This window comes from Phyllobates terribilis, unplaced genomic scaffold (assembly GCF_046119375.1).
Source record: "Phyllobates terribilis strain yellow unplaced genomic scaffold, ASM4611937v1 Scaffold_2__4_contigs__length_985480577, whole genome shotgun sequence".
Taxonomy (NCBI): Eukaryota; Metazoa; Chordata; class Amphibia; order Anura; family Dendrobatidae; genus Phyllobates; species Phyllobates terribilis.
The window spans coordinates 361,515,737-361,587,825 of record NW_027362762.1 but is presented as its reverse complement, the minus strand read 5'-3'; positions in this window follow the sequence as shown (position 1 = coordinate 361,587,825).

The following is a 72,089-nucleotide window of genomic DNA, read 5'->3' as shown; positions in this document are numbered from 1 at the left end:
CCATGCAAGTTCTTGTCCCAGGGCAGTGTTCAATTGTACCTCCCCCATTCCTTGCAATACAAGCGCAAGTATGCAGCCTGCCACCCACCCACCCGCAGGCTGCAATACCATACTGCTTGCTTGCTTGAACTTGAAATTGGGCCTTTTAGGCATGTGGAGGCGGAATCTGGCCACCACGTCATGGCTGTGTTGGCGGCCTGGAATCCATACTCAGTCCCCAGCCGCCCGGCGGCCGGGTGTCCATACTCGGTCCCCAGCTGCCACGCGGCCGGGTGTCCACACACGGTCCCCAGCCGCCCCTATTTCTCCTTGGAACATCCCCCCACACACTTTTCTTAGCCCGGCCTGCTTTAGGCAGCATTGGACGAGCCCACCAAAAAACCAGACTCCTGCGGTGGGCCCTGAGTTCTCCATCGGTGGAGTTGAGAGTGCCAAGATGAGGAGCATGATGATGATGACAGAAGTTAGCATCTGCTATGTTTTCTTTTAATGCAAGTGTAAGTGTGCTGCCTGCCACCCAACCACCCCCAGACTGCAATTCCATACTGCTAGCTTGCACTTGAAATGGGGCCTTTTAGTTTGGAGGAGGCCGAAGCTGGCCACTACCTCATGGCTGCTTCGGCAGCGAGGTATCCATACTCAGTCCCCAGCCGCCCCTATTTGTCCTGGTGTGCCTTATACATAAGATTAAGTGCGTATACCAAAACATTACCTGTGCCCTCCCCAGTGCATTTAGTGGGAAGGAGAGCCTATTCCGCTGTAGTGTGTGCATGCCAAACCCCTGTTCATGGTACATGCGAAGATGCCTCCCACCTTGCACCTGTCATTGCAGACTTGCAACTATCCCCATTCAAGTCCTTGTCCCAGGGCAGTGTTCAATTGTACCTCTCCCATTCCTTGCAATGCAAGCGCAAGTATGCAGCCTGCCACCCACCCACCCCCAGGCTGCAATACCATACTGCTTGCTTGCTTGCACTTTAAATTGGGCCTTTTAGGCATGTGGAGGCGGAATCTGGCCACCACGCCATGGCTGTGTCGGCGACCTGGTATCCATACTCAGTCCCCAGCTGCCTGGTGGCCGGGTGTCCCCGCTTGCTCCCCAGCCTCCAGGGGGTGGCCGGGTGTCCATACTCGGTCCCCAGCCACCCCTATTTGTCCCGGTAACCTTTCCCACACTTTTCTTAGCCTGGCCTGCTTTAGGGCAGCATTGGCCGAGCCCACCGGACTATCAGACTCCTCCGGTGGGCCCTGGCTTCTCCATCAGGGGAGTTGAGAGTGTCAAGGTGAGGAGCATGATGAGGATGATAGAAGTTAGCATCTGCTTTGTTTTGTTGTAATGCAAGCGCATGTATGTAGTAGCGGCTAGGCCTGAGGTGGTCAGCGTTTTGGCGCATATCCTACCTCCTCCGAGGATTGCTGGATGTTTTCCTGCTACTATCCAAGCTCTATGACTCCCGTTAAAACAAAGCTTCAGGTGATAAATGATGGATGAGGTAGTGGCAAAGGAGGAACAGGGACCATTCACATCAATATCAGGCCAGTCAACCAGATATGTCTTGTAGGATATGTTTCTATAACAAAAGGAGCGGTTCGGCTACACAGTTATAGGGCATACAGTGAGTGCAATGCCTACCAAAAATTTCGAGGCACTCCAATGCCCCTTGGAAATGACAAGGAGGTCAGAGGGTGTTAACTAAACCTTTTTTCCATTTATAGCAACTGGGTCTCCTGTGCACTGTTGGCCTAAGCAGTGAATGGAAAGCTTTCCAAAAATTCTGAGGAACTGCAATGCCCCTTACAAGAGCCATGTGTGGCACCCCAGGGGTCTGGTCACCACAGTAATAGAGATATTACGTCGGAGAGCATGTGGGAGGTTTCCTGGTCAGGATCCCTTAAACATGCAACATCCTCCTGCCCCAGTCCTGGGAGGGGAGAATTCTGCCCTTATAAACTGGATCTGGGGCGGGGTTAAGTGAGTCAGAGAACAGTCAGAGTCAGAGTGAGAGCAAGGGAAAGTAACAGCAAGGAGCTCTGTAGGAGCTAGGAGCTAAAGACCAGGGGCTGGAAGCTGAGCAGAGCTCGCCCTGGCAGAAGACAACAGGAACTGGACACAGGAGTCCGAGGCTGTGAGGACTTATATATCCAGCAGCAGAAACCAGCCGGCAGGGGATTTCAGGTCGTCTGGCCATAGAAGCCCGGAGGATCAGTCACAAGCAAGGGACCAGCACCGCCGTCGTGGAGCGGAGTCTAACAGAAGGCCCCAAGCCACCAGCCATACGGGTGAGCACTACACGGTACACTCAGGGACGTGGGCTACTTCTACCCGCTTACAGCAAGGTAGCCAGGAAGAGTGCAGACAGACGGGGAGGCCTACAACTCCACCTGGCCAGGGGAACTCCTGCTTGCTCACAGACTGACCAGACCTCTTATGCTAGCCCGTACTCCCGGGAGGGTCTACCTTATAATCATCAGTAAAGACCCTGAACTGCACTGCAAAGACTCTGAGTCGTTCCTGCTGCGCTCGTGCACCATCACCCCCATCATCCACACTCACTGCCCTGAGGCTATACTCCTCCCGTGGGGAGTTATCCCATTCTCTGCTGCGCACACAACACCAGCCTCAGCGGTCTGCCTCGCAGCGGTGGTACTCCCTGACCGCAATCCACGGGTGGCGCAGTCGGACAATTAACCTCAAAACCTAAGAAAGACTGCCACTGGTTTGACCAGCCTGAGCCACGGGACCGGGTCACCGCCACGGAGACTACAGACCCCAGAGACCCGGCAGCGGGTATCCCACACACGTGTACACACGGCCCAGGGGGCGCGTCACATGCAGTACAGCATATTACAAACATAAGTCCCATTATTGGGGAGTGGGTCTCCCATAGTATTTGCTTATGCCTTGCAAGCAAAAGCTGCCAAAAATTAGGACGGAGCAACTTGCAATGCCCCTTACAAGAGCCATGCAGTACAGCATATTACAAACATAAGTCCCATTATTGGGGAGTGGGTCTCCCATAGTATTTGCTTATGCCTTGCAAGCAAAAGCTGCCAAAAATTAGGACGGAGCAACTTGCAATGCCCCTTCCAAGAGCCATGCAGTACAGTATATTACAAACATATGTCCCATTATTGGGGAGTGGGTGTCCCATAGTATTTGCTTATGCCTTGCAAGCAAAAGCTGCCAAAAATAAGGACGGAGGAACTTGCAATGCTGGCACCCTGGTGGTATAGTGGTGGTGGAGGCTGAGGATAAGGAGAAGAAGATAAAACAGCCGAAACGAGGAAGCATATACCCATGTGTGGGTGTGAAGCAGTGCATTTGAATACACCTCCTGAAATAACACAGTAGACTTGACTTTATGTTACTCTGCTGTCATTTGGTGGTGATGAGAAGTCTGGCCCAATCCAGCCCTTGTTCATTTTGATAAGGGTCAGCTTGTCAGCATTGTCAGTTGACAGGCGAGTACGCTTATCAGTTATAATTCCCCCAGCGGAACTTAAAACACGCTCCGATAACACGCTAGCGGCAGGGCAGGCCAGGACCTCCAAGGCGTACAGAGCGAGTTCATTCCAAGTGTCCAGCTTGGATACCCAATAATTAAAAGGTACAGAGGAATCACGGAGGATGCTGGTACGGTCGGCAAGGTACTCCCTCACCATCTTTTGAAACTTTCCACTCCTTGTGAGAGTACCCCACGCCTCAGGGCCTGTAAGCTGGGCGGGTGTCAGTAAACTGTCCCAGAACGTTGACAGTGTTCCCCTGCCTCTGCTGGATTGGAGTTGCATCTCTCTCGCCTGTACGCCTTGGTTGGGCAACGAACTGTGACCTCTGCCGCTAGCGTGTTCAGATGGGAATTTTTTTAACAGTTCTGCAGCAAGGGCCTTCCGGTACTGCCCCATTTTTGTAGACCTCTCCAGCTCAGGAATAAGAGAGTGAAAGTTCTCCTTGTAGCGGGGGTCTACAAGTGTCACCAACCAGTAATGACTGTCACCCAACATTTTGACAACGCGAGGGTCACGGTTAAGGCAGCATAACATAAAGTCAGCCATGCGTGCCAGACTGGTAACGGGTAAGATTTCCGTGTCCTCACCAAGATGATGACTGGCCATGCTCTCCTCCTCCTCCTCCTCTTTCTCCTCCCCCTGTCCTCAGGCCACCCACGCTGAACCGACGGTATGACACTTGTACAGGTACTACCGTCTACAACGCATGATAGCAGCTCCTGTTCTTCCTCCTCCTCCTCCTCCTCCTCTCCCTCATTGTCCCCCAATGCACGTTGGGATGAGATGAGGCTGGGCTGTGTGTAATCGCCCGCTACGGCTTCTTGATCCATCTCGTCATACTCGGGCTGCAATGCCTCCTCTTTAATTCTCTGCAGAGAGCGTTGCAAAAGACAGACAAGTGGGATGCTGACACTAATGATGGCGTCATCGCCACTCACCATCTTGGTGGCCTCCTCAAAGTTTGTCAGGATGGTACATATGTCAGACATCCAGGTCCACTCCTGAGGTCTTATGTGTGGAGTCTGACCTGAATATCGACGGCCTTGTTGCAGCTGGTACTCCACAACTGCTCTCTTCTGCTCACAAATCCTTTGCAACATGTGGAGGGTAGAGTTCCAACGTGTGGGGACATCACACACCAGTCGGTGTGCCGGAAGCTGCAAACGCTGCTGCAACACAGCAAGGGTGGCGGAAGCTGTAGCCGACTTGCGAAAATGAGCTGACAGGAGGCGTACTTTCACGAGCAGATCTGGCAACTCGGGGTACGATTTAAGAAACCGCTGAACCACGAGGTTAAGCACATGAGCCAGGCATGGTACGTGTGTGATCTCACCTCGCCTCAGAGCCGCAACCAGGTTACGGCCATTGTCACACACGACCATGCCGGGATGTAGGTTCAGCGGTCTCAGCCACAGATCTGCCTGCTCTTTCACAGCTGTCCACAACTCAGTTTCAGCACAGCCTGTTGCCGCTTGGCGGAGGCAGTACTGCAATGCTTCCAGCTTGTAACTGATGTGGTGATATCTGAGATGGAGGCTGAACATGAGGAGGAGGAGGATGCGCAGGAGCTGTACACTGTGGGGGCAACTCTGACTGACATAGGGCCCGCAATCCTCGGTGTGGGGAGGATGTGTTCCGGCCCAAGGTCCGACTGGGTCCCTGCTTCCACTATGTTTACCCAGTGTGCCGTCAGAGAGATGTACCGTCCCTGGCCACAAGCACTTGTCCACGTGTCCGTTGTCAGGTGGACTCTCCCAGTAACTGCGTTGTTGAGGGCACGGCAGATGCTTTGGGACACGTGCTTGTGTAGTGCGGGGATGGCACACCGGGCAAAATAGTGTCGGCTGGGGACCGAGTACCGAGGGACGGCCACCGCCATAAGATTGCGGAAGGATTCCGTCTCCACCAGCCTAAAAGGCAGCATTTCCAACGCAAGCAGTCGTGAAATGTGCGAAGTTAGGACTGTGGCCTGTGGGGCGTTAGCTGCGAATTTCCTCTTTCGTTCAAAGGTCTGGGATATGGACAATTGAACGCTGCGGTGGGATGTGGACGTGGACGTTGATGCTGTTTCTTGAGAAACTGCCACAACAAGTGAAGACTGAGAGGAGGGGGCATCTTTACATGCAGTATGGACAGGGGATTGCCTTGCACACACAACAGGGGGTTCTATTGCACGCACAACAGTGGAAGAAGCAGTGGTGACACCCGCTGACACTGGTCGTGGACCCTGGGTTTCGCCCCACAAAGTCGGGTGCTTTGCTGCCATGTGCCTGATCATGCTGGTGGTGGTCAGGCTGGTAGTTTTGTCACCCCTGCTGATGCTGGCATGGCAGGTGGAACATATGGCCTTTTTTGGGGTTATCAGCAGAGTCTTTAAAAAAATTCCAGACTCTGGAAGACCTACTGCTTGTACTGGCAACGTCCCTCGTGTTGGTGTTACGGGGAACGGTTGCCTGCCTTCTGTCTGCAGCCACCACACTGCCTCTTCCTGCCTGTTAGGGTACTCTGCCCCCCCCCCTGTGTGCTGCTGGCCTCACTCTGCATGTCCTCCTTCCACGTTGGGTCAGTTACTAGATCATCCACCACCTCCTCCTCTTCCACTTGCGCACCACGATCCTCCTCCTCACTTCCTGGCAATTGTGTCTCGTCATCGTCCACCTCTTGTGACAGATTGCCAACGTCGACTTCCTGTGGCCGTGGCTGTTCAAATATTTGGGCATCGCAACATGGGATCTCCTCTTCCACCACTTCAAGCGTATCAGGCGAGGGGCCCAAATATGGAAATGGACCAGTGAACAGCTCTTCAGAGTGTCCAAGTGTGGGATCACTTGCTGTCTGACGACACTCGGCATGGTGGGAGGAAGGAGCATCAGGCTGAGGAGGAGTATGCGGTCGAGACTCATGGCTACTAAGAGTTGACCGTGTGGAAGACAGACCGGAGGTGGTGGTGCCCAGGTAACTGGAAGTATTATCTGCTATCCAATTAATAACCTGTTCACACTGATCAGTTCTCAATACTGGTGTTGTTCTGTGCTTCCCTAGTAATTCGGTCAAGAAGTGGGAGCGAGAAGATGTGGCTGTTGGTTGTGGCACATTTTCACCTTGGCCACGGCCCCGTCCTCTGCACGAACCATTACCAGAACGTCCACTTCCACGTCCCTTGCCACGCTCCTTGCCCATTGTAAATGAAGTAAAATAGCTTACACTTGCACTATCAATGGAAAAAGGGTAATAAAGAGTAGATTAGAACCGTGGAAGAGGAAAACCACAGTTATTGTTTACTGGGGTATACCACACTTTTTTAAATAGAGATATTTGCGGCTGAACAGTGAGCGACACACTCAAACTCCTTTTTTTTTAGATACCAAAGGCCCAAAACTGGATAGCACAGTGATTTGACCCGTGGAACTGCGAAACCACACTGGGATGTCGGGCCTACACAAGACCATTTTCAACAGATATATTTTTGTGTCACAACAGTCAGGAGACACTACTGTTTTTCTTTACGGAAAAAACTACCAAAAGCTGACTAATAAAGATTTTTTACCGTGGGATGGCAAAACCACAGTTATTGGTTACTGGGGTATACCACACTTTTTTAAATAGAGATATTTGCAGCTGAACAGTGAGCGACACACTCAAACTGCTTTTTTTTTTAGATACCAAAGGCCCAAAACTGGATAGTACAGCGATTTGACCCGTGGAACTGCGAAACCACACTGGGATGTCGGGCCTAGACAAGACTATTTTCAACAGATATATTTTTGTGTCACAACAGTCAGGAGACACTACTGTTTTTCTTTACGGTAAATATACCAAAACCTGAATAATAGAGATTTTTTACCGTGGGATGGCAAAACCACAGTTATTGTTTACTGGGGTATACCACACTTTTTTAAATAGAGATATTTGCGGCTGAACAGTGAGCGACACACTCAAACTGCTTTTTTTAGATACCAAAGGCCCAAAACTGGATAGTTCAGCGATTTGACCCGTGGAACTGCGAAACCACACTGGGATGTCGGGCCTACACAAGACTATTTTCAACAGATATATTTTTGTGTCACAACAGTCAGGAGACACTACTGTTTTTCTTTACGGAAAATATACCAAAAGCTGAATAATAGAGATTTTTTACTGTGGGATGGCAAAACCACAGTTATTGTTTACTGGGGTATACCAGACTTTTTTAAATATATAGATTTGCGGCTGAACAGTGAGCGACACACTCAAGCTGTTTTTTTTTTTTAGATACAAATGGCCCAAAATGGATAATACAGAGGTTTGAACCGTGGAAGTGCAAAACAACACTTCTGTTTCTCTAGCCTACACCAGACTATTTTCAACAGTTATATTTGTGTCTGAAAAATCAGAGACACGCTTTTTTTTTGGGGGGGGGGGGGACCACCAAAAGGTTAATAAGACGGGTATTTTTCCTGGCCCCCGACATCTGGTGCTAAGTCCAGCAATTTCAGCAACAGGAGCACACAGGACTGTAATGCAGCGTTTGCTGGTATAACCACTGTGTTTCCTATACAGCCTGCCTGCCTAGTATCTGGGATGGATATTAGTCCTGAAAAGGACGGTTTGTTTTTTCTGGCAGTCTTTACAGACCCTACACTAACTATTTCGCAGTTTATATCTCTCCCTAAATCAGCAGCGCTGTCCCTACACTGTCTAATCCGGAGCGACTGTGTCCAAGATGGCGGCGCCCGGTTTTAAATACTCGAGGTGACGCTATGCGGCCAGCCAATCACTGTAATGCCCACAACCAACATGGGTGCAGCATTACAGTGACTGGCTGGCAATCCCTGCATGTTCATTGGCTCTGTAAAGAGCGCCAAACATGCAGGGCGGAGACCCGAGCTCCCGCCCGAGTAACCCGGAAATGCTCGGTGCTCACCAAACATCCCGAGTAGCGTGATGCTCGGGCGAGTACCGAGCAGTGTCGAGCATGTTCACTCAACACTAATTATTATCCAAAAAGACTGAATGCTGTAATACTTTGCTGAAAGGATACTTCAGCAAAGTATTACATGTAGGATGTGTATATATATGCAGCCAAATTATTTTAGTTCTTTGTTTTTCTTTTTCCACCCTAAAAGATTTTTGTATATTTTTCAATTAAATTGTACAGATTATAGGTTGCATTTTAACAGGGCTGTGTAGACTTATTATTATTCTACGGTCCATAAGAGTCACTTTTGTCGCATCTTTGACCACGGATCAAAGACATCTAAGTAGATGTGTCTAGAAGCCCTATTATCGGTTCACCTCGTATCCTCTTTTCCAACTGACCTTCTATCTAGTGGGCTTCGGTAGATCCACTGATCCTTTTCCCTCGCGGACGTAGTGTTTCTTTTTAGGGTGCGACTAATACACGCATCTACAGTATTCCTGATAAAGCCTCTCTTTGAGGTGGTTCACTCTGTTCGTACATTCAGCCCTCATGCTATCTCAATCTCTAAGGTAATGTCTACCTTATTCTAGCCGTTTCTCACCAGAGTCCTGGATGTCTGAATCAGAGATTACTAGCAGTTTTATCCATCTTCTCACCTCCTTTTTTTGTCTTGGAAAGGTCCAAGAGCATGCTGCAAGCAGTTGCTGGGAAGATTGTAACATTGTTATTATGTCTTTCACCCATGGGAATGCTTTGGGATGTCCCTTGGTTCTCTGTGTCCTTCAATGAAGCACCTTAGAACAGAAGATTTTTGTGCTCATCGTAAAAGCTCTGTCTCATAGCCTTTATTGGAGGACATAGCTCCTTTCCTTGTTCGTGTAGTCTTTCTTTTGTCTCCCCTATTGCTTTTTCACTAAGTAGCTTGGTGCCAGAAGGCAACTTATAGCCTTCTGGGGAAGAGCCAACTTTTATCTTTAGAGGTCTGTTCTTAGTGTCAGCCTCCTAGTGGCTGCAGACTTCCTATGTCCCCTAACAAAGGCTACAAGATAGAGATTTTATGGTGAGTAACAAAAATCCTCTTTTTACTGTTTAATGGCAGGAGAAACTATGAAACTTTTTTTCTTTACACAAAAAAAATGGATTGCAAAGGATTTCAAAACCTGACACGTGACCAAAAACAGGTCTTGCATACTGAAAAAAAACCATAAACCACATTTCACATATGAGAAACTTGATGAGTGAAACTGGCTTTATGTATATTTTAATGTTCTCAGTTCTGTAATTTCTATGTAAGAACAGGACATTTTATGCATACCATAATGTAATACACTTTCAGCTTGTATCTTCACAGCCTGTTCATCACGTTTGTCTTGTCTTATCGTTGTTCTGTTTGGTCGTAAGAGTAATTCTGCTTTGTTAAATTATTCTGCTTTATTAAATTATATAGCTAAAGCCTTTGTATCCATCATATAGACTGTTGGTGAAACATTATAGTTTAATGTCACTAAGCTGAAATCCTTCTATTTTAATTAGTTAAAAGCGGTTGAGCATCATGGATGACAAGTGTTTACAGGTTCCAAATCTGTCTAGCAGAACAGATAAGGAGGATGATTTAAGTAACTGTCTGATATGCATTGCATCATTTTTCTTTTGTCATAACATGAAATCTGTTCATCCTCATGTGGAATAGCGATCTCCTGGTCACATTATTGTTCTATAATTGAATTATCAATCATTATGAAGACCTGATAGATACTGCAAAGTACGTGCGCACTTGCCTGAGGATTCAGAACTATGAATCCTGGTATGTTGTACTCAAGATCTTTCCATTTGCTGATGAAAAAGAAACGGGCTGTGATCCATGAAAATGGCCGGCCTTCACTATGTGCAACCTGTGTGGTCCCACAAGGCGCGAGTCAAAAGATTAAAGTTGGGGAGTGCCGAACTGGGGAGAAAATGTGCCCTGATCTAGTTCTCTTTAATATTCAGTAAGTGGACAGCTTAGTTTCTGTAAGCTGTCTTTTCAATGAATAAGTTAAACTATGCTGGCCGTACAGCGTATCACAAGTAGAAGTTGAGTACAGAGCTGTCAAAGTGACACTGCAGTAATGTGATGTCTACTTATGGCGTCATATAACTGCATCTTTCTTCTGGTAGGTCTGTAGTCTTTCTCCCTTGTAATATCCTAGTCGAGACTGGAGTTGCTCCTGTGAAGGATTATGACACAGGACGGAACGGACCATCCCACCTTAAAGTACAGAAGTCATACCAAGCAGCAGCAGTGTATGCAGGTGCTTAGAGGAGTGATGTACTGCAAGAGGAAGCTGTGTGCAGATGACAGGTTCCCTTTAAGGCTTTGTTACTCTATGTGCCCACGATGCAGAAATGCTCCGGATTTTTCCTGAGCGTTTCTGCATTTCCCTGGCAGAAAAAACGCATGCAGATTTTACATGCGTTTTTGCAGCCAGGGACAAGCGTTTATCACGACGCGTTTTGCACATGCGATTTCGCATGCGGGTTGTCAAGCGCTTCCCAAGCGATTTTAGCATCACTTGGAAAAGTGCTTGACAACTTGGTCACACTATATAAATCCATGCAACCGGCATGGATTTATATAGTGTGACCAAGTTAGTTAAAAAAAAGAATAAAAATGATAAAAAATAAAAAAAACCACAATATACTCATCTTCCGATGGCCCCCGGTCTCCTTCTCCGATGCGTCCGGTCTCCCCGGTGTCTTGCGGTGGTGTAAAAGGACCTTCCATGACGTCATTTAGTCATGTGACAGGTCATGTGACCGCCGACGTCAGCAGTCACGTGACCTGTCACATGACTGAATGACGTCATGGAAGGTCCTTTTACTCCATCGTGAGCTTCCGGGGAGCCAAGACGTACGGGATAGAAGACCGAGGGACATCAGAAGGTGAGTGTAATGTTTTTTTTATTTTAAATTCTTTATTTTTACAGGTACTATGGTACCCGGGTCTGGAGGAGAGTCTCCTCTTCTCCAGAGCCAGGTACCATCCGCACATTGAATCGCTTAATATCCGCATGTGCACATGTAGTCATGCGGATATTAAGCGATTCAATGCAAGTCAATAGCGGCAAAAACGCTGCGATTCTGCAGAATAATTGGTATTGCTGCGGATTTTTCCACAATGATAATCCGCAGCGGAAATTTCTGCAGCATGTGCACAGCACATCATTGGGGAACATTGCAGACCTTCTACCAAGCGTTTTTTAACCATTTCTGTGGCGGAATTGCCGCTGCGGAAACGCTTAAAAAACGCATAGTGGGCATACAGCCTTACATTAGGTTTCTGCCACACATTTGTGACTTTGTTGGTGTTTTCATCTAAAGCCCTGAAAAGCAGGATTCGGACAGACGCCCAAACAGAGTCATTCACTACAATGAGTACTCACGTTTTACTCCATCTAGCTTTTGTTTCGCTTGTATCACCCCATTTTTCCTCCATTACAAATAAGGAATAGTGTTGAGTGAGCATGCTCGACAGTGCTCGTTACGTTACTCGCCCAAGCATCTCACTACTCAGGATGATCGGCGAGCACCGAGCATTTCCGGGTTACTCGGGTGGGAGCTCGGGTCTCCGCCCTGCACGTTTGGCGCTCTTTACAGAGCCAATGAACATGTAGCGTCACCTCGAGTATTTAAAACCGGGCGCCGCCATCTTGGACACAGTCGCTCCGGATCAGCCAGTGTAGGGTCAGTGCTGCAGAGCTAGGGAGAGATTTATACTGCGAAATAGTTAGTGTAGGGTCTCTAAAGCCTGCCAAATCAAACGAACAGTCCTTCTCAGGACTACTATCCATCCCAGACATCAGGCAGGCAGGCAGGCTGTATAGGAGACGCAGTGGTTATACCAACAAACACTGCATTACAGTCCTGTGTGCTCCTGCTGGTCAAATTTCTAGACTTAGCCGCAGGTCTCAGGGGCCAGGAAAAATCCTTTTTTTTTCATCTAAATCCTGTTTTTTTCTTTTTTTCCTCAGTCAGACTGTAAAAATACCCGTCTTATTAACTTTTTGGTATCCCCCCCCCAAAAAAAAAAAATTGAGTGTGTCTGTGAGTGTTCAGACACAAATATATCTGTTTAAAAGAATCTGGTGTAGGCCAGAGAACTAGAACTGTGTTTTTCCTCTTCCATGGTTCAAATCTGGGTGCTATCAACCTGCTTGCCTTTTTTCCATAAAAAAACAGTTTGAGTGTGTCGCTGACTGTTCAGTTCAGACACCAATATATCTATTTTAACAAGTCTGGTATACACCAGGAAATTATAACTGTGGTTTTGCAGTTCCACGGTTCAAATCTCTGTATTATCCACTTTTTTGTCTTTTTTCCATAAAAAAAAACATTTTCAGTGTCTCGCTGACTGTTCAGACACCAATATATCTGTTTACAAGATTCTGGTGTAGGCCAGAGAAATAGAACTGTGGTTTTCCTCTTCCACGGTTCTAATCTCCTTTTTATTACCCTTTTGCCATTGATAGTGCGAGTGTAAGCTATTTTACTTCATTTACAATGGGCAAGGTGCGTGGCAAGGGACGTGGAACTGGACGTTCTGGTGATGGTGTGTGCAGAGGACGGGGCCGTGGCCAAGGTGAAAATGTGCCACAACCAACAGCCACATCTTCTCGCTCGCAGTTCTTGAACGAATTACTAGGGAAGCACACTCAACAAGACCACTATTGCAAACTGATCAGTGTGAACAGGTTATTAATTGGATAGCAGTAATACTTCCAGTCACCTGGGCACCATCACCTCCGGTCTGTCTTCCACACGGTCAAGTGTTAGTAGCCGTGAGTCTCGACCGCATTCTCCTCCTCACCCTGATGCTCCTTCCTCCCACCATGACGAGTGTCGTCAGACAGCAACTGATCACACAGTTGGACACTCTGAAGAGCTGTTCACTGGTCCATTTCCATATTTGGGCCCCTCGCCTGCTCCGCTTGAAGTGGTGGAAGAGGAGATCCCATGTAGCGATGGCCAAATATTTGAACAGCCACGGCCACAGGAAGGCGACGCTGGTAATTTGTCACAAGAGGTGGACGATGACGAGACACAATTGCCACAAATTGAGGAGGAGGACCGTGGTGCGGAAGTGGAAGAGGAGGAGGTGGTGGATGATCTAGTAACTGATCCAACGTGGCAGGAGGACACGCAGAGCGAGGCCAGCAGCACACAGGGGGAGGGAGGCAGAGTACCCCAACAGACAGGAAGAAGCAGTGTGGTGGCCGCAGACAGAAGGCGGTCAACCGTTCCCCGTAACACCAACATGAGGGACGTTGCCAACCGGTAGGTCTTCCAGAGTCTGGAATTTTTTTAAAGACTCTGCTGATAACCCCAAAAAGGCCATTTGTACCACCTGCCAGGCCAGCATCAGCAAGGGTGACCAAACTACCAGCCTGACCACCACCAGCATGATCAGGCACATGTCAGCAAAGCACCCGACTTTGTGGGGCGAACCCCAGGGTCCACGACCAGTGTCAGCGGGTGTCACCACTGCTTCTTCCGCTGTTGTGCGTGTAAGAGAACCCCCTGTTGTGCGTGCAAGGCAATCCCCAGCGTTCAATTGTCCATATCCCAGACCTTTGAATGAAAGCGCAAATTCGCAGCCAATGCCCCACAGGCCACAGTCCTAAATTCGCACATTTCACGACTGCTTGCGTTGGAAATGCTGCCTTTTAGGCTGGTGGAGACGGAATCCTTCCGCAACCTTATGGCGGTGGCCGTCCCTCGGTACTCGGTCCCCAGCCGACACTATTGTGCCCGGTGTGCCATCCCCGCACTACACAAGCACGTGTCCCAAAACATCGGCCGTGCCCTCAACAACGCAGTTACTGGGAGAGTCCATCTGACAACGGACACGTGGACAAGTGTTTGTGGCCAGGGACGGTACATCTCCCTGACGGTACACTGGGTACACATACTGGAAGCCGGGACCCAGTCGGACCTTGGGACGGAACACATCCTCCCCACACCGAGGATTGTGGGCCCTATGTTAGTCAGAGTTGCCCCCACAGTGTACAGCTCCTGCGCATCATCCTCCTCCTCCTCCTCATGTTCAGCCTCCATCTCAGATATCACCACATCAGTTACAAGCTAGAAGCACTGCAGTACTGCCTCAGCCAAGCGGCAACAGGCTGTGCTGAAACTCATAAGCTTAGGTGATAAACCTCACACTGCTTGTGAGTTGTGGACAGCTGTGAAAGAGCAGGCAGATCTGTGGCTGAGACCGCTGAACCTACATCCAGGCAGGGTCATGTGTGACAATGGCCGTAACCTGGTGGCGGCTCTGAGGCGAGGCGAGATCACACACGTACCATGCCTGGCTCATGTGCTTAACCTCGTGGTTCAGCGGTTTCTTAAATCGTACCCCGAGTTGCCAGATCTGCTCGTCAAAGTACGCCACCTGTCAGCTCATTTTCGCAAGTCGGCTACAGCTTCCGCCGCCCTTGCTTTGTTGCAGCAGCGTTTGCAGCTTCCGGCACACCGACAGGTGTGTGATGTCCCCACACGTTGGAACTCTATCCTCCACATGTTGCAAAGGATTTGTGAGCAGAAGAGAGCAGTTGTGGAGTACCAGCTGCAACAAGACCGTCGATATTCAGGTCAGACTCCACACATAAGACCTCAGGAGTGGACCTGGATGTCTGACAAATGTACCATCCTGACAAATTTTGAGGAGTCCACCAAGATGGTGAGTGGCGATGACGCCATCATTAGCGTCAGCATCCCACTTGTCTGTATTTTGCAACGCTCTCTGCAGAGAATTAAAGAGGAGGCATTGCAGCCAGAGTATGATGAGATGGATCAAGAAGCCGTAGCGGGCAATTACCCACAGCCCAGCCTCATCTCATCCCAACGTGCATTGGTGGACAATGAGGGAGAGGAGGAGGAGGAAGAACAGGAGCTGGTATCATGCGCTGTAGACGGTAGTACCTGTACAACAGTCATACCGTCGGTTCAGGGGTGGCCTGAGGACAGGGGGAGGAGGAGGAGAGCATGGTCAGTCGTCATCTTGGTGAGGACACGGAAGTCTTGCCCGTTACCAGTCTGGCACGCATGGCTGACTTTATGTTATGCTGCCTTAACCGTGACCCTCGCATTGTCAAAATGTTGAGTGACAGTCATTACTGGTTGGTGACACTTGTAGACCCCCGCTACAAGGAGAACTTTCACTCTCTTATTCCTGAGGTGGAGAGGTCTACAAAAATGGGGCAGTACCGTAAGGCCCTTGCTGCAGAACTGTTAAAAAAATTCCCATCTGAACACGCTAGCGGCAGAGGTCACAGTTCATTGCCCAACCAAGGCGTACAGGTGAGAGAGACGCAACTCCAATCCAGCAGAGGCAGGGGAACACTGTCAACGTTCTGGGACAGTTTTCTGAGACCCGCCCAGCTTACAGGCCCTGAGGCGCCGGGTACTCACATAAGGAGTGGAAAGTTTCAAAAGATGGTGAGGGAGTACCTTGCCGACCATACCAGTGTCCTCCGTGATTCCTCTGTGCCTTTTAATTATTGGGTATCCAAGCTGGACACTTGAAATGAACTCGCTCTGTATGCCTTGGAGGTCCTGGCCTGCCCTGCCGCTAGCGTGTTATCGGAGTGTGTTTTTAGTGCCGCTGGGGGAATTATAACTGATAAGCGCACTCGACTGTCAACTGACAATGCTGACAAGCTGACTCTTATCAAAATGAACAAGGGCTGGATTGGGCCATACTTCTCATCACCACCAAATGACAGCAGAGTAACATAAAGTCAAATCCACTGTGTTGTTTCGGGAGGTGTATTCCCATGCACCGCTTCACACCCACACATGGGTATACGCTTCCTCATTTCGGCTGTTTTTTGTTCTTCTCCTTATCTTCAGCCTCCACCACCACTATACCACCAGGGTGACCGTGGTCCGTGTTGCCAGCATTGCAAGTTCCTCCGTCCTTATTTTTGGCAGCTTTTGCTTGGAAGGCATAGGCAAAGACTATGGGAGACAGACTCTCCATTAATGGAAATAATGTTTTTAATATGCTGTACTGCATGGCTCTTGTAAGGGGCATTAAAATCATTTTGCTAAGCTACTGTGACCTCCACGTCTCTTCCACGGGGCATTGTTATTGTCTTTTTATTCCACTGCGACCTCCACCACTCTTCCAAGGGGCATTAAAACCGTCTTGTTAAGCTACTGCGACCTCCACCACTCTTCCAAGGGGCATTGATATTGTCTTTTTATTCCACTGCGACCTCCACCACTCTTCCAAGGGGCATTAAAACCGTCTTGTTAAGCTACTGTGACCTCCACGTCTCTTCCATGGGCCATTAAAACCGTCTGGTTAAGCTACTGTGACCTCCACGTCTCTTCCAAGGGGCATTAAAACCGTCTTTTTAAGCTACTGCGACCTCCACCACTCTTCCAAGGGGCATTGATATTGTCTTTTTATTCCACTGTGACCTCCACGTCTCTTCCAAGGGGCATTAAAACCGTCTTGTTAAGCTACTGCGACCTCCACCACTCTTCCAAGGGGCATTGATATTGTCTTTTTATTCCACTGCGACCTCCACCACTCTTCCAAGGGGCATTAAAAGCGTCTTGTTAAGCTACTGTGACCTCGACGTCTCTTCCAAGGGGCATTGAAACCGTCTTGTTAAGCTACTGCGACCTCCACCACTCTTCCAAGGGGCATTGATATTGTCTTTTTATTCCACTGCGACCTCCACCACTCTTCCAAGGGGCATTAAAACCGTCTTGTAAAGCTACTGTGACCTCCACGTCTCTTCCACGGGGCATTGATATTGTATTTTTATTCCACTGCGACCTCCACGTCTCTTCCAAGGGGCATTAAAACCGTCTTGTTAAGCTACTGCGACCTCCACCACTCTTCCAAGGGGAATTAAAATCGTCTTGCAAAGCTACTGTGACCTCCACGTCTCTTCCAAGGGGCATTAAAACTGTCTTGTTAAACCACTCTGATCTCCACAGCGCTTCCAAGGGGCATTGAAATGTTGTTTTTAATTACCTCTAACCTCCACGACTCTTCCAACGGGGATTACATTTCCTCCTAATTTTTGTCAGCTTTTGCTTTTCAATGCTTAGGCGAGGACTAAGGGAGACCCACTCCCCAATAATGGGTAGAAGGTTTTTAGTACGCTGTAATCCACGTCTGTTTCAAGGGGCATTGCAGTTCCTCATAATTTTTGGAAAGCCTTCCATTCACTGCTTAGGCCAACAGTGTACAGGAGACCCAGTTGCTATAAATGCAAAAAACGGTTTAGTTAAAGCCCTCTGACCTCCATGTCACTTCCAAGGGGCATTGGAGTGCCTCGAAATTTTTGGTAGGCATTGCACTCACTGTATGCCCTATAACTGTGTAGCCGAACCGCTCCTTTTGGTACAGAAACATATCCTACAAGACATGTGTGGTTGACTGGCCTGATATTGATGTGAATGGTCCCTGTTCCTCCTGCTCTTTCTCCTTTGCCACCACCTCATTCATCATTCATCACCTGAGGCTTTGTTTTAACGGGAGTCATAGAACTGGGATAGTAGCAGGAAAACATCCAGCAATCCTCGGAGGAGGTAGGATATGCGCCAAAACGCTGACCACCTCAGGCCAAGAGGCTACTACATACATGCGCTTGCATTCCAAGGAACAGAAAGCTAAGGAGATGGATGGCCTCATGATCATGAATAATTTACTCGTTGTGTATGAGGCCGACCACTGCTGCTGTCTACCTTCTGAACTTTGTGTTGAAGCCTGATTGACCCAGGACCCGCAATCCTCTATGTCTGGAGGACGTGTTGCATCCCAGTGTCCAACTGTGTCCCGGCTTTCACAATATTAACCCAGTGTGAAGGCGTCAGTGAGATGAACCATCCCTGGCCACTTGTCCACGTGTTTGTGGTTAGGCTGTCCTTGAAATAGGGGCGGCTGGGGACCGAGTATGGACACCCGGCCGCCCCCTGGCGGCTGGGGACCAAGTGTGGACACCCGGCCGCGGGGCAGCTGGGGACCGAGTATGGACACCCGGCTGCCCCCAGGCGGCTGGGGACCAAGCATGGACATCCGGTCGCCGGGCGGCTGGGGACTGAGTATGGATACCAGGCCTCCGACGCAGCCATGACGTGGTGGCCGGCGTCTGCCTCCACAAGCCTAAAAGGCCTCATTTCAAGTGCAAGCAAGCTAGCAGTACAGTATTGAAGCCTGGGGGTGGGTGAGTGGCAGGCTGCACACTTACGCTTGCATTCCAAGAAAACAAAGCAGATGCTAACTTCTATCATCATCATCATGCTCCTCACCTTGGCACTCTCAACTCCCCTGATGGAGAAGCCAGGGCCCACCGGAGGAGTCTGGTTCTCTGGTGGGCTCGTCCAATGCTGCCCTAAAGCAGGCCAGGCTAAGAAAAGTGTGGGGAAGGTTACCGGGACAAATAGGGGCGGCTGGGGACCGAGTATGGACACCCGGCCGCCCCCTGGCAGCTGGGGACCAAGTGTGGACACCCGGCCGCGGGGCAGCTGGGGACCGAGTATGGACACCCGGCCGCGGGGTGGCTGGGGACCGATTATGGACAACCGGCCGCCCCCTGGCGTCTGGGGACCAAGCATGGACACCCGGCCGCAGGGCGGCTGGGGACTGAGTATGGATACCAGGCCGAAAACGCAGCCATGACGTGGTGGCCGGCGTCTGCCTCCACAAGCCTAAAAGGCCTCACTTCAAGTGCAAGCAAGCTAGCAGTATGGTATTGCAGCCTGGGGGTGGGTGGGTGGCAGGCTGCACACTTACGCTTGCATTCCAAGTAAACAAAGCAGATGCTAACTTCTATCATCATCATCATGCTCCTCACCTTGGCACTCTCCACTCCCCTGATGGAGAAGCCAGGGCCCACCGGAGGAGTCTGGTTGTCTGGTGGGCTCGGCCAATGCTGCCCTAAAGCAGGCCAGGCTAAGAAAAGTGTGGGGAAGGTTACCGGGTCAAATAGGGGCGGCTGGGGACTGAGTATGGACACCCAGTCGCTCCTTGGCGGCTGGGGACCAAGCGTGGACACCCGACCGCTGGGTGGCTGGGGACTGAGTATGGATACCAGGCCGCCGACGCAGCCATGACGTGGTGGCCAGATTCCGCCTCCACATGCCTAAAGGCCCAATTTCAAGTGTAAGCAAGCAAGCAGTATAGTATTTCAGCCTGGGGGTGGGTGGGTGGCAGGCTGCATACTTGCGCTTGCATTGCAAGGAATGGGGGAGGTACAATTGAACACTGCCCTGGGACAAGGACTTGCACAGGGATAATTGCAAGTCTGCATCTTCTGATGCAGCAAGGATCACTTCTGATGGGCACACTTTTAGGCAGTGACGTGGGTGTCAGAGATGCTTCCAGGGGTCTTCCCCATGCTGTTCCCATGTCTTTTCAGCACTGTATGCATGTGTCACACAGCACATGGCCAGATAAGGTTGTAAAATGTTAAAATGACATTTCCCGGTGAATGCATTTGTCACGGTTGATAGCAATACAAAGGTGCAAAAACGCATAAAAAATGCTACTTGTGAACATAGCCCAAGGTGTGGAGGAGTATTTTTGTTTTTGGTTATTTATTTTACCTTATACACATGGAAAGGATGTTCCTTAACATATTTCATAGGAAAGCAGTTTCAGTTTTGTTTTTGAACGTTTTATTGTGAGCCCGTAAAAGTGGCTTAATACCTCTGACCACATTGTTGACAGCAGTGACCTGGGGGTCAGAAATGCTTCCTGGGTCGATCCCCATGCTGTCCCCATGTCATTTGAGCACTGTCACTATCGTTTTGGGCACTTTTTAGGTTTTCTACAGACTGCCGGGGGTGCCGCCGCAAAAATGCTCGGGTCTCCCATAGACTAACATTGGGCTCGTTGCTCGGGTCGAGCACCCGAGTATCACGGTGAGCTCGGCCCGAGCTTCGAGCACCCGAGCATTTTAGTGCTCGCTCAACACTAATAGGGAAATTAAAAAAGCAAACAAATTTGGTATTATTGTGTCCCAAAAAGTCTAGTCTATGAAAATATGAAATGATTTAAACTATATGTTACTTGTCAAAAAGGAAAAAAAAAATCAAAACACCAGAATTGCGTTTTTTCAGTCATCATACTACTAAATTTAAAAATAATTACATTTTGATCACTTTTTATTGTATGTACCCCAAACTGGTATCTATAAAAATATCAGCACGGAGTACCAGAGCAAGCCCTTATACAACACTATGGATGGTAAAATTTTAAAAATACCGGGGTTTCAAAATTTTTCGACCAAAAGAACATTTTTCCAACAACTTTCAGAATTTTTTTTTCACCACTAAAAAAAACAAAATATCTGGGCGAGTTTCATATCGCCGTAATTGTACTGACCTGATAAATCATGTTGCTAGGTCGTTTTGGATGCAATATGAATGACATTAAAATAAAACTCAAAAAAGAATGACTGAATTGCAGTATATTTTTTCCGCAATTTCACTTCACTTGTAATTTTTTTCCCCATTTTACAATACATTATATAATAAAATGAATGGTGTCATTCAGGGTCGGACTGGGGTGCCTGGGGCCCACAGGGGGAATTGACTCTACACCTACAGCAATATGCAAATACCTGTTATCCACTATCCCTGTTATAGTGGAGCATCAACTGTAAATCACAGGCGGCTCCTGCACATCTACTGTGCGCCACTATAACTGGAATATACAATTTTGGTAGTTTGCATTAAAGAGGTTCTTTGGTTAAAACAAGTTATCACTGATCCATGGGCTCCACAGGATAGGTGATCACTTATTGATCGCTTGGGTCCGAACATTGGAAACCGCACCGATTGGAAGAATGGGGAAGTTTTAACCCTGCCAGGACACTTATCCCCATTTTAAAATGCCGCGACAGGTGGGACATCTGACCGCAGCTCCATTCATTCTCTTGTGGGCTTCCAAAAAAGAGCAGCGCTCACAGCCACTGAGGGAATGAATGGATCAGTGGTCTAGTCGCACATGTCACTCCAGTCTAATGGGGATAAAAGCTCCACATTCTGCCAATTGGTGCAGGTCCCAATAGTCAGACCCCCACCAATGAATATCTTATCACTTATCCTGTGGAGAGATGATTACTTGTTTTCACTGGAGAACCCTTGTAAGTGCATCTCTGATGCTCTGGTCCAAGTATTTAATCTCTAAGGCCACAGCCCTACTATCAGTATTCAGTCAGTACTTTTTCTCAGGCGTGGGAGCCAAAACTACTCACTCCTGGTTTTGGCTCCCACTCCTGAGAAAAAATACTGACCGAATACTGACCAAATACTGATAGTGGGGCTGTGCCCTAATGGAAAAAAAAATTTTCCTAGTTAATATCTGCGAGAACAAATGACCGCCATACACAACACAATCCACTATAACAACACCAATAATACCACATACAAAGGGGACAAATATCACCACACCATGACCAGACCACATATTACCACCACAAAGTGACCGAATAATACCACATACAAGGAACAAATATTGCCACACCATGACCGGACCACATATTACCACCACAAAGTGACCAAATACTACAATACTGATCATGAATACAAACCACAACACTAACAACACTGTTATTACCACCAGCGACATTATACACAGGAGCTCTGTATATAGTGTCAGTGTACAGGTAATACAGTGATCACCAGTGAAATTATAAACAGGAGCTCTGTATATAGTGTCAGTGTACAGGTAATACAATGATCACCAGTGACATTATAAACAGTAGCTCTGTATATAGTGTCAGTGTACAGGTAATACAGTGATCACCAGTGAAATTATAAACAGGAGCTCTGTATATAGTGTCAGTGTACAGGTAATACAATGATCACCAGTGACATTATACACAGGAGCTCTGTATATAGTGTACAGGTAATACAGTGATCACCAGTGACATTATACATAGGAGCTCTGTATATAGTGTATAGGTAATACAGTGGTCACCAGTGACATACACAGGAGCTCTGTATATACTATGTAGTGTAAGTGTACATGTAATACACTGACTCACCAGTGACGTCTCTAGGTGAAGTCTTTCATCTTCGCTTTTCTTCATCTGGCACAGACCGCCATCACTTCTTCCAGCCAGGACTCATCTCTGCAGAAAATAACACACAGTTATCAATAACTGATCTCTTCTAGAGCACATTCCCCACTTTTCCCTCGATTTCTAGACTACACCAGTTGAAGAAAAAAAGCGGCATAGTGCCGCCCTGTACAGTAACAGTACCTCCCTTTTGTCCCCTCTCATGGAAAACAGTTTCCTAAAAAGTAAATTATATTACAGAAGTAATATTGTCCGTAATTGGACTCTAAAGTAATAATATTCCCCACTCGCCACCATAAACTAATAAAGTATGTTCCTCAATCTGGCCCCCAAACAGTAATTAAGTCCCTTGCCCAGCCTGGCCCCCCCATATATCCATTCTAGCCCCCCCGCATATATCCATCCTGCCAACCACCCCCCCATATATCCATCCTGACCCCCATGTGTCCAGCCTGCCCCCCCCATATATCCATCCTGGCCTCCATGTGTCCAGCCTGCCCCCCTCCATATATCCTTCCTGGCCCCCATGTGTCCAGCCTGCCCCCCCCATATATCCGTCCTGGCATCCATGTGTCCAGCCTGCCCCCCATATATCCATTCTGGCCTCCATGTGTCCAGCCTGCCCCCCCCATATATCCATCCTGGCCTCCATGTGTCCAGCCTGCCCCCCATATATCCATCCTGGTCTCCATGTGTTTAGGCTGTCCCCCATATATCCATCCTGGCCTCCATGTATCCAGCCTGCCCCCCATATATCCATACTGGCCTCCATGTGTCCAGCCCGACCCGCTTCATATATCCATCCTGTCTCCCCCATATATATCCATCCCGGCCCCCATGTGACCAGTCTGCCCCCCATGTGACCAGCCTGCCCCCCCATGTGACCAGCCTGTCCCCATATATACATCCTAGCCGCCATGTGTCCAACCTGCCCCCAATATATCCATCCTAGCCCCCATGTGTTAAGCCAGTCTCCTCATATATCTATTTTAGCCCCCATGTGTCCAACCTCCCCATGTGTCCAACCTGCCCCAGCCCATATATCCATCCAGGCCCCCATGTGTCCAGCCTGCCCCCCATATATCCATCCAGGCCCCTATTTGTCCAGCCTGCCCCCCATATACAGTATCCATTCAGGCCTCTATGTGTCCAGCCTGCCCCCCTCACAACCATGTATCCATCCATGTCCCCATGTGTCCAGCCTGCCCCCCCCATATTTGCATCCTAGCCCCCATATATATATCCATCCTGGCCACACTGTGTCCAGCCTGCCCCCATATATATCCATCCAGGACCCCATGTGTCCAGCCTGCCCCCCATATTTCCTTACTGGCCCCATGTGTCCAGCCTGCCCCCCCATATTTCCTTACTGGCGCCATGTGTCCAGCCTGCTTTCCCATATATCCATCCAGGCCCCCATGTGTCCTCCCTGCCTTCCCATATATCCATCCAGGCCCCCATGTGTCCAGCCCCCCCATGTACCCATTCTGCCCCCCCTTATATGTGTCAATCCAGCCCCAGGCTCCATTATGTGTCCATCCAGCCTCAGGCCCCCTTATGTGTCCATCCAGGCCCCCAACCAATTCTGCATTCACTCACAAAAATAAATGATTCTTCTTACCTTCCTGTGCTCCCGGCATTGTGCGGTGTCCTCTTCTGCTGAGATCCAGTGCGCTTGTAGCAGAGATGTCATACGCTGGCTGGGGAAGTGAGACACACAGCTTCAGCTGCTTCACTGGGATGTGTGCTGCGGTGGTTCAGGTAATGAACGCCACGTGTGCGCATCCCTGTATACACTCTACCTGCGCTTTTAAAGGGCCTGTGACCCTTAAAACCGCAGTTTTTTTTCTTCCCTCTTCTCTTCTCCTCCCTTTCCTGTGCAGCAGGGGCCCACCGGGGAAATCCTTGGTACCCCGCCAGCCCAGTCCGACCCTGGTGTCATTCAAAACTACAACTTGTCCCACAAGAATCAAGTTATCATACAGCTAGTCGACAGAAAAATAAGCAAGCTATGGCTTTTGGAAGAAGGGGAGGAAAAAATGAAAAATTCCTTAGCCTTTAAAGGGTTAACGCTGCCAATTGTTCATTTGAAACGCATGGAATTTGGAGGGGCCTTTAAAGCAATTAAAAAAAATCTTTTGCTTAGTGATTTCAAAGATACAGACTCTTAGAATCCAATCCACAGCACTTTCAAAAATATTTTGCCATAATCATATCAAAGGTAATAAAATTGTGAATTTTACACATGTCCAGTGAAATTAATCTGCACAGTAGAAGCAGTTTACAGAACGTTTACAATTATGGTTTGGGGACATTATTGTGATTGTAACCTAATAATATCTACAATTTTAATTCTTCATTCATCTATATGCCCTTTGCAAAGTCCCTTTGCCTCATGGCTGATGAACTTTCTTAAACCCCCTAGTGACCAGGCCTGAAAGGGCCTTAAAGGGAATCTGTCAGCAGGTTTTTGCTACCTCACCTGAGAGCAGCGTAATAAAGGAAAATAGACCCTGAATCCAACGATGTGTCACTTAGATAACTGGGTGCAGCAGTTCTGATACAATCAGAGTTTTTAGATTTAGCAATGCAACAAAGCTGAGAAAGCTAACCCTGCCCCCACCAGACTCTGTATATACAATATCTATAGACAGTGAGCTTATTATCACAGGAGGGGCGGAGTTATACTACCAGACACGCCCTTCTGTGTCCTAGTAATGATAAGCTTCTGGTACTAAAACAATCATAGCAAGTAAACAAAATTAAGGAGCTTGATAAGAGAAGCATCTCTGAAATCTGTGTTTTGACCCCTACAGCATGTTGTCTTCAGATTACATAGCAAAGACCTGCTGACAGATTCCCTTTAAAAACTCACCAATTTTTTTTGCCTCAGTGCTTTTCAACAGCCATAAATTAATTTTTCACTGACATGGTTGCATGAAGATTTGTTTTATGTGGGACTTATTGTATTATTTTATAGCACTGTTTTGGGATTCATATAAAAAATTGTGTTAATTATATGGGGGATACAAATATCGAAAACAGCATTTTTTTGTTAGCTTTCTTTCTTTATATTTTTTAGTGGTACATTCTCCAAATTAAATAACATGTTGATTGAGTTTCTAGCTTATTATGGCCGTGTACATACCTACACAACTATACATTTTTGTTTTGTTTATCTTACAAGTATGTAATAAAATGTATTTTGTATTAAAAAATCTGGTTGAGGACCTTTTACTTTTTATTACTTTTTGTATTTTTATTTTTATGCACGTGTTTTATATGTATATTTATTTTACACAATTCATTTCACGAGTGATCATCAAAGACATCAGGGGAACATTTTCTTTTCTTTTATTGACAATTTCTTTCCATTGTAACTGGATTATCTACTGGAGTCCCAGTTCAGGGGAAAACAACCTACTACAGTGACATAAATTGCTGGCACAGCTAATCTGCATCTGATAGGACCCAGAATCTCTACTATGATCACCAGGTCCTATAGAAGCATCTGTACCTACATAGAGCTCATAGAGCTGACAAAATAGAAATAGGGGCCCTGGCTGTGTCTGAGGGCTCATGCAGATATCCGATTTTTGCGTACCAGTTCTATCCATGTTTTTCATGGAAAGCATTCATACCTGTGTTAGTCTTTGGGCCTGCAGAAAATATCAAAGACCTGATCGGAGGATTGGATCAAAATCAGCAATGCAAGTCAATGAATCCATGAAAAAATCGAACTGCACTCGGATGACAATGCTATCAGATTTTCACTGACTGTCAGGATGGAGAAGGTGGAGATTTTTTATTTCATTTTTCCACGTACGAGAAAATCGGTTGACACTCATAACACACTCTGATCAAAATAATTTGTCCAATTTTATAGTATGCGACAAAATCGCATGTCTGAAGAATCCTTGGCAGCTGGAAATCCAACCTGTTCCTGCTTGATTGCAGAAGCAGGAACTTTAGCCCAGTGCTCCAAATTCACAATAACGCAGGGTTAAAGGGATTTGGCATTATTTTTGAGGTTTAGTTAATGTTAGGATACAATTTATTATGTATGCCTTTAATAACATACTTTCAATACATTTTTTATGGAAATTATAATTAGAGGAGAAATAAGGCCACATTCACATGTTCAGTACTTGGTCAGTATTGTACATCAGTATTTATAAGCCAAAATCAGGAGAGGAACAATCAGAGGTAAAGTATAATAGAGACATGTCATTGCTTCTGTATTTATCACCCACTCCTGGTTTTGGTTTATAAATACTGATGTGAGATACTGACCAAATACTCAATGTGTGAACGTGGCCTAAGGGGTTTATCTTTCTTTTTCCACGAAGATGTGGACCAGCCTTGGCCTTGAATAGTTTCATTTACTGTTGCTCAGCAGTGAACCTGTGGTCGCATAAAGGGTCACTTAGCTGTCAGTATATAGACAGTGATTGTAAAATAATATTTTGGATGAAACGAGTCCAATTCATAAAGAATAAGGGCCGATTCAGTAACGCTGTCATTTATGAGTAGGATGCACCACATGTATTAAGAGGCACACACCACTCAATGAGTTTGGCAAGTCTTTTCAGTGGCGTGTGCCTCCTTGTGTCTAGCTAGAAATACATAACATTTCTGGTGTAAGAAACGCCGGCACTTTTGCTGATTTTTGCAGTTAATCATAGCCAGACCCTGTCTTTCCTGTCAGGTACAGGTGCCTTTATCAGTATTTGTCTTCTGTAGACATGAAATCAAACAATGTGTTATCAGTCAAGCTCAAGAGACTGGTGTTGAGTGGGGAAAGAACCTGGGGAGCCAGAGGATCCTTCAGTGTTCTGTCACACCTAGAGCACTTAAAGGGAATCTGTTAGCAGATTTTTGCTACCTAATCTGAGAGCAGCATTATGTAGGAAAAGAGACCCTGAGTTCAATGATGTATCGCTTAGTTCACTAGGTGTGTCAGTTGTGACTCAGAGTTCTTAGATGTATCATGAAGCAGAGCTAAGAAAGCTAACCCCGCCCACACCACAGCTCTTTATGTACATTGTCTATTGACAGTGAGCTGCTTATCACAGGAGGTGGTGTGGTCAGCCTAGCTGTCACATGATAGGCACATGATAAAAAAAATATTTGTCAGTTTAACAGCACAAAGCCTGATAAGTGACACATCTCTGAAATCTGAAAATAGCAAAAGCCTGCTGACAGATTCCCTTTAATGCCTTATTTGCATGTGGATTAAATGCTGATTTCTCTGGAATGCAGCAATGCTGAGAAGATATAAAGGTGTCGATGGGTTTGCATTTCAAAGACTTGGTGTTTTGGGAGTATGTTGATCTTACTGACAGATTCCTGTTAAGACAACATAAATTAGATAGTGTATAGTATGGCCGATTTTTTACATCACAAAAGTAAGATATCTGAAATTTCTCACATTAGAACTGAATTTCTATAGTTAGCGTGACACCCACAATACTGATCAGTGTATTTGTACTCAGTTAAGAACGCTGCTCCCACTGCCAGATGCTAGTGTCTGACATTGGAAATAATATATGTAATTATCCTAGTGATTGTTATCCATTTTATACATTACTTTCAGTAAAGTGTTGAGACAGACATATAGATATTATAAAGTGATGATATAACAATAAGTGTGCGTCCGTGCTCTCAAACCGTGCTTGTTAATATGAAAAAAATAAATAAAATATAGTACATATAACCAGTATATATTGGAACAACCCTCTGTCGCTTCTCACTCCCCTACAAAGCCAGGTAGTGGAATGGATGGATGTAGCTACACATCTGTAGTTTAAAGGAGTTTTCTGGGCTTAAAATATTGATAACTTAACATCAGGGTACCAACTAATATTTTAGTCAACATTTTTATGAACACTAAGAAATTATCGTAAATTAAAAGTGATGTACAGTACTGTGCAAAATTTTTAGCTAGGTATGTGGTATGCTGAATTTTATGTTCAGAATTTCCCCATAGACTTGCATTAGATATGAAAAATCCACAGGTAAAAAAATGCAAATGCATGTATGGAAACACACTAAAAACACATGTAATCTGCACATGATATTACGACGATACAGTAACCATAGAATGATATCATTTCTACACCAGTGCTTGCAGACCATATATTAAATGCTGTGCAGGTTCTCACTAGTGACGTTCTCATTGATTGTAGACATTCACTTTCCCTTTTCTTTGGCATTTAGCCCAGACCACCATGACCACTTCTTCTATCAATAACTTTTCCCTGCAAAATGTAACACACAGACATTTTTGACTTACTTCTTTCCAGCACCCTCCTCACATTCCCCTGCCTCTACACAGACATAGTGCTATAGCTAGCGGCCTAGACAGTAATAATGCCACTCTATGACCTGCACAGTAATAATATCCTCCTATTGTGTCCCTCAGTCTGTCTACTTGTAATAATACCCCGACTGTGCCTCCTTATAATATGACCCTCAGTGCCACTTTATTTTAGTAATGGGCATACATAGAAATCACAGGGGCCCATAGCAAAACTCCTATCATGGCAAAGAGCAGAGCAAAATACTGTAATGCGCATGCGTCAGCGTTACTTTCGGGTTCCCGGCTCTTTGGCCTCTCCTGGCGCATGCATGTAATTTGCTCTGTCCTCAGCAGGGCAGAGTGTAGTATATTTGCACAGGAACGTGATTGGGGTCACCGTGTGGATAATGTAGGATGTGTCATCCACATGAAGTAAGCAGGAAGATGGCGATTGCGATGAGAGTGGAGGCGACGAAGCAAGACCAGCGATGCCCATTGTACTGGACCGCACCATATGGTTTGTATAATAAAAGTATTTTTTTTGCTATGCAGAGGGGGTTGGGGACTTAAATACAACTTAATAAAATACTGTAAAAGTCATAGTAACATAGTAACATAGTTTTTAAGGTTGAAGGAAGACTAAGTCCATCTAATTCAACCCATAGCCTAAAATGTTGATCCAGAGGAAGGCAAAAAAAACCATGTGCCAAACACTAAGCTCCTCATTGGGGAAAAAAATTCCTTCCCGACTCCATACGACAATCAGACTAGTTCCCTGGATCAAAGTTCTATCAAGGAATCTAGTATATATAACCTGTAATATTATACTATTCAAGAAAGGCATCCATGCCCTTCTTAAATTTTAACAGTGAATCACTCATTACAACTAGAGATGAGCGGTGTTCGACTAGAACTGTTCGCCAATCTCAAATTCGAGCTGTTTTGGGCGGTGTTCGAGTTGTTCGACGAACCCGAACGATTTGCAAAAAATTCGGCTGTTCGAGGTTATGTTCGATAACTGTTCGTGCACCAAAAGCGTGTCCTGCATGTCTGGCGCTATTTAGAGCACCAATCATGCAGGGATTGTCTGCCACTCACTGTAATGCCACAGCCATGGTGGTTGTGGCATTACAGTGATTGCCCAAATCGATGGGAACTGTGCTCACAGTGAAACACGAAAAGCCGGCAATTCAGCAGCGGCATACACCGGTACCCGACAATTTAGAACCGAAAGAATAGAGCTTCACACATAGATTAGATAGATATAAACATGTCAGTCACATATATATGAAGTACAGTGACAGTGTTGATTACTGTACTTGTCATTTAGCGTAAAGGATTTATCAAAAAAAATAATAGTGTTTTCATGCACCGTCTCTTTAAGAAAGCCGGCCGGCAATTCAGCATCTGTACCCAACAATTTAGAATAGAAGGAATAGAGAATCACACATAGATTAGATAGATAGAAACATGTCAGTCACATATATATGAAGTACAGTGACAGTGTTGCTTACTGTACTTGTCATTTAGTGTAAAGGATTTATTAAAAAAAATAATAGTGTTTTCATGCACCGTCTCTTTAAGAAAGCCGGCCGGCAATTCAGCATCTGTACCCGACAATTTAGAATAGAAGGAATAGAGAATCACACATAGATTAGATAGATAGAAACATGTCAGTCACATATATATGAAGTACAGTGACAGTGTTGCTTACTGTACTTGTCATTTAGTGTAAAGGATTTATTAAAAAAAATAATAGTGTTTTCATGCACCGTCTCTTTAAGAAAGCCGGCCGGCAATTCAGCATCTGTACCCGACAATTTATAACAGACAGAATAGAGCTTCACACATAGATTAGATAGATAGAAACATGTCAGTCACATATATATGAAGTACAGTGATAGTGTTGGTTACTGTACTTGTCATTTAGTATTAAAATAAAGGATTTATTATTAAAAAAATTGGCGTAGGGTTCCCCTTAATTTTAGTCTCTAGCGGAGGTTAAGCAGACAGCTGGGGCAGATGTTTGAAGCCTGGGAAGGGGGTAATACCCACGGAGCTTCCCAGGCTACTAATATGAGCCCCCAGCTGAATACATAGCCTTTACTAGCTATTAAAATGGGGGACCCCCCCAAAAAAATGACGTGGGGTCCCCCCTAATTTAATAGCTAGCAAAGGCTAGGCAGACAGCTGGGGGCTGATATTAATAGCCCAGGAAGGGAGCCATGAATATTGGCCCCCTCCCAGGCTAGAAACACCAGCCGTCAGCCGCCCCAGAAATGGCGCATTCATAGGATGCGCCAATTCTGGCACTTAGCCTCGCTCTTCCACGCTGCCCTGGTGCGGTGGCAGGGGGTAATAGGGCTGGGGTTGATGTCAGCTTATAATGCCAGCTGACATCAAGCCCAGGTTAGTAATGGAGAGGCGTCTATAAGACACCCCCATTACTAACCCCATAGCCAAAGTAAAAAAAAACACAAACACCCAGAATAAAGTCCTTTAATTGAAATAAAGACACAATTCTTTATTGTTCTAAATTAAACCATACTTACCATCACGCCCATTCCAGCTGAAGCCAACGATCTCCTGTAATAAAAATAAAATAATAAAGCAACCTCATCCTTACCTTTCCATGGTTCCCACGACAGCTTCAGCTCTGCTACATCGAGATGACAGGCTGGACCGCAGCAGAACGCTGCCATCCAGCCTGTCATCCCGCAGACACTGAGAAGCGCAGGCATGCTTGCGCTCCACATTGTCTCTCTGTGACGGCATAAAGATGAGCCGAGGTCATGTCCAATGAACTCGGCTCACCTCATGCACGTCACTTACAGCGTGGGAGAATTCTCACGCTGAAGCGCTGAGTGCAGGAGAATTTTCCCACGCTGTCAGTGAGGTGCATGAGGTGAGCTGAGTTCATTGGACATGAGCTCACCTCATGCACGTCACTGACAGCGTGGGAGAATTCTCCTGCACTCAGCACTTCAGCGTGAGAATTTTCCCACGCTGTCAGTGACGTGCATGAGGTGAGCCGAGTTCATTGGACATGACCTCGGCTCATCTGGATGCCGTCACAGCGAGACACTGAGGAGCGCAAGCATGCCTGCTCTTCTCAGTGTCTGCGGCATGACAGGCTGGATGGCAGCGTTCTGCTGCGGTCCAGCCTGTCATCTCGATGTAGCAGAGCTGAAGCTGTCGTGGGAACCATGGAAAGGTAAGGATGAGGTTGGTTTATTATTTTTCTTTTATTGCAGGAGATCGTTGGCTTCAGCTGGAATGGGCGTGACGGTAAGTATGGTTTAATTTAGAACAATAAAGAATTGTGTGTTTATTTCAATTAAAGGACTTTATTCTGGGTGTTGTGTTTTTTTTAAATACTTTACTAGAAATTCATGGCGGTCATGTCTAATACTGGCGTAACCCCATGAATTTTGGGCTTGGGGCCAGCTGATAATACCAAGCTGGCCCTAACCCCTTTATTACCCAGTGAGCCACCGCACCAGGGCCCTGGATGAGTTGGGTACAGCGCCAGAAGATGGCGCTTCTATGAACGCGCCATTTTCCGGGGTGGCTGCGGACTGCAATTTGCAGCGGGGGGGGGGCCCAGAAACCTTGGGCCTCCCTGCGCTGCAGATTCCAGCCCCCAGCTGCATAGTTGTACCTGGCTGGACACAAAAATAGGGCGAAGCCCCACGTATTTTTTTTTTAATTATTTCATGAAATTCATGAAATAATTAAGAAAAAAAGGCCTTCCCTATATTGTTGTGTCCGGCCAGGTACAAATAGGCAGCTGGTGGATGGGGGCAGCCCGTTCCTGCCTGCTGTACCTGGCTGGACACAAATATAGTGCGAAGCCCCACTTCAATTTTTTTTAATTATTTCAGGAAATTCATGAAATAATTAAAAAAAAATTGACGTGGGGCTTCGCACTATATTTGTGTCCAGTCAGGTGCAGCAGGCAGGAACGGGCTGCCCCCAACCACCAGCTGCCTATTTGTACCTGGCCGGACACAACAATATAGGGAAGCCCTTTTTTTCTTAATTATTTCATGAAATAATTTAAAGAAAATTGACGTGGGGCTTCGCCCTGTTTTTGTGTCCAGCCAGGTACAACTATGCAGCTGGGGGCTGGAATCCGCAGCGCAGGGAGGCCCAAGCTTTCTGGGCCACCCCCGCTGCAAATTGCAGTCCGCAGCCACCCCGGAAAATGGCGCGTTCATAGAAACGCCATCTTCTGGCGCTGTACCCAACTCATCCAGGGCCCTGATGCGGTGGCTCACTGGGTAATAAAGGGGTTAGGGCCAGCTTGGCATTATCAGCTGGCCCTAAGCCCAAAATTCATGGGGTCACGCCAATATTAGACATGACCACCATGAATTTCTAGCAAAGTATTTAAAAAAAACACAACACCCAGAAAAAAGTCCTTTAATTGAAATAAACACACAATTCTTTATTGTTCTAAATTAAACCATACTTACCGTCACGCCCATTCCAGCTGAAGCCAACGATCTCCTGAAATAAAAGAAAAATAATAAAGCAACATCATCCTTACCTTTCCATGGTTCCCATGACAGCTTCAGCTCTGCTACATCGAGATGACAGGCTGGACCGCAGCAGAACGCTGCCATCCAGCCTGTCATCCCGCAGACACTGAGAAGCGCAGGCTTGCTTGCGCTCCACAGTGTCTCTCTGTGAGGGCATCCAGATGAGCCGAGTTAATGTCCAATGAACTCGGCTCACCTCATGCACGTCACTGACAGCGTGGGAAAATTCTCCTGCACTCAGCGCTTCAGCGTGGGAGAATTCTCACACTGAAGCGCTGAGTGCAGGAGAATTTTCCCACGCTGTCAGTGACGTGCATGAGGTGCGCCGAGTTCATTGGACATGAACTCGTCTCATCTTTATGCCGTCACAGCCAGACACTGCAGAGCGCAAGCATGCCTGCGCTTCTCAGTGTCTGCGGGATGACAGGCTGGATGGCAGCGATCTGCTGCGGTCCAGCCTGTCATCTCGATGTAGCAGAGCTGAAGCTGTCGTGGGAACCATGGAAAGGTAAGGATGATGTTGCTTTATTATTTTTCTTTTATTGCAGGAGATCGTTGGCTTCAGCTGGAATGGGCGTGATGGTAAGTATGGTTTAATTTAGAACAATAAAGGATTGTGTCATTATTTCAATTAAAGGACTTTATTCTGGGTGTTTGTGTTTTCTTTTAACTTTGACTATGGGGTTAGTAATGGGGGTGTCTTATAGACGCCTCTCCATTACTAACCTGGGCTTGATGTCAGCTGGCATTATAAGCTGACATCAACCCCAGCCCTATTACCCCCTGCCACTGCTACAGGGCAGCGTGGAAGAGCGAGGCTAAGTGCCAGAATTGGCGCATCCTATGAATGCGCCATTTCTGGGGCGGCTGACGGCTGGTGTTTCTAGCCTGGGAGGGAGCCAATATTCATGGCTCCCTTCCTGGGCTATTAATATCAGCCCCCAGCTGTCTGCCTAGCCTTTGCTAGCTATTAAATTAGGGGGGACCCCACGTCATTTTTTTGGGGGGGTCCCCCATTTTAATAGCTAGTAAAGGCTATGTATTCAGCTGGGGGCTCATATTAGTAGCCTGGGAAGCTCCGTGGGTATTACCCCCTTCCCAGGCTTCAAACATCTGCCCCAACTGTCTGCTTAACCTCCGCTAGAGACTAAAATTAAGGGGAACCCCACGCCAATTTTTTTTAATAATAAATCCTTTATTTTAATACTAAATGACAAGTACAGTAACCAACACTATCACTGTACTTCATATATATGTGACTGACATGTTTCTATCTATCTAATCTATGTGTGAAGCTCTATTCTGTCTGTTATAAATTGTCGGGTACAGATGCTGAAATGCCGGCGGCTTTCTTAAAGAGACGGTGCATGAAAACACTATTATATTTTTTAATAAATCCTTTACACTAAATGACAAGTACAGTAAGCAACACTGTCACTGTACTTCATATATATGTGACTGACATGTTTCTATCTATCTAATCTATGTGTGAGGCTCTATTCCTTCTTGTCTAAATTGTCGGGTACCGGTGTATGCCGCTGTTGAATTGCCGGCCGGCTTTTTTAAAGAAAGCGTCTTCTGAGCAGTTTGTCAGCTTTTGGACACCTTTGAAGGTGTTTTCTATGTGTTTCTATGTGTTTTTGTTTGCAAGCCATTGGTTTTAACGGTGTTCGACGGTGTTCTAAGGTGTTCGACGAACAGTTCGACGAACAGTTCCTCGAACATCCCGGTGTTCGACGAACCGAACCGAACCCGAACACTACGGGGGTGGCTCAACACTAATTGCAACATCATGCGGCAGAGAGTTCCATAGTCTCACTGCTCTTACAGTAAAGAATCCGCGTCTGTGATTATGATTAAACCTTCTTTCCTCCAGACGTAGAAGATGCCCCCTTGTCCCCGTCTCTGGCCTCAGAGTAAAAAGATTAGTAGAAAGGTCTTTGTACTGTCCCCTCATATACTTGTACATAGTAATAAGATCACCCCTAAGCCTTCGTTTTTCCACAGTAAATAACCCCAAGTGTAATAACCTGTCTTGGTATTGCAGACCCCCCAGTCCTCTAATAACCTTGGTCCCTCTTCTCTGCACCCTCTCTAGTTCAGCTATGTCTTTCTTATACACTGGAGACCAGAACTGTACACAGTATTCTAAGTGTGGTCGCACTAGTGACTTGTATAGAGGTAAAATTATGTTCTCCTCATGAACATCTATGCCTCTTTTAATGCATCCCATTATTTTATTTGCCTTTGCAGCAGCTGCCTGACACTGGCCACCAAACGTGAGCTTGTCGTCCATCAATACACCCAGGTCTTTTTCAGTGACAATTTTGCCCAGTGATTTACAATTAAGCATATAATTAGACATTTTATTTCCTCTGCCCAAGTGCATTGCCTTACATATATCCCCATTAAAGGTCATTTGCCATTTATCAGCCCAAGCTTCTAGTTTACATAGATCCTCCTGTAATATAAAATTGTACTCCCCTGTATTGATTACCCTGCAGAGTTTAGTGTCATCTGTAAATATTGAAATATTACTCTGTATGCCCCCTACAAGGTCATTAATAAATATGTTAAAAAGAAGGGGGTCCAATACTGACCCCTGTGGTACCCCACTGTTAACTGAGACCCAGTCTGAGTGTTTTCCATTAATAACCACCCTTTGTTTCCTATCACTGAGCCAATTCTTAACCCACATACATATATTTTCCCCTATCCCCATTGTTCTCATTTTATGTATCAACCTTTTGTGTGGAACCGTATCAAAAGCTTTTGAAAAGTCCATATACACAACATCCACTACAATTCCTTGGTCCAGTCCAGAACTTACCTCCTCATAAAAGCTGATCAGATTAGTTTGACAGGAACGGTCCCTCATAAACCCATGTTTATATGGGGTCATGAGGTTATTCTTCTTCAGATACTCTAGTATAGCATCTCATAACCATAAAGGTGCATGAAAGCTTATTTCATTTGGTTTCACATAAGAGATTTCCTGTAAGATTTCAAATTAGAAATGTAGCATGCTTTATCGGACCTATTGAGCAATAGCCCTGACAACAATAATTGTATGTTTATTCAAGCCCTGGATACAATGTTGTAGCCTTCCACTACAGTCATGGCCAAAAGTTTTGAGAATGACACCAAAATTATATTTTCACATGATCTGCTGGCCTCTGGTTTTTATTAGTGTTTGTCTGATGTTTATATCACATACAGAAATATAATTGCAATCATATTATGAGTACCAATAGGTTATATTGACAGTTAGAATGAGTTAATGCAGCAAGTCAATATTTGCAGTGTTGCCCCTTCTTCTTCAAGACCTCTGTAATTCTCCCTGGCATGCTCTCAATCAACTTTTGGACCAAATCCTGACTGATAGCAGTCCATTCTTGCATAATCAATGCTTGCATTTTGCCAGAATTTGTTGGTTTTTGTTTGTCCACCCGTCTCTTGATGATTGACCACAAGTTCTCAATGGGATTAAGATCTGGGGCGTTTCCAGGCCATGGACCCAAAATCTCTATGTTTTGTTCCATGAGCCATTTAGTTATCACCTTTGCTTTATGGCAAGGTGCTCCATCTTGCTGGAAAAGGCATTGTTGGGCGCCAAACTGCTCTTGGACGGTTGGGAGAAGTTGCTCTTGGAGGACATTCTGGTACCATTCTTTATTCATGGCTGTGTTTTTAGGCAAGACTGTGAGTGAGCCGATTCCCTTGGCTGAGAAGCAACCCCACACATGAATGGTTTCAGGATGCTTTACAGTTGGCATGAGACAAGACTGGTGGTAGCGCTCACCTCTTCTTCTCCGAATAAGCTGTTTTCCTGATGTCCCAAACAATCGAAAAGGGGATTCATCAGAGAAAATGACTTTGCCCCAGTCCTCAGCAGTCCACTACCTGTACCTTTTGCAGAATATCAGTCGGTCCCTGATGTTTTTTCTGGAGAGAAGTGGCTTCTTTGCTGCCCTCCTTGAAACCAGCCCTTGCTCAAAGAGTCTCCGCCTCACAATGCGTGCAGAAGCACTCACACCAGCCTGCTGCCATTCCTGAGCAAGCTCGGCACTGCTGGTAGTCCGATCCCGCAGCTGAAACAGTTTTAAGATACGGTCCTGGCACTTGCTGGTCTTTCTTGGGCGCCCTGGAGCCTTTTTGACAACAATGGAAGCTCTCTCTTTGAAGTTCTTGATGATGCGATAGATTGTTGACTGAGGTGCAATCTTTGTAGCTGCGATACTCTTCCCTGTTAGGCCATTTTTGTGCAGTGCAATGATGGCTGCACGTGTTTCTTTAGAGATAACCATGGTTAACTGAAGAGAAACAATGATACCAAGAACCAGCCTCCTTTTAAAGTGTCCAGTGATGTCATTCTTACTTAATCATGACTGATTGATCGCCAGCCCTGTCCTCATCAACATCCACACCTGTGTTAATGGATCAATCACTAAAACGATGTTAGCTGCTCCTTTTAAGGCAGGACTGCAATGATGTTGAAATGTGTTTTGGGGGTTAAAGTTCATTTTCTGGGCAAATATTGACTTTGCAAGTACCGTAATTGCTGTTAAGCTGATCACTCTTTGACATTCAGGAGTATATGCAAATTGCCATTACAAAAAATGAAGCAGTAAACTTTGGAAAAATTACTATTTGTCTCATTCTCAATACTTTTGGCCATGACTGTACATTAGCACTATTAGAAACAAAATAAAGTATGTCTTGTAACACGTCCACCAGAGGTCAGTATAACACCTGCAAAATATCTTCAAAAGGAGAAGAGGAAGAAAAAAGCGTAATTGCAAATCTTCACTCAGTACTTAGCTTGGTGGAAAGGCAACCATTATAATTCTATTGCTGCCTTTAGCTGTGTAATGTAATGTTAGAATGATGACATCAGTATGATCAGTATGACTGCTCTTACAGTAAAGAATCCGCGTCTGTGATTATGATTAAACCTTCTTTCCTCCAGTTGTATTAACCAGTTGTATTAACCAGTTGGAGACCAGACACTTTCATTTTTTTTAGGTGCATGCCGTTTTGAAAGCCATATGATTTTTCCTTGTTAGTTTATTGAAACAATTGTTTTTTTTGTGATACATAGTTTATTTTTATGTCATTTTATACTAATATTTTTAGTTGCATGCGATATTGAGAAACTTTAAAAATGTAAATGTTTTCCTCCTTTTTTTACATTTTTAATAGCAAAGTGTTGCTAAATTAGGAGTTGATAATCTCCTACTGATTAAACAGTGGCACATCTCTAGAATCATTATCTCTGCCCCTACATTATGCTGCTCCCAGATTAGGTGGCAAAAACCTGGTGACAGATTCCCTTTAAGTTATTCTGCGGTCTGCTGGTCATTTTAGTTATTTAGCTTCATTGGTACATCTTGAAAAAATTATCACTGCTCGTTTTCTTAGGTAACTATTTTAGGAATTTCCTATAAATCTAAACAAAATCTACACTGCATGTATTGTATATTTCAGTGATACTGGTGGTCATTGTGTTTGTGCTGTGCAGCCCATGCTCTAGCGGCTGGTAAGAGTGCAGGCTATGCCATGTGTAAGGTAATATTTGCCCATACACGTGCAACCAGAGCAGGACTTCTTTGAAGAGCAGCCACTTGTAATATGCTGTGAGGTACAGGGTTAGGAGGTAAATATTCATATTCTTTTACTGCTCATACAGATTGTTTGTATATAGGGCCCTCGAACCTTCCACAGTCCCACCTCTCACTCTGGGAAAAACTCCACTTCTGCACCACGTCCTCACCAATCACAAATTAACAGTTCCCATCGAATACCACATTACATACATAATTAGTAGTGTTGAGCGAACATGCTCGACACTGCTCGGTACTCGCCCGAGCATCACGCTACTCGGGATGTTCGGCGAGCACCAAGCATTTCCGGGTTACTCGGGCGGGAGCTCGGGTCTCCGCTGTGCATGTTTGGCGCTCTTTACAGAGCCAATGAACATGCAGGGATTTCCAGCCAGTCACTGTAATGCCGCAGCCATGTTGTTTGTGGGCATTACAGTGATTGGCTGGCCACACAGCGTCACCTCGAGTATTTAAAACCGGGCGCCCCCATCTTGGACACAGTCGCTCCGGATCAGACAGTGTAGGGACAGCGCTGCTGATTTAGGGAGAGATATGTCCTGCAAAATAGTTAGTGTAGGGTCTGTAAAGGCTGCCAGATCAAACAAACAGTCCTTCTCAGGACTAATATCCATCCAAGGTATATCAGGCAGGCAGGCAGGCTGTATAGGAGATGCAGTGGTTATACCAGCAAACGCTGCATTACAGTCCTGTGTGCTGCTCCTGTTGCTGAAATTGCTGGACTTAGCTCCAGGTCCCGGGGGCCAGGAAAAATCCTTTTTTTTAATCTAAATCCTCTTTTTTTTTTCCTCCTTCACAATGTACAAATACCCATCTTATTAACCTTTTGGTGTCCCCCCCCCAAAAAAAAAAAGTGTGCCTCTGATTTTTCAGACACAAATATATCTGTTGAAAATAGTCTGGTGTAGGCCAGAGAAATAGAAGTGTGGTTTTGCAGTTCTATGGGCCATTTGTATCTAAAAAAAACAGTTTGAGTGTGTCGCTCACTGTTCAGCCGCAAATATATATATTTTAAAAAGTCTGGTATACACCAGTAAATTATTACTGTGGTTTTGATGTTCCACGGTAAAACATCTCTATTATCCTGTTTTTGGCATTTTTTGCTGTATAAAAATAATAATAGTGTCTCCCTGATTTTTCAGACACAAATATATCTGTTGAAAATAGTCTGGTGTAGGCCAGAGAGACAGAAGTGTGCTTTTGCTGTTCCACGGTAAAAAATCTCTATTATCCTGCTTTTTGCATTTTTTGCTGTAAAAAAAAATAATAGTGTCTCCCTGATTTTTCAGACACAAATATATCTGTTGAAAATAGTCTGGTGTAGGCCCAAGAAATACAAGTGTGGTTTTGCAGTTCCATGGTACAAACCTCTGTATTATCCACTTTTGGGCCATTTGTATCTAAAAAAAACAGTTTGAGTGTGTCGCTCACTGTTCAGCCGCAAATATATATATATTTTAAAAAGCCTGGTATACACCAGTAAATTATAACTGTGGTTTTGCTGTTCCACAGTAAAAAATCTCTATTATCCTGCTTTTGGCATTTTTTGCCGTAAAAAATAAATAGTGTCTTCTGATTGTTCAGACACAAATATATCTGTTGAAAATAGTCTGGTGTAGGCCCGAGAAATACAAGTGTGGTTTTGCAGTTCCACGGTTCAAACCTCTGTATTATCCACTTTTGGGCCATTTGTATCTAAAAAAAACAGTTTGAGTGTGTCGCTCACTGTTCAGCCGCAAATATATATATATTCAAAAAAGTCTGGTATACACCAGTAAATTATAACTGTGGTTTTGCTGTTCCACGGTAAAACATCTCTATTATCCTGCTGTTGGCATTTTTTGCCGTAAAAAATAAATAGTGTTTCCTGATTGTTCAGACACAAATATATCTGTTGAAAATAGTCTGGTGTAGGCCCGAGAAATACAAGTGTGGCTTTGCAGTTTCACGGTTCAAACCTCTGTATTATCCACTTTTGGGCCATTTGTATCTAAAAAAAACAGTTTGAGTGTGTCGCTCACCGTTCAGCCGCAAATATCTCTATTTAAAAAAGTGTGGTATACCCCAGTAAACAATAACTGTGGTTTGGCCATCCCACGGTAAAAAATCTCTATTATTCAGGTTTTGGTAGTTTTTTCCGTAAAGAAAAACAGTAGTGTCTCCTGACTGTTGTGACACAAAAATATATCTGTTGAAAATAGTCTTGTGTAGGCCCGACATCCCAGTGTGGTTTCGCAGTTCCATGGGCCAAATCGCCGTACTATCCAGTTTTGGGCCTTTGGTATCTGAAAAAAAAGCAGTTTGAGTGTGTCGCTCACTGTTCAGCCGCAAATATCTCTATTTAAAAAAATGTGGTATACCCCAGTAAACAATAACTGTGGTTTTGCCATCCCACGGTAAAAAATCTCTATTATTCAGGTTTTGGTAGTTTTTTCCGTAAAGAAAAACAGTAGTGTCTCCTGACTGTTGTGACACAAAAATATATCTGTTGAAAATAGTCTTGTGTAGGCCCGACATCCCAGTGTGGTTTCGCAGTTCCATGGGTCAAATCGCTGTACTATCCAGTTTTGGGCCTTTGGTATCTAAAAAAAAAGCAGTTTGAGTGTGTCGCTCACTGTTCAGCCGCAAATATCTCTATTTAAAAAAGTGTGGTATACCCCAGTAAACAATAACTGTGGTTTTCCTCTTCCACGGTTCTAATCAACTCTTTATTACCCTTTTTCCATTGATAGTGCAAGTGTAAGCTATTTTACTTCATTTACAATGGGCAAGGCGCGTGGCAAGGGACGTGGAAGTGGACGTTCTGGTGATGGTTCGTGCACATGACGGGGCCGTGGCCAAGGTGAAAATGTGCCACAACCAACAGCCACATCTTCTCGCTCCCACTTCTTGACCGAATTACTAGGGAAGCACAGAACAACACCAGTATTGAGAACTGATCAGTGTGAACAGGTTATTAATTGGATAGCAGACAATACTTCCAGTTACCTGGGCACCACCACCTCCGATCTGTCTTCCACACGGTCAACTCTTAGTAGCCGTGAGTCTCGACCGCATACTCCTCCTCACCCTGATGCTCCTTCCTCCCACCATGCTAAGTGTCGGCAGACAGCAAGTGATCCCACACTTGGACACTCTGAAGAGCTGTTCACTGGTCCATTTCCATATTTGGGCCCCTCGCCTGATACGCTTGAAGTGGTGGAAGAGGAGATCCCATGTTGCGATGCCCAAATATTTGAACAGCCACGGCCACAGGAAGTCGATGTTGGCAATCTGTCACAAGAGGTGGACGATGACGAGACACAATTGCCAGGAAGTGAGTAGGAGGATCGTGGTGCGCAAGTGGAAGAGGAGGAGGTGGTGGATGATCTAGTAACTAGTGTTGAGCCACCCCCGTAGTGTTCGAGTTCGGTTCGGTTCGTCGAACACCCGTGTGTTCGCCGAACTGTTCGTCGAACTGTTCGTCGAACACCTTCGAACACCGTTAAAACCAATGGCAGGCAAACAAAAACACATAGAAACACATAGAAAACACCTTCAAAGGTGTCCAAAAGCTGACAAACTGCTCAGAAGACACAACTAACACATGGAAAAGTGACAAGTACATATAGTCATGCGAAAATAAAAGAGGTGGAGGAGTAAAAGGAGGGGGAGACACAGATATAGGCATGTCATGCCCTTCTAAAATCCAAAAAGTGAGAAGCCGACACGGCCAGTCCGCTCCTGCCCGTGCCACCTCCGTGTCGCCGGGTTTGTGCCAGAGCCGCGGTGAACCCTGATGGCCAGCCCCCCTCTCCCAATACTGGTGCCTGTCCGCTGGTGGGTCGAGCGAGCCCCCCTGTGGTGGAGGCAGCTCTAAGCTTTTTAATTTAAATTGTCTCTCTAATTTGAATGAATACACTTTAAATCCATTTACAAGGATCTATTGGAGGGCAAGTCTCATGCCAGCAGCCGCGTAATTCCAGCTCCAGTAGTGTCCACTAAAGCTGCTGCAGTTAAAAGCTTTTATAAGGATCGAGCTCGGCTGTCCACCGCAAGGCATCCTACTGCCAGTCCCAGCCCCTATGCCTTGGGGTGCCTCCTGATGCTCTTCACTGAGTATCCCATGGTCCCGAAGCATTTCCTTTGAAAAAATTAAGTGTCTAAACTACAGGTGGTGTAGCTTGCTTAACAGCCGGGATAATCCGCTGACTAGCAGACACTGCTACTAGGCACAAAGTATTTCCTGGGCTAGATGCAGTTAAAAATTTGTAATTAGATACTCTCGTTGGATGCTGAGAAAGCATTCCATAGAGTCTCCTGGCACGCCATATATGATTCTCTTAAAAAGCTTGGGGTAGGGGTCTAGGGGACCCTTTTATAGCCAAAATCACGGCCCTGTATCGCAATACGTCACCTAGGCTGAAGATAAATGGAACTGTAGCACCCTGAGGGCTCGGTTGCTACAGACGTATTGCACCTCACCCAGAGGTGTGATATCTCACTCTCAGGTAAGGATGGAGTGTGGATCAGGACCCGACACCTGCATGCATTACACCACATTGCCGTGGGGCAGGGCGACCAATATGCCCCTGAGATGGGCACGACAGTCCCTGTCCCTGGCTGGAGTGGGGGGAGGGAACACTGAGGAAGGGGAACCCTGTAGTGCAGGAGCAGGGAGGAAGCAGTTCCTGGGTGCATTGAGAAGGGAGTATAAAAGGTGGGCACCATCTTAGTTCAGTGCAGAGAAGTCTGAGCAGAAGTGGCAGGGAGCAGGGGCTCTGCATGAGCTCTGCTCCGGAGGCGGGCCTAGTAACAGAGGCCCAGGCCTGGAAGAGGGAGAAGGAAGGAAGAGGAGCGGAGAAGGCTCCAGGAACGAGGAATGAAGGGATCCCAGGGGTGCGGACGGGCGAGTCGCCACCGCACGCCCGAATCCACCTGCGTGGAGGGGTCAGGCCAAAGGGGGACACCGGTCCCCGAACTAGTGGAGGCAGGAAACGACCCTCAGCTAGAAACCGGAGGCTCTGACATTTTATGTGGCGCAGCCCCTCGCTACACCCGCTAGGAAGGCACCACATAGGGTCAGGGAAACTGGCGCCAAGTTTACCAAGAGGAGGCCCGAGGCAGCCGGACAGAAGTGTTGGTAAGAAAGGCCAGACAAAGGACACACAAAGGGGGTCCTGTGAAGTGCTCCAAAGTTATCTGGGAGTTGTCTGAGCCCCTCACCTGGTGAGCACAGTACGACGTGGGCAGCCGTTACCTGCAGACGTGGTCTGGATAATAAGAACTGTGAGTAAAGGCCCTGGACTGCATCACTGACTCCGTGTCGTTACTGCTGCTGCCCTGCACCATCACCCCCATCCTCCGCATACACTGCCCTGAGGCTATACTCCTCCCGTGGGGAGTTATGCTGCGCTCTGCTGCACCCACAACACCAGCCTCAGCGGTCTGCCCTGTAGCGGCGGTTCACTCTGACCGCAATCCACGGGTGGCGTAGTCGGACATTTAAACATCAAAACCACATAAATAGTTCCGCCACTGGTTTGACCGCCCTGAGCCACGGAACCGGGTCGCCGCCACGAAGACTACAACCACCAGCATCCACCAAAAAGGGTCCGGCTCCGGGTGTCCCAAGGCCCAGGGGGTGCGTCAGAACATTTTCATCACCTTTCACAATCACCAATGGGACAAGGCAGGGATGTCCTCTGTCCCCTCTCTTATACATCCTAGTGACGGAGCACCTGCTATCATCAATTCGCCATAACCCCAATATTAGGTGGATTGAGGTGGGAGGCACCGAGTACAAGTGCTCTCTATTTGCTGATGATGTCCTAGTATATATCACTCAATCACATATATCCATCCATGCTGTTATGGCTGAAATAGATCACTTTGTTACATGGTAAAATTTTAAAATCAATGCAGCGAAGTCTGAGGCCCTCGATGTCTCCCTCCCCAAATCCATATAGGATTCCATCCAGTCCAATTTTCCCTTTGCCTGGCCCTCACAGGGTATCAAATACTTAGGAATTCCTATTCATAGAGACCTCTCCCATCTATGTTATCTTAATTTTGGGCCCTTTATTGAACAATTCCATACAGACCACGGTTGGCAAGTTAGAACTGTAAGATTCACTACGTGAACCGCTGGTGTTTTGTGGAAAAGCACATGTACACCGCGTTCCAAATTATTATGCAAAAAGTGTTTAGGAGTGATAAGGGAAGAATTTGTTTGTTTGTCAGTTAAACTCATTGATGGTGATGTGTGTCAGGGCTCTTTATATCACTGTAAGCAATTGCAGACACCTGTGCTAATTAGTTTGGCAGGTGTGTCCAATGAAAGGCAAGACTACTTAAGAAGGCTCTCTCACATTATTAAGCAGCCTACATTTTCTGCCAAAATGGGAAAGAAAAAGGATGTGTCGGCTGCTGAGAAGCAACAAATTGTGGAGTGTTTAGGTCAAGGCATGACTACAATCAACATTGTGCGATGATCAGGATGAAGTGTCTTGGCAATCAAGAAGTATGTAGCTGATTCACAGTACACACGTGTGCGTGCTGATAAGGGCAAATTGAGGACTCTTTCCTACAGGCAATTACGTCAGGTTGAAAGAGCAGCGGCTCTTTACTTGGAGATACTCCTGTACCATCGTCTCTAGGCGTTGACTATGTGTCAGACTTCTTGTCTCCTGTGGCCTTGCAAAGGATGGGCTAAAAAAGTGGTGAAATGATTCCGCAAAATTGATGTTACCAGCAGATACTGTGGTTCTGTTACGGTTTGAGTGCTGAACACTTGACGGTCCCACGGTTGGCAAGTTGGAACTGTGAGATTCACTACGTGCACCCCTGGTATTTTGTGGAAAAGCACATGTAAGATTCTACAACAGTCTCTGCTGATACTCCTGCATGCGTGCATCCCTTTCTATGGCAGGAATAATTTCTGCAAATTTACTTTTGTACCGGGGATCTAACAGTGTGGCAACCCAGTAGTCAGGATTATTTCTAATTCTCACAATTCGAGGGTCATGTTGCAGGTAGTGCAGCAAGAAGGCACTCATGTGTGTTGCGCATCCAGGAGCACCAAGTCCCTGTTGTGTTGGTGGCGAGGTAACAATCATGCTTCCTTCCTCTGTCCTCTCCCCCCAACCTCGCACAACAGAAATGTGATCAAGGTCTCCCTCATCTGATGAGTCTTCCATCAGTTCGTCCTCCACTTCTTCCTGGGCTCCTGCACCTTCCTCACTAGTTTGGCTGCTACCATGCGCCCTGGTAAAACCATCTCCCCCACCCTCACATGCCTGCCGCCTTGGTGCTGCCGACCTTCTGGACCTTGCAGATGTTAGCCCTTCCGCATACAACTCCTCCTCCTCTACTTCCTCCACCTCCTCTTGTGCCACCACCTGACTCCGAATTCTGTTTAACATGTGCTCCAGCATGTAAATCACCGGAATAGTCATGCTGATAATGGCATCGTCAGCACTAAACATCTTCGTCGCCATTTCAAAACTGTGCAGAAGGGTGCATAGGTCCCTGATCTGAGACCACTCCTCCAGCGTGATTTGCCCCACCTCTGAATCTCGTTGGCCCAGGCTATACGTCAGAACGTATTGCACCAGGGCTTGTCGGTGCTGCCACAGTCGCTGCAACATGTGCAGAGTTGAATTCCACCGGGTAGGCACATCGCATTTTAGCCGGTGAAGTGGCAGGCCCAACGACTTCTGTAGAGATGTAAGTCGCTGAGCTGTGGGATGCGAACGGCGGAAGTGAGCACACAGCGACCGTGCCCTCTGCAGAAGGCCATCTAGTCTGGGATAGTGGGCTAAAAATTGCTGGACAACCAGGTTCAACACGTGAGCCATACAAGGCACGCGTGTGACATTGCCCCGGCGAAGGGCCGCACCCAGGTTTGCAGCATTGTCGCACACGGCCTTCCCTGGTTTCAGGTCCAGTGGAGACAACCATTCATGAAATTGGTTCTCCAGAGCTGACCACAACTCCTCAGCTGTGTGACTCACATTTCCCAGACATTTCAATGTAAAAACCGCCTGATGACGTTGAGCCCTACTGCCAGCATAGTAAGGAGGTGTGCAGGATCCCTTCTGCGCAGTTAGAAAGCTTGTGGCATGACCAGACAGGCTTTGGGTGCAGGTGGAAGACCGAGAGGACCGAGAGGAGGTTGAGGAGGCAGAAGCAGTGGAGGAACTTTGACATAAAGAGGATTGACGCACAACTCGTGGGGACGGCAAGACTTGGACAGCAGCCCCTTGTCCTGCTGTCACCATAGTTACCCAGTGCCCAGTCAGCGACATGTAACGCCCCTGTCCATGCCTACTCGTCCAAGTGTCTGTGGTGAAATGCACCCTGTCACACACAGAGTTTCTCAAAGAAGCGGTGATGTTGTGTGCGACATGCTGGTGGAGCGCAGGCACACCTTTCTTTGAGAAGTAGTGCCGACTGGGCATCTGGTACTGGGGCACTGCGACGGACATAAGGTCTCGAAAATCCTCTGTGTCCACCAGGCGGAAAGGCAGCATTTCTGTAGCCAAGAGCTTGCAGATGGTGAAATTCAACCTCTTAGCTTTCCCATGGCTAGGAGGAAATGGTCTTTTACTTGTCCACATCTGAGGGACCGAGGGCTGGCTATTGTGCTTAGACGGGGTTGATAAGGGTGTCCCCGGCAAACTGCCGGTCTGTGAGGAAGATGCAGGCGGACATGTTAGGTTGCCTTGATCCAAAGGTGGTGCTATCGATGTCGGACAGCGCTCAAGACCAGCTGGTGTTACCACCTCCAAAGAAAATGATGACCTGCCAATCACGCTGGCTGTTGCGGGTAAAGAGGTGGCAGGTCTGCGCCCCAAAACAGGTGTGACTGCTGTCCCCCCAGTCACAGAGGATGAAGAGGCCGCGGATGCACAAGATATGGCAGACGGTGGTTGGCCCGGCCGGCTTGGCCGCATTGTAGCACACTGAGCTTCCCACTGCAACTTATGCTTCATGTCCATGTGCCGGTTCATGCATGAAGTACTCAAACTATGTATTTTTTGGCCTCTACTTAGCTTTTGCTGACAAATGTTACAGATAACACGAGTTGGGTCATCTTTATCGATCTGAAAAAATGCCCAGGCTATGCAAGGCTTAGCACCCATGCGACCTGAAGAGCCACCACGACTTGTGGTGAGAGGCAGAGTTGTGTTTGAGGATGCAGTTGTTGACGTGCTTCCAGTACTACGTCTCTGTCCAGGAAGGCGCAACCTGACCTCGTCGTCACTAGCATCTTCCTCCACCTCCTCTGCTGACCTCATCTCTTGGCTGACTGTGGGTTGACAGTAAGTGGGATCTCCGACCTCATCATCATCACCCTGTGCGTTATCACACCCGTCGTCCTCAGAGCCAACCTGTTCCTGCCCTGACAAAAAACTAAAGTTGTCGCTCCAATCAGGTATTTGAGTCTTATCATCGTCTTCCTCATTGTCTCCACCAACAGGAGTTACAGTTTGGGAATGAGGGTCTACATTATGGTCAGAACCTTCTGCGTCTGGTCCTGGATCCGACTCATAAAGATTCTGGGCATCAGTGCAGATCATTTCCTCGTCTGGATTCACAGAAGCGCTGGAGTCGACCTCTGATTCCCAGGCTATAGTATGAGTAAACAGCTCTGCAGACTCAACCATCTGTTCTACCTCATACTCAGACGGGCAGCTGGAGATTTGGGAGCTGTGAGGAAGCAAGTGCGATTTGGGTGACACCTTTGAGGACTGGAGTATTTGTGATGTTGAAGTTGATGTGGAGGAGAGCCCACTTAAAGGAGCACTTGATATCCGTTGAAGCACCTGCTGTTTTTGTGCCTCATCTGGAATTTGTAGCGATTGGCGTGGCCGTAAGAAAGGGATCTTATCACATTGTCCGCTAAAAGAAGTAGACATTTTAGTTTGGCTGGAAGATGGTCTTTCTTCTGCAGATGTTACTGTTGCTTTAACACCTACCCCACGGACACAACCTTTTTTTCCCTTCCCAACACGCCTATTCCCCTTTCCACCAGCAGCAGGCCTTTTTCCACTCATTTTGGTGGTTAACTAATTCACAACTCTGGAGTTGTTTGCACAAAAAAACAATGGATGGTAACCGAGCAGAGCTGAGTGGCCAAACTGTGGTATTAGGCCAAAACTATTGGCTGGGTTAGATGCAGAAAAAAATTATTTTGAATTTGCAACCTGATGGAGGTCAGTATAGATGGACTAATAGAGAAAGTCCGACACACTACTAGAAGGCCAAATATTTTTTCAGAGCTAGATGCAGAAAAAAATTATATTCAGTTTGCAACCTGATGGAGGTCAGTATAGATGGAATAATAGAGAAAGTCCGACACACTACTAGAAGGCCAAATATTTTTTCAGAGGTAGATGCAGAAAAAAATATATTCAGTTTGCAACCTGATGGAGGTCAGTATAGATGGATTAATAGAACAAGACCCACACACAGCTAGAAGCCCAATATTTTTTCAGAGGTAGATGCAGAAAAAACTATATTCAGTTTGCAACCTGATGGAGGTCAGTATAGATGGACTAATAGAACAAGTCCCACACACTGCTAGAAGCCCAAATATTTTTTCAGAGGTACTGTAGATGCAGATAAAAATTAGTTTTAATTTGCAACCTGATGGAGGTCAGTATAGATGGACTAATAGAGAAAGTCCGACACACTACTAGAAGGCCAAATATTTTTTCAGAGGTAGATGCAGAAAAAAATATATTCAGTTTGCAACCTGATGGAGGTCAGTATAGATGGATTAATAGAACAAGACCCACACACAGCTAGAAGCCCAATATTTTTTCAGAGGTAGATGCAGAAAAAAATATATTCAGTTTGCAACCTGATGGAGGTCAGTATAGATGGACTAATAGAACAAGTCCCACACACTGCTAGAAGCCCAAATATTTTTTCAGAGGTACTGTGGATGCAGATAAAAATTAGTTTTAATTTGCAACCTGATGGAGGTCAGTATAGATGGACTAATAGAGAAAGTCCGACACACTACTAGAAGGCCAAATATTTTTTCAGCGGTAGATGCAGAAAAAAATATATTCAGTTTGCAACCTGATGGAGGTCAGTATAGATGGATTAATAGAACAAGACCCACACACAGCTAGAAGCCCAATATTTTTTCAGAGGTAGATGCAGAAAAAAATATATTCAGTTTGCAACCTGATGGAGGTCAGTTTAGATGGACTAATAGAACAAGTCCCACACACTGCTAGAAGCCCAAATATTTTTTCAGAGGTACTGTAGATGCAGATAAAAATTAGTTTTAATTTGCAACCTGATGGAGGTCAGTATAGATGGACTAATAGAATGATGCTATGCCCAAAAGATTTTACTTCACTAGGTGCAGTAAAAAAATTGGTATTCTATACACAGGTGGTATATCTTGCAACACAGATAGGCTACTCCACTGACTAACACACTCTGCAATAGGCCAAAAAGGATTAGCTTTGCTAGATTCAGCCAAATGCTGTGAAAAAAACTTGCACAGCACTGGCACAGACCTGCCTGGCAAAAACTGATAGGAACTCATGTAACCTAGTCCTGAAAAGGACTGCAATTATAATTAGTCTTTACTCCCACAACCGATCTATTTAAGAGCACAGACCTCCCTGATAAAAGTCGTAGGAAATGCTGTAATCTAGTCCTTAAAAGGACTGCAATCACAACTATTCCCTACTCCCAAGCTATCTGTATATTTGTGCGAAAATTGGCTTGAAATTAACAAGGTATAGCGCACACAGCAACAGCGGTGCCGTCTAACACGCAGCTGCAGCAGTGAGAAAATGGTGGCGACGGGGAAAATGGCTTGGTCTTATAGGGCAAGGACATGTGACATACACTGCCAATGACACATGCCTTTGCTTGTGTGAAAAAAAGCACTTCGCTCCGTGTGTGCGCTGCGGATAGGCTGACAGATTGCACCTCCCCACTGTAAATGCGGGAAAGAGAAAAAAAAATGGAGATATTCATTGTTCCTGCAGAGATCCATCCCCTGCCCCTCCCCCCACCCCGCTGTACACTCAAACTGCGTATTAACATTAATTTTCATCATTACTGAGAAAAAATCCAGTTATGATTTTGGTGCACGAACAGTTATCGAACATAACCTCGAACAGCCGAATTTTTCTCAAATTGTTCGTGTTCGCCGAACGGCTCGAACACCGCCCAAAACAGCTCGAATTTGAGATTGGCGAACAGTTCGAGTAGAACAACGCTCATCTCTACTAGTAACTGACCCAACGTGGAAGGAGGACATGCAGAGTGAGGCCAGCAGCACACAGGGGGAGGGAGGCAGAGTACCCCAACAGGCAGGAAGAAGCAGTGTGGTGACCGCAGACAGAAGGCAGGCAACCGTTCCCCGTAACACCAACACGAGGGACGTTGCCAGTACAAGCGGTAGGTCTTCCAGAGTCTGGAATTTTTTTAAAGACTCTGCTGATAACCCCAAAAAGGCCATATGTTCCACCTGCCATGCCAGCATCAGCAGGGGTGACAAAACTACCAGCCTGACCACCACCAGCATGATCAGGCACATGGCAGCAAAGCACCCGACTTTGTGGGGCGAAACCCAGAGTCCACGACCAGTGTCAGCGGGTGTCACCACTGCTTCTTCCACTGTTGTGCGTGCAATAGAACCCCCTGTTGTGTGTGCAAGGCAATCCCCTGTCCATACTGCATGTAAAGATGCCCCCTCCTCACAGTCTTCACTTGTTATGGCAGTTTCTCAAGAAACAGCATCAACGTCCACGTCCACGTCCCACCGCAACGTTCAATTGTCCATATCCCAGACCTTTGAACGAAAGCGGAAATTCGCAACTAACGCCCCACAGGCCACAGTCCTAAATTCGCACATTTCACGACTGCTTGCATTGGAAATGCTGCCTTTTAGGCTATTGGAGACGGAATCCTTCCACAATCTTATGGTGGTGGCCGTCCCTCGGTACTCGGTCCCCAGCCGACACTATTTTGCCCGGTGTGCCATCCCCGCACTACACAAGCACGTGTCCCAAAGCATCTGCCGTGCCCTCAACAACGCAGTTACTGGGAGAGTCCACCTGACAACGGACACGTGGACAAGTGCTTGTGGCCAGGGAAAATACATCTCTCTGACGGCACACTGGGTAAACATAGTGGAAGCCAGGATCCAGTCGGACCTTGGGACGGAACACATCCTCCCCACACCGAGGATTGCGGGCCCTATGTCAGTCAGAGTTGCCCCCACAGTGTACAGCTCCTGCGCATCCTCCTCCACCTCCTCCTCCTCATGTTCAGCCTCCATCTCAGATATCACCACATCAGTTACAAGCTGGAAGCATTGCAGTACTGCCTTCGCCAAGCGGCAACAGGCTGTGCTGAAACTCATAAGCTTAGGTGATAAACCTCACACTGCTTGTTAGTTGTGGACAGCTGTGAAAGAGCAGGCAGATCTGTGGCTGAGACCGCTGAACCTACATCCCGGCATGGTCGTGTGTGACAATGGCCGTATCCTGGTGGCGGCTCTGAGGCGAGGTGAGATCACACACGTACCATGCCTGGCTCATGTGCTTAACCTCGTGGTTCAGCGGTTTCTTAAATCGTATTCCGAGTTGCCAGATCTGCTCGTGAAAGTACGCCGCCTGTCAGCTCATTTTCGCAAGTCTGCTACAGCTTCCGCCGCCCTTGCTGTGTTGCAGCAGCGTTTGCAGCTTCCGGCACACCGACTGGTGTGTGATGTCCCCACACGTTGGAACTCTACCCTCCACATGTTGCAAAGGATTTGTGAGCAGAAGAGAGCAGTTGTGGAGTACCAGCTGCAACAAGGCCATCGATATTCAGGTCAGTCTCCACACATAAGACCTCAGGAGTGGACCTGGATGTCTGACATATGTACCATCCTGACAAACTTTGAGGAGGCCACCAAGATGGTGAGTGGCGATGACGCCATCATTAGTGTCAGCATCCCACTTGTCTGTCTTTTGCAACGCTCTCTGCAGAGAATTAAAGAGGAGGCATTGCAGCTAGAGTATGATGAGATGGATCAAGAAGCCGTAGCGGGCGATTACACACAGCCCAGCCTCATCTCATCCCAACGTGCATTGGGGGACAATGAGGGAGAGGAGGAGGAGGAGGAGGAGGAGGAGGAAGAACAGGAGCTGCTATCATGCGTTGTAGACGGTAGTACCTGTACAAGTGTCATACCGTCGGTTCAGCGTGGGTGGCCTGAGGACAGGGGGGAGGAGGAAGAGGAGGAGGAGAGCATGGTCAGTCGTCATCTTGGTGAGGACGCAGAAATCTTGCCCGTTACCAGTCTGGCACGCATGGCTGACTTTACGTTACACTGCCTTAACCGTGACCCTCGCGTTGTCAAAATGTTGGGTGACAGTCATTACTGGTTGGTGACACTTGTAGACCCCCGCTACAAGGAGAACTTTCACTCTCTTATTCCTGAGGTGGAGAGGTCTACAAAAATGGGGCAATACCAGAAGGCCCTTGCTGCAGAACTCTTAAAAAAATTCCCATCTGAACACGCTAGCGGCAGAGGTCACAGTTCGTTGCCCAACCAAGGCGTACAGGCGAGAGAGATGCAACTCCAATCCAGCAGAGGCAGGGGAACACTGTCAACGTTCTGGGACAGTTTTCTGACACCCGCCCAGTTTACAGGCCCTGAGGCGCGGGGTACTCTCACAAGGAGTGGAAAGTTTCAAAAGATGGTGAGGGAGTACCTTGCCGATCGTACCACCGTCCTCCGTGATTCCTCTGTGCCTTTTAATTATTGGGTATCCAAGCTGGACACTTGGAATGAACTCGCTCTGTACGCCTTGGAGGTCTTGGCCTGCCCTGCCGCTAGCGTGTTATCGGAGCATGTTTTTAGTGGGGGAATTATAACTGATAAGCGCACCACCAAATGACAGCAGAGTAACATAAAGTCAAATCCACTGTGTTATTTCGGGAGGTGTATTCACATGCGCCGCTTCACACCCACACATGGGTATACGCTTCCTCGTTTCGGCTGTTTAATCTTCTTCTCCTTATCCTCAGCCTCCACCACCACTATACCACCAGGGTGCCAGCATTGCAAGTTCCTCCGTCCTAATTTTTGCCATAAGCAAACACTATGGGACACCCACTCCCCAATAATGGGACTTATGTTTGTAATATGCTGTACTGCATGGCTCTTGTAAGGGGCATTGCAAGTTGCTCCGTCCTAATTTTTGGCAGCTTTTGCTTGCAAGGCATAAGCAAATACTATGGGAGACCCACTCCCCAATAATGGGACTTATGTTTGTAATATGCTGTACTGCATGGCTCTTGTAAGGGGCATTGCAAGTTGCTCCTTCCTAATTTTTGGCAGCTTTTGCTGGGAAAGCATTATCAAATACTATGGGAGACCCACTCCCCAATAAAGGGACTTATGTTTGTAATATGCTGTACTGCATGGCTCTTGTAAGGGGCATTGCAAGTTTCTCCGTCCTAATTTTTGGCAGCTTTTGCTGTGAAAGCATAAGCAAATACTATGGGAGACCCACTCCCCAATAATGGGACTTATGTTTGTAATATGCTGTACTGCATGGCTCTTTTAAGGGGCATTGCAAGTTGCTCCGTTCTAATTTTTGGCAGCTTTTGCTGGGAAAGCATAAGCAAATACTATGGGAGACCCACTCCCCAATAATGGGACTTATGTTTGTAATATGCTGTACTGCATGGCTCTTGTAAGGGGCATTGCAAGTTGCTCCGTCCTAATTTTTGGCAGCTTTTGCTTGCAAGGCATAAGCAAATACTATGGGAGACCCACTCCCCAATAATGGGACTTATGTTTGTAATATGCTGTACTGCATGTGACGCGCCCCCTGGGCCGTGCGTACACGTGTGTGGGATACCCGGTGCCGGGTCTCTGGGGTCTGTAGTCTCCGTGGCGGTGACCCGGTCCCGTGGCTCAGGCTGGTCAAACCAGTGGCAGTCTTTCTTAGGTTTTGAGGTTAATTGTCCGACTGCGCCACCCGTGGATTGTGGTCAGGGAGTACCACCGCTGCGAGGCAGACCGCTGAGGCTGGTGTTGTGTGCGCAGCATAGAATGGGATAACTCCCCTCGGGAGGAGTATAGCCTCAGGGCAGTGAGTGTGGATGATGGGGGTGATGGTGCACGAGCGCAGCAGGAATGACTCAGAGTCTTTGCAGTGGAGTTCAGGGTCTTTACTGATGATTATAAGGTAGACCCTCCCGGGAGTACTGGCTAGCATAAGAGGCCTGGTCAGTCTGTGAGCAAGCAGGAGTTGCCCTGGCCAGGTGGAGTTGTAGGCCTCCCCGTCTGTCTGCACTCTTCCTGGCTACCTTGCTGTAAGCGGGTAGAAGTAGCCCACGTCCCTGAGTGTACCGTGTAGTGCTCACCCGTATGGCTGGTGACTTGGGGCCTTCTGTTAGCCTCCGCTCCACGACGGCGGTGCTGGTCCCTTGCTTGTGACTGAGCCTCCGGGCTTCTATGGCCAGAGGACCTGAAATCCCCTGCCGGCTGGTTTCTGCTGCTGGATATATAAGTCCTCACAGCCTCGGACTCCTGTGTCCGGTTCCTGTTGTCTTCTGCCAGGGCGAGCTCTGCTCAGCTTTCAGCCCTTGGTCTTTAGCTCCTACAGAGCTCCTTGCTGTTACTTTCCCTTGCTCTCACTCTGACTCTGACTGTTCTCTGACTCACTCAACCCCGCCCCAGATCCAGTTTATAAGGGCAGAATTCTCCCCTCCCAGGACTGGGGCAGGAGGATGTTGCATCTTTAAGGGATCCTGACCAGGAAACCTCCCACTTGCTCTCCGACATAATATCTCTATTACTGTGGTGACCAGACCCCTGGGGTGCCACACATGGCTCTTGTAAGGGGCATTGCAGTTCCTCATAATTTTTGGAAAGCCTTCCATTCACTGCCAACAATGCATGGGAGACCCAGTTGCTATAAATGGAAAAAAAGGTTTAGTTAACGCCCTCTGACCTCCATGTCATTTCCAAGGGGCATTGGAGTGGCTCGAAATTTTTGGTAGGCATTGCACTCACTGTATGCCCTATAACTGTGTAGCCGAACTGCTCCTTTTGTTACAGAAACATATCCTACAAGACATATCTGGTTGACTGGCCTGATATTGATGTGAATGGTCCCTGTTCCTCCTGCTCTTTCTCCTTTGCCACCACCTCATCCTTCATTTATCACCTGAAGCTTTGTTTTAACGGGAGTCATAGAACTGGGATAGTAGCAGGAAAACATCCAGCAATCCTCGGAGGAGGTAGGATATGCGCCAAAATGCGGACTACTACATACATGCGCTTGCATTCCAAGAAAACAAAGCAGATGCTAACTTCTATCATCATCATCATGCTTCTCACCTAGGAACTCTTAACTCCCCTGATGGAGAAGCCAGGGCCCACCGGAGGAGTCTGGTTCTCTGGTGGGCTCGTCCAATGCTGCCCTAAAGCAGGCCAGGCTAAGAAAAGTGTGGGGGAAGGTGACAGGAGAAATCAGGGCGGCTGGGGACCGAGTATGGACACCTGGCCGCCACCTGGCGGCTGGGGACCGAGCGTGGACACCCGGCCGCCGGGCGGCTGGGGACAGAGTATGGATACCTCGCTGCCGAAGAGGCCAGGAGGTAGTGGCCAGCCTCGGCCTCCTCCAAACTAAAAGGCCCCATTTCAAGTGAAAGCTAGCAGTATGGTATTGCAGCCTGCGGGTGGGTGGGTGGTTGGCTGCATATTTTCGCTTGCATTGCAAGGAATGGGGGAGGTACAATTGAACACTGCCCTGGGACAAGGAATTGCACGGGGATAGTTGCAAGTCTGCATCTTCTGATGCGGCAAGGATCACTTCTGATGGGCACACTTTTAGACAGTGACCTGGGGGTCAGAGATGCTTCCAGGGGTATTCCCCATGCTGATCCCTTGTCTTTTCAGCACTGTATGCATGTGTCACACAGCACATGGCCAGATAAGGTTGTAAAATGTTAAAATGACATTTCCCGGTGAACGCATTTGTCACGGTTGAAAGCAATACAAAAGTGCAAAAACGCATGAAAAATGCTACTTGTGAACATAGCCCAAGTTGTGGAGGAGTATTTTTGTTTTTGGTTATTTATTTTACCTTATACACAAGTTTTTACCCTGGAAAGGAAATTCCTTAACATATTTCACAGGAAAACCGTTTCAGTTTCGTTTTTGAACGTTTTATTGTGAGCCCGCAAAAGTGGCTTAATACCTCTGACCACGTTGTTGACAGCAGTGACCTGGGGGTCAGAAATGCTTCCAGGAGCGATCCCCATGCTGCCCCCATGTCTTTTGAGCACTGTCACTATCGTTTTGGGCACTTTTTAGGCTTTCTACAGACTGCCGGGGGTGCTGCCGCAAAAATGCTCGCGTCTCTCATAGACTAACATTGGGCTCGTTGCTCGGGTCGAGCACCGGAGTATCACGGTAAGCTCGGCCCGAGATTCGAGCACCCGAGCATTTTAGTGATCGCTCAACACTATCAGTCGTCATCTTGGTGAGGACATGGAAGTCTTGCCCGTTACCAGTCTGGCACCCATGGCTGACTTTATGTTACGCTGCCTTAACCGTGACCCTCTCATTGTCAAAATGTTGGGTGACAGTCATTACTGGTTGATGACACTTTTAGACCCCCTCTACAAGGAGAACTTTCACTCTCTTATTCCTGAGTTGGAGAGGTCTACAAAAATGGGGCAGTACCAGAAGGCCCTTGCTGCAGAACTATTAAAAAAATTCCCATCTGAATACGGTAGCGGCAGAAGTCACAGTTCGCTGCCCAACTAAGGCATACAGGCGAGAGAGAAGCAACTCCAATCCAGCAGAGGCAGGGGAACACTGTCAATGTTCTAGGACAGTTTTCTGAGACCTGCCCAACTTACAGGCCCTGAGGCGCAGGGTACTCTCCCAAGGAGTGGAAAGTTTCAAAAGATGGTGAGGGAGTACCAGCGTCCTCCGTGATTCCTCTGTGCCTTTTAATTATTGGGTATCCAAGCTGGACACTTGGAATGAACTCACTCTCTATGCCTTGGAGGTCCTGGCCTGCCCTGCCGCTAGCGTGTTATCGGAGTGTGTTTTTAGTGCCGCTGGGGGAATTATAACTGATAAGCGCACTCGCCTGTCAACTGACAATGCTGACAAGCTGACCCTTATCAAAATGAACAAGGGCTGGATTGGGCCAGACTTCTCATCACCACCAAATGACAGCAGAGTAACATAAAGTCAAATCCACTGTGTTATTTCGGGAGGAGTATTCCCATGCATCGCTTCACACCCACACATGGGTATACGCTTCCTCATTTCGGCTGTTTTTTGCTCTTCTCCTTATCCCCAGCCTCCACGACCACTATACCACCAGGGTGACTGTGGTCCATGTTGTCAGCATTGCAAGTTCCTCTGTCCTAATTTTTGGCAGCTTTTGCTTGGAAGGCATAGGCAAAGACTATGGGAGACCCACTCCCCAATAATGGGAATAATGTTTTTAATATGCTGTACTGCAGGGCTCTTGTAAGGGGCATTAAAATCGTCTTGTTAAGCTACTGTGACCTCCACGTCTCTTCCAAGGGTCGTTAATCTTGTCTTTTTATTCCACTGCGACCTCCACCACTCTTCCAAGGGGCATTAAAAGCGTCTTGTTAAGCTACTGTGACCTCCACGTCTCTTCCACAGGGCGTTGATATTGTCTTTGTATTCCACTGTAACCTCCACCACTCTTCCAAGGGGCATTAAAACTGTCTTGTTAAACCACTCTGAAATCCACGTCTCTTCCAAGGGGCATTAAAACCATCTTGTTAAGCTACTGTAACCTCCACATCTCTTCCAAGGGGCATTAAAACTGTCTTGTTAAACCACTCTGTACTCCACGTCTCTTCTAAGGGGCATTAAAACCGTCTTGTTAAACCACTCTGAACTCCACAGCTCTTCCAAGGGGCATTGACATGTTGTTTTTAATTACCTCTAACCTCCACGACTCTTGCAACGGGCATTGCATTTCCTCCTAATTTTTGTCAGCTTTTGCTTTTCAATGCATAGGCGAACACTAAGGGAGACCCACTCCCCAATAATGGGTAGAAGGTTTTTAATACGCTGTAATCCACGTCTGTTTCAAGGGGCATTGCAGTGCCTAATAATTTTTGGAAAGCCTTCCATTCCCTGCTTAGGCCAACAGTGTACAGGAGACCCAGTTGCTATAAATGGAAAAAACGGTTTAGTTAAGGCCCTCTGACCTCCATGTCACTTCCAAGGGGCATTGGAGTGCCTCAAAATTTTTGGTAGGCATTGCATTCACTGTATGCCTTATAACTGTGTAGCTGAACCGCTCCTTTTGGTACAGAAACATATCCTACAAGACATGTGTGGTTGGCTGGCCTGATATTGATGTGAATGGTCCCTGTTCCTCCTGCTCTTTCTCCTTTGCCACCACCTCATCCATCATTCATCACCTGAAGCTTTGTTTTAACGGGAGTCATAGAACTGGGATAGTAGCAGGAAAACATCCAGCAATCCTCGAAGGAGGTAGAATATGCGCCAAAACGCTGACCACCTCAGGCCTAGCTGCTACTACATACATGCGCTTGCATTCCAAGGAACAGAAAGCTAAGGAGGTGGATGGCCTCATGATCATGAATAATTTACTCATTGTGTAGGAGGCCGACCACTGCTGCTGTCTACCTTCTGAACTTTGTGTTGAAGCCTGATTGACCCAGGACCCGCAATCCTCTATGTCTGGAGGACGTGTTGCATCCCAGTGTCCAACTGTGTCCCGGCTTCCACAATATTAACCCATTGTGAAGGCGTCAGTGAGATGGACCATTCCTGGCCACATTCACTTGTCCACGTGCTTGTGGTTAGGCTGTCCTTCCCACTAAATGCACTGGGGAGGGCACAGGTAATGTTTTGGTATGCGCGCTTGTGTATAAGGCGCACCGGGACAAATAGGGGCGGCTGGGGACCGTTTATGGACACCCGGCCACCCCCACGGCTGGGGACTGTGTGTGGGCACCCGGCCGCGGGACGGCTGGGGACTGAGTATGGACACCCGGCCGCCCCCTGGCGGCTGGGGACCAAGCGTGGACACCCGGCCGCCGGGCGGCTGGGGACTGAGTATGAATACCAGGCTACCGACGCAGCCATGACGTGGTGGCCAGATTCCACCTCCACATGCCTAAAAGGCCCAATTTCAAGTGCAAGCAAGCTAGCAGTATGGTATTGCAGCCTGGGGGTGGGTGGGTGGCAGGCTGCATACTTGCGCTTGTATTGCAAGTTATGGGGGAGGTACAATTGAACACTGCCCTGGGACAAGGACTTGCACGGGGATAGTTGCAAGTCTGCATCTTCTGATGCGGCAAGGATCACTTCTGATGGGCACACTTTTAGACAGTGACCTGGGGGTCAGAGATGCTTCCAGGGGTCTTCCCCATGCTGTTCCCATGTCTTTTTAGCACTGTATGCATGTGTCACACAGCACATGGCCAGATAAGGTTGTAAAATGTTAAAATGACATTTCACGGTGAATGCATTTGTCACGGTTGAAAGCAATGCAAAAACGCATAAAAAATGCTACTTGTGAACATAGCCCAAGGGGTGGAGGAGTATTTTTGTTTTTGGTTATTTATTTTACCTTATACACAAGTCTTTACCCTGGAAAGGATGTTCCTTAACCCCTTTCCGACCTGGTCAGTAATAGTACGCACCAGGTCGGGAAGGCCGGTTCAGCTGGGGCTCCGGCGGTGAGCCCGCACTGAAGCGAGCACATGTCAGCTGATTATTGGAATCGCAATCCACCCGCAGCTGTTAACATGTTAAATCTCTGACAGTGGCATTTAACTCGCGCTTCCGAGAGTCCTAAGCCCCGCCCATCAGTGACCCCGTCATGTGATCGCGGGTCACCAATGGGTGGGCATGACAACTCAGGGTCTGCAGCAGACGCCTGTGGTTGTCATGTCTCAATTGCTATGAGCGCCACCTAGTGGTCAGCGCTCATAGCAAGTGAGCATTTCTCCTGCATACAAGCGATCTGCTCATCGCTTGTATGCAGTAGAAGCAATCAGACAACTGCTGCTTCTAGTCTCCTCTAGAGACTATAGAAGCAAGCAGAAAGTGTAAAAAAAAAGTTTTTAAAAAAATAAAAAAAATAAAAAATATATAAAAGTTTAAGTCACCCCCCTTTCGCCCCATTCAAAATAAAATATATATATATATAAAAAAAAACCCACATACACATATTTGGTATCGCCGCGTTCAGAATCGCCCGATCTATCAATATAAAAGAAGAATTAATACAATCAGTAAACGGCGTAACGAGAAAAAAAATTTAAACGCCAGAATTAAGTTTTTTTGGTCGCTACAACTTTGCAATAAAATGCAATAACGGGCGATCAAAACATCGGATCTACCCCAAAATGGTATCAATAAAAACGTCAGCCCGGCACGCAAAAAATAAGCCCTCACCTGGCCCCAGATCCCGAAAAATGGAGAAGCTAAGGGTCTCGGAAAATGGCGTCATTTTTTTTGGTTTTTTTAGCAAGCTTTGGATTTTTTTTTCACCACTTAAATAAAAAAGAACCTATACATGTTTGGTGTCTATGAACTCGTAACGACCTGGAAAATAATGATGGCAGGTCAGTTTTAGCAATCTGTTAACGTGGTAAAAAAAGGACCCAAAAAACAACTGTGGAATTGCATTTTTTTTGCAGTTTCACTGCACTTGGAATTTTTTTCCCATTTTCCAGCACATGATATGGTAAAACCAGTAATGGTGTTTAAAAGTACAACTCGTGCCGCAAAAAATAAGCCCTCACATGGCCATATTGAACGAAAATTAAAAAAGTTCTGGCTCTGGGAAGAAGGGGAGCAAAAAAGGAAAATACAAAAACAGAAAGACCCATGGTCGTTAAGGGGTTAACATATTTCACAGGAAAGCACTTTCACTTTCGTTTTTGAACGTTTTATTGTGAGCCTGTAAAAGTGGCTTAATACCTCTGACCAGTTGTTGACAGCAGTGACCTGGGGGTCAGAAATGCTTCCAGGGGCGATCCCCATGCTGTTCCCATGTCATTTGAGCACTGTCACTATCGTTTTGGGCACTTTTTGGGCTTTCTACAGACTGCCGGGGCAGCCGCCCCAAAAATGTTCGGGTCTCCCATAGACTAACATTGGGCTCGTTGCTCGGGTCGAGCACCCGAGTATCACAGTGAGCTCGGCCCGAGCTTCGAGCACCCGAGCATTTTAGTGCTCGCTCAACACTAATAATTAGCTTTTGTTTTGGCCAAAAGATTTTTTAAGCCTGCCACCACGAGAAGGTAGACTCATTTGGCTACTCTATTTAAACCTAGTAAAAAATTCTTAAAATATCCAATACTCTTTTTAGGTATATTTTTATTTATTTTTCTTTAAGGGAATGTTTCACATACATTTTTTAAAATGACCGATAATACCCCATACAAGGGACAAATACCACCACACCATTACCAGACCACGTATTACCACCACATAGTGACGAATAATACTACATACAAGGGACAAATACCATCATACGAAGACCGGACCACATATTATCATCACATAGTGACCGAATAATACCACATACAAGAAACAAACACTGCCACACCATGACCAGACCACATATTATGACCACATAGTGACCGAATAATACCACATAGAAGAAAATACCATCACACCATGACCAAACCACATATTACCATAACATAGTGACTGAATAATACCACATACAAGGGACAAATACTGTCATACCATGACCAGACCACTTCTTACCACCACATAGTGACCGAATAATACCACATACAAGGAACAAATACTGCCACACCATGACCAGACCACATATTACCACCACATAGTGACCTAATAATACCACATACAAGGAACAAATACCACCTCACCATGACCAGATCACATACACTGACAAGCAAAAGGGTAACAATGTTTTGACCTTTTGACTTTCAGGCTCCATATCTCACCATCCACTAATGCTTCAAATGTGAGACTATCATCATTTTATAGACAATCATCTTGGCTATTTCATACTTAAATTTGACTTGCAACTATATAGCATATGATTAGTTATGCAGATTCTTGTCATGTCATTGTATTGTTATTGTTTTGCTCCTGGTGCTGGAAAAATCTTTTTCTTCCTGTCTACAAAGTGCAACCTGTTCTCACATTCCCTAATAGTTCATTGTGTTATTAGATTGATTCCCAGGCAAAAGGTCAGTGTTTTGCATTGTATCTGTTTTGCTCCTGGTGTTGAAAAAATCTTTTTCTTCCTGTATACTACAAAGTACAACCTGTTCTCATATTCCCTAATAGCTCAGTGTATTATTAGATGGATTCCCAGGCAAAAGGTCACTGGTTCAACTTGAGAAGCAACCATGAAGAAGATTTCCCACGAAAAGAGAAACAGCATCATGCAACTCATCGATAGTGGTTTCTCGGCCAAGAAAATTGCCAAAATGCATCATGTGAGTGCCATGAAAGTTGAAAGAATACAAAATGAAGTCCGTCCATCCATTCAAAAACCAAGAGGTGGACGTCCAGGCAAAATATCGAAGTCAATAAGTAGGCTCATTACAAGGTCTATTATTTCTGGCTCGACAAACACAGCAGTGGAGGTGGATCATAAGCTTTGTAATAGTGAGATCATAGACGTCAGTGCAAGCACTATGCAACACACATTACTCAAGTCTGGAATGGTGGCCCAAAAAAAGATGAAGAAGCTTCATTTTCAATATCGTCATAAGATGCATCAGCTCGATTTTGCAAAAAAGGGCAAAGAGTGGACAGTAGAAAATTGGAAACGGGTGATTTGGAGTGATGAGACGAAAGTCAATAGGTGCAAATGGGTCTGGAAGAAAAAGGGGCTAACGGATTGAGAAATTGAAGGAACTGTCAAGTTCGTTGGAAGAAACATGATAATATGGGGATGTTTCACAGCCAAAGGAGTTGGATACTTGACCAGGATCGATGGTGGTCTCAATGCTGAGCTATATGTGAGTATCCTACAAGATAAGTAACTCGTACACTCAAGTACTATGGATATGAAAAGGATGACATAGTGTTCCAGAAGAGCAACGACCCAAAGCATACGTCGAGACTGGCGAAGAGATGGTTCAATGACAATGACGTAGAGGTGCTGAATTGGTCCCCACAGTCCCCAGACCTCAACCCAATCGAACACTTGTGGGTAGAGTTGAAGAAAAAGCTGTATACATACCCAAGCGAGTCGACCAGTATGCACCAACTTTGGGAACGTGTAGAAGAGACCTGGGATCAGATTTCAGTCGAGACATGCTTGAAGGATTCAGGCAGTGTTGAAAGCCAAAAGTTGATTTATAAAATACTAATAAAATAATAAAAGTTAAAACTTAGATTTTTAGGAGCAAAACAGTAACAATGCAGTGACATGACAATTAATCTGCATAACTAATCATATGCTAATTGTTGCAAGTCAAATTTATGTATGAGATAGCCAAGGTGAGATATGAAGCCTGAAAGTCAAAACTTCAAAACATTGCTACCCTTTTGCTCGTCAGTGTATTACCTCCACATAGTGACCAAATAATACCACATAAAAAGAACAAATACCACCACCCAGTGACCAGACCACATATTACCACCACATAGTAACCAAATAATACCACATGCAAAGAACAAATACCGCCACATCATAACCCGAGTACATATTACCACCACATAGTAACCAAATAATGCCACATACAAGGAACAAATACCACCACACCATGACCAGACCACATATAACCACCACATAGTGACCGAATACTACAATACTGATCATTAATGAAAAAACACAATATTAATATTACCTCCTCCTCCTCCTGGACCTGTCATCTGCCTTCGACACAGTGGACCATTCCCTCTTACTACAGACTCTCTCATCTCTCGGCATCACAGACTTGGCCAAATCCTGGATCTCCTAATACCTAACAGACCGGACATTCAGTGTCTCCCACTCACACACCACCTCCTCATCTCACCCCCTATCTGTTGGTGTTTCCCAAGGTTCAGTTCTAGGACCCCTGCCCTTCTCCATCTTGTTAGAACCCTCCTGTTAGTTTTGCTATCTTGTGTTTTGCGGTCACGTGACCAGCTGCCTATATATTACAGCTCCGCCCTTCTGGCTTTGCTGGACTTCAGTGTTTTTTGCCTGTCTCTCTAGCCAGGTGCTTCGGTGCCTATCTCTGTCTAGTTTGCTTGGTCCTCTGGGACCTCTAGTACATTTTGTCAGTTTGTCTTTTTGCTCTGCAACAACTTCTGTTAGGAGGTGTCCCATTTTTTCCCCAGTCCTTAGTTCTTTTAGGGAGCCCTACCTTTATTCTATAGGTCTCCGTTCAGACTAGCCGAGGATGAAGGCGGGTCTGTTCACAAGGAACAGGCTGCCCGCTGCATTGAAGGGATTCAGCTTAGTCTTACTGTAGGGACAGCTTTTCCCATTCTTTCCTTAGTTTATGTTGCAGATCTTAGCAGTAAGTCCATCCCCCAAAAAAAAACTAAAAGGAAAGAAATTCGGTAATCAGTATGGTCTCCGTCCAGGAGTTGGCTCAACGCCTGCAGGGATTGTCTCTGGAGGTGGCCGAGCTTCACAACACGTGAGTAGCTGTCCTGGAGCGCATTTTATGGAACCGAAGGTAGGACTGCCTGATGTTTTTTATGGTAAACAGCAAGATTTTTTTCCTTTAAAAATGTTTGTTTGTTATATTTTCGTTTGAGACCAAGATCCCGTTTGCGCAAAGAACCACAGGGTTGGGCCTTTTCTCTCCAGCCTAATGATCCGTGTTTAAGTTCTGTTGAAGAATTTTTTTCTGCTATGGGGCTATTATATGACAATCCTGATCGAATCTCATCTGCTGAATCAGAACTTAGATGTTTGAATCAGGGGTCTGATGATGTTGAAAATTATTGCACACACTCTAGAAGGTGGGCTTCAGAAGTTAAGTGGAATAATTCAGCGCTGAAAAGTTTATTTCTTGCTGGTCTGAGTGAAAGGGTTAAGGATTTGCTAATTGCATTCCCTGCACCTGAGACTCTGCAGGAAGCTATGCAGTTAGCTGTTCGTGTGGACAGGAGAATAAGGTCCAGGGTCAATGATGTAACAACTCCTGTAACTTCAGGTCCTAGTTTCCAGAAAATCTGCTCTGACAGCGGAGAACCAATGGAGGTTGGGGCGATGTCACTCCGCTCTCAAGAAAGAGACCGGAGATTTGCCGAGGGATTGTGTCTTTATTGTGGCAAAGCTGACCATTTGATTAAGTATTGTGAGCGTCGTTTAAGTAAAGAAAAAAAAAAGGTCAGTTACGCCCGTATAGCTTGTTTACGCTCTGCAGGAGTGTTCCTTTCTGGGTGTACTACTCTGCAGGGAGATTTGATTGAATTTCAGGTATTTGTGGATTGTAGTTCAACACTTAATGTGATTGATAAAGGGTTTTTGGAAAAATTTAAATTGAATTCCAAACCTTTGTCATCTCCTATTTCTGTGGTTGCAATTGATAACACTCCTTTGAAATGTATTACTCACAAGACTGCTGCATTTTCTCTCACTATCAATGGTGTTCACCAAGAAATTTTGGACTTGGTTGTTTTGGATAATTTGCCCTCTCCAGTTGTTCTAGGATTGCCTTGGTTAAAACTGCACAATCCTTTGTTGGACTGGTCTACTAATGTGATTAAGTCTTGGAGTCCGAAGTGCTATAATATATGTTGTAATGGTCGCATTGCGGCTGTGGAAAAAGTGGAATTACCAGTACCTATTCAAGATTTTTGGAGGTTTTTTTCGGAGGAGGAGTCGCAAGTTTTACCTCCTCATAGGGATTATGATTACGCCATTGAGTTTGTTCCGGGTGCTACTCTTCCCAAGAGTCGCTTGTTTAATCTGACTATCCCTGAAAGAAAGGCCTTGGAGGAGTACATAGAGACTAGCCTGGCTGCTGGTCACATTAGACCTTCTAAGTCGCCTGTGGCAGTCGGATTCTTCTTTGTTAAAAAAAAGGACGGCGGTTTACGTCCATGTCTGGATTTTCGTGAAATTAATAATATTACAGTACGCAATTCCTACCCATTGCCGTTAATTCCTGACTTGTTTAACCAGTTAGTGGGAGCCAAGTGGTTCTCAAAAATTGATCTCCGAGGGGCATACAATTTGCTACGTGTGAAGGAGGATGATGAATGGAAAACTGCTTTTAACACTCCGGTAGGTCATTTTGAGAATCTGGTGATGCCCTTCGGTCTTACCAATGCACCTGCATTTTTTCAGAACCTTATTAATGACATCCTGAGACCTTTGATTGGTAAGAATGTGGTTGTGTATTTAGATGACATTTTGATTTATTCACCAGATTTAGAGTCCCATTGGCAGAGTGTACGTGAAGTTTTGCAGTTATTGAGTGATAATTCACTCTTTGCTAAGCTGGAGAAATGTGAGTTCGCTGTGCAGAAAATTAGTTTTTTGGGCTACATTGTCTCCAGCGAGGGCTTTGAGATGGACCCTGTGAAGGTTCAGGCTGTGCAGGAATGGCCTAGGCCTTTTGGTTTGAAATCTATACAGAGGTTTTTGGGTTTTCCAAATTATTACAGGAAATTCATTAAGAATTTTTCTGTAATTGTTAAACCTCTAACCGATCTCACCAGGAAAGGTGCGAATACGACCCAGTGGACTACTGAAGCCATTGAAGCGTTTGAGTATCTCAAAGAGAGGTTCAGTTCTGCCCCTATCCTTATACAGCCTGATGAGACCAAACCTATTTTGGTCGAGGTCGATGCTTCATCGGTGGGGGTCGGAGCAGTTTTGTCTCAGGAGAACAAGGGTGGAGTACAACCTTGTGCCTTCTTTTCGAAAAAATTTTGGGAAACCGAACTGAATTATGATGTTGGAAATCGGGAGTTGCTGGCTATTAAACTTGCGTTTGAACACTGCCGTCATTTTTTGGAAGGCGCTAGATTTCCTATTCAGGTTTTCACAGATCATAAGAATTTGATCTATCTGGATGCTGCCAAGCGCTTGAATGCCCGTCAAGCTAGGTGGGCACTTTTTTTTCTCGGTTTCATTTTTCTGTTACCTATATCCCTGGTACTAAGAACGTTAAAGCTGATGCTTTATCTCGCAGCTTCTCTCCTATGGTCAGTGCCGAGGAGGAGGAGAGCATTTTGCAGAAAGGAGTTGTGGTGGCGGCATTGGACTCCGATTTGGAGAATGGGATTCTGAATGCTCAAGATGATGCTCCATCTAACACTCCCCATGGGAGGTTGTTTGTGCCTAGAGCCTTTAGGAGAGATTTGTTTGTGGAGTGTCATGAGTCTCGGTTGGCAGGTCATCCAGGAGTTTCGGAGACTAAGAGACTTATCAGTCGCAGTTTTTGGTGGCCCGGATGGCAGAAGGAAGTCATCAAGTGGGTGCGTCAGTGTACTCTGTGTGCTAGGTCAAAGGCTTCACATACTCCTGCTGCGGGGTTGCTTTGCCCTCTGGAGGTTCCTATTGCGCCTTGGACGCATCTCACTATGGATTTTATTACTGATCTTCCTGTGTCTGAGGGTTTTACTGTCATCTGGGTGGTCGTAGACCGTTTTAGTAAGATGTGTCATTTGGTTCCATTCATTAAATTGCACTGCGCCAAGACACTCGCTAACGCGTTTGTTAAGGAGATTGTCAAGCTCCATGGCGTTCCCACGGATATTGTTTCTGATAGAGGACCTCAGTTTGTGGCTCGCTTTTGGCGTGCTTTTTGTGACAGGTTGGGAGCTCATTTGTCATTTTCGTCTGGTTATCATCCTGAGTCTAATGGACAGACTGAAAGAAAGAACCAGGATGTTGAACAGTTTTTGCGTTGTTTTGTGGCAGACAATCAAGAGGTGTGGTCTGAGTTTCTGCCTCTCGCAGAATTTGCTCTTAACAATCATACATCCTCCTCTGCTGGGTGTTCTCCTTTTTTTTGTTGCACTAGGAGATATCCGTCTTTTGGTTCGTTCTCCAAATTGGGGTCGGCGGTGCCGGAGGAGGAGAATTTTTCCGGTGATTTGGAGAGAGTTTGGACTAATGTATGTTGTAACCTGCAAGAGGCTAACAAGAAGTCCAAGAAGTATTTTGACAGAAAACATAAAGAGGTTTTGTTTACTGTGGGTGACATGGTTTGGTTGTCCTCGAAAAACTTGCGGTTGAGGATTCCATCTAAAAAACTGGGTCCTAAGTTTGTGGGTCCATTTAAGGTGCTTCAGGTTGTTAACCCATCTGCTGTCAGGTTGGATGTCCCTACTTCCTGGAAGATTAATCCTGTGTTTCATGTTTCCTTTTTGAAAAAGGCTGACGTTTCTAATAGGGACTCCACTGTCACAGTTCCTCCTGTGGTGGAAGACGGTGAATATGAAATTTCTCGTATTTTGAATTCAAGATGGCATAGAGGGAAATTACAGTATCTTGTCTCCTGGAAGAGTTTTGGTCCCGAAGACAACTCCTGGGTAAGGACGGATGATGTCTCTGCTCCTAGGCTTGTTAAAGCTTTCCACAGGATGTTTCCTGATAGGTCTGGGCCTGGAGGATCCGGAGGATCCTCATAGAAGAGGGGGTACTGTTAGAACCCTCCTGTTAGTTTTGCTATCTTGTGTTTTGCGGTCACTTGACCTGCTGCCTATATATTCCAGCTCCGCCCTTCTGGCTTTGCTGGACTTCAGCGTTTTTTGCCTGTCTCTCTAGCCAGGTGCTTCGGTGCATATCTCTGTCTAGTTTGCTTGGTCCTCTGGGACCTCTAGTACGTTTTGTCAGTTTGTCTTTTTGCTCTGCAACAACTTCTGTTAGGAGGTGTCCCATTTTTGCCCCAGTCCTTAGTTCTTTTATGGACCCCTCCCTTTATTCTCTAGGTCTCCGTTCAGACTAGCCGAAGACGAAGGCGGGTCTGTTCACAAGGAACAGGCTGCCCGCTACATCGCAGGGATTCAGCTTAGTCTTACTGTAGGGAAAGCTTTTCCCATTCTTTCCTTAGTTTATGTTGCAGATCTTAACACATCTACACCTTAGACCTGGGACAGCTCATAGAGTCTCATGGCTTTCAGTATCACCTCTATGCCGATGACACACAGATCTACCTCTCTGGACCCGATATCTCCTCCCTACTAACCCTTTTCCCACTATGACTGTCCGCTATTTCATCCTTCTTTTCTGCTAGACTTCTAAAACTTAACATGGATAAAACAGAATTCATCACCATCTCACTCAACCCCCCCAACTGACGTATCTATCAACGTCAATGGCTGTCCACTCTCCCCAGTCCCGCAAGCTCGCTGCCTTGGGTTAACCCTGAACTCTGACCTCTCTTTCAAACTACATATCCAAGCCTTTTCTACTTCCTGTCGACTACAACTTAAAAATATCTCCCGAATCCGCACATTCCTTAACCATGAATCTGCAAAAACACTAGTGCATGCCCTCATCATCTCCCACCTCGACTACTGCAAGCTTTTGTTCTGTGGCCTCCCTTTCAACACTCTCGCACTCATCCAATCTATCCTTAACTCGGCTGCCCGACTAATCCACCTGCCCTCCCGCTATTCCCCGGCCTCTCATCTCTGTCAATCTCTTCACTGGCTCCCCATTACCCAGAGATTCCAGTTCAAAACCCTAACCATGGCATACAAAGCCACTCACAACCTGTCTCCTCTATATATCTCTGACCTAGTCTCCCGGTACTTACCTGCACGCAACCTCCGATCCTCACAAGATCTCCTTCTCTACTCCCCTCTTATCTCCTCTTCCCACAATCGCATACAAGATTTCTCCCGTGCATCCCACCCCACTCTGGAACTCTCTACCCCAACATATCAGACTCTCTCCTACTGTGGAAACCTTCAAAAGGAACCTGTAGACCCACCTCTTCCGACAAGCTTACAACCTGCAGTAACCACCGCTCCACCAAACCACTGCACGACCAGCTCTACCCTCACCTACTGTATCTTCACCCATCCCTTGTAGACTGTGAGCCCTCATGGGCAGGGTCCTCGCTCCTCCTGTACCAGTCGCCGTCATGTTTTGTTCAAGATTATTGTAATTGTTTTAACTATGTATACCCCTTTCTCACATGTAAAGCGCCATGGAATAAATGGCGCTATAATAATATATAATAATAATAATCATACACCTTTTAATTAAAGAATTTTAACTAAGTACCTCACAGTTTTTATGTGTGTAGCAATAGTGGAGTTCATGTATTCATTAATTGCAGTGTACTAACGCTTAGTGTATCTATATGTGGCCATATTTCATGGTTCTTATACTGACCACAAAGCCCGGAATGACCGGGGGTCTCCTGACCCAACCTTACAGCCCCATAGCATAAATGAGGTCCAGGGTTTACAATCCTTATACAGACTGTGAAATATGGCCCTTCGAACCCGGCACAACTTGTATTTATTTTCTACCACAAGAACTTGTCACTGCTGTTCATCTGTCTATCTTTCAGATAAAGCAAAGGGGCAGCACCAATGACAAAAGCAACATGAATTTACAATCATTTAGCAATTTGTGTTTAGCTCCATTGCCACTTTTTCATGATGCTCAATCTACTCCATCACTAAGCACTGCGAGACTGGATATACACTGTGTGCACAATTATTAGGCAAATATTGTGACCATGTCATCATTTTTATTCAGTGCTGCATACAGTATATAATGACTCCATATATAGCTCCATACAGTATAATGGGCCCGATATATTGCTCCAAACTGTATAATGGCCCCATATATTGCTCCATGCAGCATATAATGGGCTCCATATATTGCTCCATACAGTATATAATGGCCCTATATATTGCTTCATACTGTATAATGGCCCCATATAATGCTCTATACAGTATAATAGCCCTATATATTGCTCCATACAGTATATAATGGGCTGCATATGTTGCTCCATACACTATATAATGCGCCTTATATAATGCTCCATACATTAAAAAAAAAAAGAATACTCAACTCTCCTCGTTTCCCACTGCTTTGGTCTTCGCAGCATCTTCTGGTTCTCTGCACTGCCCCTGGGGCCAAGTGAGGAGCGGGGCCGAGACCAAAATGATGTGTATTTGTGTAATGAGGGAGGGTCTGGCCTAAG